Source organism: Colossoma macropomum, unplaced genomic scaffold (genome assembly GCF_904425465.1).
Source record: "Colossoma macropomum unplaced genomic scaffold, Colossoma_macropomum, whole genome shotgun sequence".
NCBI lineage: Eukaryota > Metazoa > Chordata > Actinopteri > Characiformes > Serrasalmidae > Colossoma > Colossoma macropomum.
This window is the reverse complement of record NW_023494791.1, coordinates 36,893,797-36,965,885: the sequence shown is the minus strand read 5'-3', so window position 1 is coordinate 36,965,885 and position 72,089 is coordinate 36,893,797. Positions and strand designations below refer to the sequence as shown.

Here is a 72,089-nt window from a genome sequence, read left to right as displayed (position 1 = left end):
ATTTATATGGCAGTTTATCAGCAGCTAAAATTTCATGATGGTGACGGGCCTACCGCTTGTCTCACGTTTTAGTTTGTGAAGACAATTTGCTTATGAAGAGATTAAAATTGTTAGAGACACTCCAGCCTAAAACTAATATTTAATACGTTTTTCATGTTATGTAATATTCAGTAACACAGTACTGAATTTTTATCCTTTTTGTGTTTTCGTCTATTAATATTCTCTCATTACAATATTAAGCATGCAGTACACAAATACATCATACTACTACCTGGAACATCGCCTACCCCAATGCGAAAAAGAAACCCTGACTGCTAGCAAAGCCACTCATACACACACTTAAAAAAGATGGTTAAGGAAAATGGTTATATAAGAACCATGAACTCTTAAAGAACCCTTTGCATGATTAAATGGCTCTTTGCATCATGAAAGTGTTCTTCAGATTGACGGAGAATGTGTTATATATGGTTCTCTATAGAACCTGTTGGAAAAGCGTTCTATAAAGCACCAAAAAGGGTTCTTCTATTGTAATGATGTCAAGCTTGTAACAATAGAAGAGCCCTTCATCAAGCTGTAGAACCCTTTCATGATGCAAGGAACAATTTAATCATGCAAAGAGTTCTTTTAAGTGTTCATGGTTGTATATTTTTTTCCTAAAGAACCCTTGAAGAACCATCTTTTTTAAGAGTGTAGAGGGTAATAAATACAGATGTGATTGCTATCTGGCTATCTGGAAAAAAATTCAAAAGATCTCACCTTCAACTGTCTGCCCCAAAACCTTTATAGTTTTTCAAAGGTTTCTTCACTTCCAATGTACATCATCAGAAGGGGGTTTTCCTACTCTTTGACTGAAAAATCTCACTCTAAAGACCACTGGCTCACCACTATAGAAGGCGACTATGCATGCGTACAACAGATGTAGCGATGGTAAAATTTTTAATCCTTGTGTGGTGTCATGTTGTTGTTACTCAATGGTCTGGTGGACCCACCGCATTATTGTCTTTTTAAATCAATACAGCCGTAACAATCTATGTAAAAATATCAGATATTTAAAAAAATATAATCACAACTGGTCAGCGCAGGGTTCTCCTTTAGCAGCTGTAGCCAGTCAGCAGCCTGTCCATGTTGTCCACCCTCACACACACACACAAACACACACACACACACACACACACACACACACAAACACAAACCACACACACACACACACACAAGCACATACACACACAGACACACGCACACTAACAGCAGGCCATGTAGGAGGAGAACAGAGTGAAGGGACACAGCACCTCCACAGTTTTACTCCCCGCAGGTTCACCCCAACACCACATGTAATATTAATGTGTAGGGGGTGAACAGTGTGAAGTCATTGAAACAATGTGCTATTTTATGTGTTCTTCATAGAAAATGTGCGAAGGCCAAGAAATCTGGGGTTGAAATACTAATAAACTGCATCATTTTTTCTTTTGGTAAACACTGAAAATGGGTCCCACAGACCTGAACACCACCAGGGTTATACTGGCTGGAGTGCCTCTTTAAGAAAGACATTTAAAATAAAGTCCTTTACTTTCCAGAAGTCCTCCATGGTTGAGAGGGTCTTGAAGGTTGTAGGATCTCCATTTGACACTGGTGTGTCCAGGAAGAGCTGAGACATGACTTTGGTGTAAAAGTACATGTTGGTGCTCACCATCCCATATGTTACTGCAACACATTCAGACAAAACACAGCACGTTTCAAAATGATTAGTCCCTAATCAAAAAAATCACTCCATAAACTAACACAATAGTTTACATCCCTTCATTATTTTTGTTCTTGTTCTTTTCTCATTTTATATGAACGACTAGACCGTTGTAAATGTTGTTCCACTGAACAAACCAGAGCTTTTTCCCAGACGCCTGGAGGAGTCTTTTACATTCTTTCCTCATTACTGTTACTTCTAGGTTTGACTCAGTCTTCTAATTTGGTTCTGCCAAGAAACAGTATAATGATACCAAACTTTGGCAAAAAGGTTTTTACCTCTCAGAAATGCAATTCATGAGCAAAACTGGGCTGTATATTATCCTGCATTAAGAACTGAGACTGCTTAAATTTGCATATCTCTAAACATACTATGAGCTGAAAGGATTCAACTATAAATGAGACTAGATACAGACTTCTCCAGATAAGATGCTGCTTTTATTCTGTCTTTGCTGTAAAAATAGGACATAGAGAGAGTTTTCCATAAAGTAAGGCTGAAGAAGGGCACAGCTGTAACCACACAGAGACACAAACACTACATCTTTCCATTACAACAACTGATCCACTGGCAGGCAAGAAGATTATTGGGAGTTGGGCATGGTGCAATTAAAGGGAAACGTTACCCATTTGTCTGTCTTGAATTGTCCAGCTATGCTGAGAGCTATCCATTTAAAAAGCATGTTTATGTTCTGGTTCTGATTTTTAAAATATGTCCAAATACAGTATCTTACACATTTCCTATCAACTGTCTCACTTACAGAGGAACACCACCAATTTTTACACAATTTCTGCATAATTCAGTCACTGAGATGTAAACACAAGTCATTCAGAGTAGTAGAAACTTACTGACTCGGAATTGTTCACAGTGGTGCTGATAGGTGCATCTGAAGTGCTTAATGTCTTTAAAAGTGACCTCACTGACAGTTACTGCACAAAGTGGTTATGAACTGTTTATAATAATGTAAATATTTGTTAAACACATAAATGGAAGAGGGTTATATGTATGGCATTGTAAGGCAAGGCAGTATGCTAAACAAATGTTTTTTCTTCTGATTTACCACTATTTTACATTTATCATCATTAAAACTCAGAGAACATGTGTAGGTTCACTGGTGGTTTTGGACAGTAAATAAAATGTCTATATTTGTGTTGTAGACATAGCGACCCCTGGTTCCTATCACCACCACTGTTCAGGACATCTGAGACAGTGAGCTTCTCTATAATGAAGAATTTCACAAAAAAAACACTCTGAATGACTTTGTTTACATCTCAATGATTGAATTATTATTATTATTATTATTATTTTAATCTGTTGAATTTCCCTTTAAACTTCTCTGTACCCTTTGAATTGCTAAATGATTTACAAATGTTTTCTGTCAGGGTGAAACAGGAAAAATATAACGTTCAGGTGAAATTTTCCAGCAACACTATCTGCAGTGGTGAATAAAACACCTGTTACCTAGTGCTTTAACTTCATGTGGGTCCTAATATTTTAAAGCAAGACTGCCTAACCTTGATTCTGAAGATCTATACAGTTCCAAAATTGGGTTCTTCTAATGTTCTCATGTTCCTGACCTCTTCCTTTGGGTGAATCAGATGTGTTAGATCTATCTGCCTGTCTTACAATACACTCTGCAGGGTGAGGTGACCTCCAGGAGTATGAGTAAGTGAGTGTTTATAATAGAGTCATTCTATGGCAACGTTTTGTGTCCCTGGCGTTTACAGATATGTTACACTTGAAAAACATGTTAGGGTTAAAATTTATTTATATTTAAAAATAAAACAGTAAGTTATTTTAGCAATTACACGTTCTTGAGCCTCAATTTAGCAATATTGTTTTTTAAATCAATTATATTGAATTCCAAGCACCACAGATGTGCTTGTCCTCACAGTCATGTGTAAAGGCTGAGTGCCATATTTTGAGGTAAAAACCATGTTTTTCATTTTACCAATTTTCTGAAGATCTATGAAGTAAAAGCACATGTCCACTGTGTATTTTCAGTTATCAGACATTTTCTCATTTAGCTCATGATTTCATATGAAGCTTTTAGTTGAAGTCACTGGTGTGACCTACTTTATTTTTAGGTAACTGTGAGAAAAAAGAATACAGATGGATTAACTGACATATTTTAGTGGATGTTCCATGATTGACAACATGTGGTTTGATGCTCTGCAGCAGACATTTTGTAAAATGCATTTTTCATTAAAAATGTCTCTGGTGTTACCTTTCTTATGTGTAACACCAATGACGATCGGTAACACCAGTGACTCCTTTGGATAGATAAAAAGTAGACGTTTCTGTAGAATGACCCAAAAGCACCTTTCAAATTTAAAGTTAACAGAGAAGACAAATGAAGTCCTCGACCAAGAGTGTGACATAAAATTAGAGGGATGTTTAAGTGTAAAAAAACAAGGAGAAAAATCTTTAATGTTTCTTCAACAGAAAAACTGCTGATCTAATCTTTAATTCTGGCTGTTCCTAAGATGAGGCACAGTGACAGCAAAAGTCTCATTACTCTTTCATTGTAGGACAACTAAAAAATCCTAATGTAAACAGAAGCTGATACAAAGAAGCTACAAGAAGAGACTGAGCACACGTGACTTGTAGAATACTCAGAATAGACGCATAACTGTTGACTGGCTTTATTCTGTTTGATCAGTATGATTCAACTCACTGATGCACAGAGTGATGAGGAAGAAGAGGTAGGTGACCATCTCCCTCAGAACATTCTTCAGATACACCTCCCTGCTGCTGTCATGCTCCTCCATCAGACGTGTTCCCCACAAAACTGGAATCATAAAGCAGACCTCAATTAAACCTCATATGTATAACCCACAGGGGCCCAAACCTTTTGTACTGTGTGCAATGTTTAGGTGCACTGAGAGCCAAAAAGACAAAATAATATACAAATAAAAAAGGCACGTATGCTTCAAATGGAGTTTTTTTTTAAGCGTATTTCATAAAATTAGACTATATTTTGTTGCTAAAAAATTTTAAATGAAAAAATAGGAAATTAAAAACTCAATGTGCAAACCTTATTCAGCTTTACTAACTATATTAGTATTCTTACTGTTACTGCTGCTACTAACTACTACTAATATAATAATAATCACCATAAGATGGTATAACACTTGTCCTGTACAGAAATACAACCTAAGGTGCTTCACTAAACATCTTCAAATAGAAAAAGAATCGACTGTATGTACAGTGAAACTGAAAAAAGGCCTAAACTACTTGAAATTTTAAGTGAATCAGTCAGTTATAAGTTGTTTTTTAAAATGTCAGTAGATGATGCCCGTCAGATCTGAGTGGGTGAAAAACGGCCTACACTTTGAGCGTAGAAACCAAAAAATGTGTCATCACTCTTCTTAGGTTTCCATGTGCATGAAGGGACTGCTCACCAAAAAAATCAAATGGACACAATTTTCACCATATCCCAAATGTAATCGACCAGCCAAGACATCTTTATTTGGTGTCTTAAGTTTGTTCCTTTAGTTTTGCAGAAGGACTATAAGGTTAATGTATTAGTCTAAATTCCCCTTGTGCATTAGATGCATTAGCTTCACATCTAGAGGGCAAAACTAAAGGAAAAAACTTCAGACACTAAACATGTTTTGGTCATAATCTTGGTCCTAAATCTGGGGTGAGAAGGAAGACTGTTTAAACCTGATTTTTTGGTGAAGCATTCCTTACAAGGGGAACTCCACCAATTTTTCAAAAAAATCTACATAATTACATAAACAAAGTCATTCAGAGTGGATTAGTGTGAAATGCTCCATTCTAGAGAAACTTATCGAGTCAGAATTGTCCATAGTGGTGGTGATAAGAATGAGACATCTGATCGGTTTCATGTCTACTACATAGAATGATTATGAATACACTGCTTGATGTCTGAGAGATCGTTTTAGGATAGTTATGTGATGTTTTTGCTTAAAATATATTTTCATCCATTTTTTGAATCCATTTATGGCAGAGGGTTACATGCAGGACAGTGTAAGGCAAAATAGTCCCCAAAGAAAACTTATTTTATCAGATTTATTACTATTTTACCATCATCAATGTTACAGAAAAAAATCGACACGTGTAGGTTCACTGGTGGTGCTGGACAATAAATAAAATGGCTATTTGTGCTGTAAACATGGGACCCCTGGTTCCTATCACCACCACTGTAAAGAAATCTGAACCTGTAGCTACGTTTCTCTACAGTGAACCACTTCAAAACCAATGTGAATGACTGTGTTTACATCTCAAGGGCTGAATTATTTGGAAATTTTGAAAAACTGGTGGAATTCCCCTTTAAGAACCTATTGGGAATTCAGTCTGTCAGACAGACGCCAAATATTTAACAACTTTTAAACTTCACTGCAACCACTGCAATCATGCACAGGTTTGATGCTCTGTCCATTCCCCTTTGCTGAAACGTAACTGCGGTCAGTCGTGCATACCTCTGATTTTTGACAGTATCCTCTTGCTCCAGCCGTGCTGGGTGCCCTCTGCTGGTCGCCCGGGCGAAAGCCCTCCGCGGATCCTGCCGCTGAAGCTCCCCAGGCCGCTGCTGCCGCTGGAAGCCGTGGACAGAGACCTCCGTCCGGGACTCTCCGGGGCCCAGCTGGCCCCCATTAGGCCCTCCTCTGGCTCAAAACCAGGGTTGTCCCGGCTCCACGCCTGTCTGGAGCTGGAGGCGGGCGGGCACGGGCTCTCCTCCTCGGCCGCTGAGTGAGGCACTGTGCCCAGCTCAATGGCCTCGCTCGGCGGTAAGGAGGCTGGAGCCGGCTGGGGCTGCTGCTGCTGCTGCTGGGAGCGGAGTCGGTTCGAGCTCATAATTCAGACCTTGGTTTTATAGTAAGAAAAACTGTTCATCTTAAAGACAGATTAATGAATATGGGCCTGTTTCCAAACGCCACCTAAAAGAATAAAAACACTAGCACACAAAACTTCATCGCATAATTGAAGAAACAGTTTCCATTACGTTATTTTAAGCAAGCAGATTCGTCTTCCAGTCTGTTAAATCGCAACGAAACTGCTGTTTTCCTTCTAAACAACTAATCCTGTTTGCTTAAATTAGCTCAGAACAGAAACTCGAAAAAAGGCAAAGTGAAGAGTTTTCAGAAAAAAAAGTGTCTGAATATCCCTGTAAAAAAAACGGAAGACTGGAGGATAACTTAACTAGCTAGCAACAAAGCTGGTTAGGTGAGCAGTTTCAGTAGTTTGTGGATGTTTAAATCCTCCGTTTGTGAAGAAGAGAGACTCTCTCTGTGTCCCGCAGCCATCTTGTTCCCTTCAGTTGAGTTTTTCCCTAAAACCGCAGCTCTCATTGGCGGAGGGATCAGATTACAGGACCAGACCCGGGACATTCTGCACTTTCTGTGCTGAAGTGAATGAAATAAATAATGAATTCAAACATGCTCAAACTTTAAGCCATCATGAAAATTACAGCATGGCCAAACTTCTAGCCATCATAACAATGATGTTGAAGGATGCTCAGTAGGCGGATCGCTAACTTAATGATGATTTTTATTGGGGAATCTTTAAAGAAGTTATATTTAAAGGATGTTCCTTTTTATGTGTAACTAGACTGAAATGACAGACTAAGAGTTAAAAAACTCGAGTGTAACAGAGTTTAAGAATTTGTGGTAAAAAAAATACAAACAGGTGGTTTTTACATAACCGCTTTCTGTTTTGGTTCCGCTGCAGCTGTTGCTAAGCAACGGCTCCCACACCCGTCTCTCTGGTCAGTTTGCGGTAATATTGCTTTTGACCACTAGATGGCAGAACACGTTCACAAATCTGTTTTGTGTTGTTAATTATTGTTGTTGTGTAATGTGTTATAAAAATATTATATATTATTATTACTGTTGTTGTTGTTGTTGTTGTTGTTATATAATGTATTATATAATAATTATCATTATATATTATTATTGTTGTTGTTAGTGGTGGTGGTGTTTGCATAGCATCATACTTGCAGTTCAACAAATGCCAAAAGATAGTCATAATCTTCACCTTCCACAAAAAGCAAAACAACAACAATCATCTATATGTCAGTACTTGCTATGCAAAAGTTTGGGCACCCCCTCCTATACAGAAAAGAAATACATTAGCATGTATTTTAAAAATATGATATACATATCAAATGCATTGTTTTTTTCTAAAATGTTTTCCAAACACTAAAGTACATGAACCAAAAAACATTTTTTTGACCAATGTCATTCTACATTTTTGTATTTGCAAAATACAATTTTACATATGCTTCTTTTCCATATGGGTACAAATTCTACATGCTTCATTGATTTTCTTACACATCTTCTACAGATGACACTTCCGAACATTTTTATGCACAGTGTTTATTTGCTGAATTTCAAAAACAAAGCATTCAAAGTGATGGCACACTTTATGTTTTACATATTTTTAACATGTTAAATTTAGCAAAAAAATAGAAATTTTGCACTACAATTTGCAGAAAAATGCTGAATTTAAGTGTTCTCTGTAGAGGATGTGTTAACTTATTTTCACTTAGAACATCAACTAACCATTTTGACCAGCTGCACTCAGACTGTATGCTATTGCACAATTTGCTAATCACATTTTCAGTCAGTAATTTAAACCTCTTTTTCATTAAGGTTAATGAGTCTGTTGTTTGCAGTATTTTGTAGTCAGGGCAAGTCGTCACAGTCTGAGACACAACGTGGTGGATAGACAAGGCCGACTGTGGTGTAGAGCGGCCTCCACAGCCGGAGTGTTTTAACCAGATAAGAACATTAACCAATTTAAAACATTAAACAACACGTTTTTGCTTGCAATGCAGTATGACAACAAAAAAGGATTATCCAGAAGCATTTATGTGCCACAGCTTATTGAATGAGACATCAAATACTGAATCTTTAATTGCATCAATTACATCTAATGATTTAGATCAACCGATTGCAAGACGTTTCTACATTCCTTCAAAGCCAAGATCATAAGCCTTGAATTCATTAACACTCTGCCTCAGGTGCCACTGTTATTTCATAACACTGTGTTTTCCCAGCTGCTTGGATTAAAATGTGCTTATGATTGGTGTAATCTTCCTTTAGTGTATCAGAAAGGAGAGAGTCTCCAGCTGACCTGAAGTCATGGACATGAACGTTGCTCTTCACCTCCTTCTCACTCTGGCTGCACTGATCACATGCTCAGCAGACGGTAAGCTGTGGTACTAACCTGAAACAGTTTCCTGCTTTAATTCCAGTAACACGGCGTCTATTCAAAACACCAGTCAGCTCTGAGTTTACTGATAGTGAGTAAACGTACTGCAGTGTAGGCTTTAGAATTCATGTAGTAAAGCTGTTGTTGCCAGTTGTACTGATTCCTGACTGAGGCATAAGCTTCTGCCTCAAATTGAGTGAAAGATTCATTTTTGGAAGTACAGAATTACAATAAAATTTGAAAACACATTTTTTCAGAGACACTCTAAATGACTGTAGCAGAAGTACATACAACAGCACAAACAACACATCACTGCGTACATGTAGTGATAATAATGAGAAGAAAAATGTTGCTGTCGTGTCGTGCTTTTTTGTATAACTTGAAAATTCCAGTTAACCCTTGCATTGTGTTAACCCTTGTGTGGTGTTCGGGTCTGTGGGCCCCATTTTCAATGTTTACCAAAAGAAAAAATAATGCGGTTTATTATTATTTCAACTCCAGATTCTTGGTTTTTGATCATTTTCTGTGAAGAACATATAAAATAACACATTTTCAGTGACTTTCAGTGACTTCCCTTCACTCTGTTCTCCTCCTGCATGGCCTGCTGTTAGTGTATTTGTGTCTGTGTATATGTGTTTGTATATATATATGTGTGTGTGTGTGTGTGTGAGGGTGAACAACATGGACAGGCTGCTGACTGGCTACAGCTGCTAAAGGAGAACCCTACGCTGGCCGCTTGTGATATTTTAAGCACCTGATATTTTTACATAAATTTTTATGGCTGTATTGATTTAAAAAAACAATAATGCAGTCCACCAGACCACTGAGTAACTAAAACACGAACACCACACAAGGGTTAAAATTCATGATGAATGGACCAGTAGATAAAATCTAAAATTACTTGAAAAAAGTGTAGCTGTATTAACTTCCATTATATGTTGGGAAGATTTTTCTTTCTTCTGTAAAATTGCCTCTTTGGAGATACAAAGTTTTGTTCCGACAGAGATAAAATATATTACTAAGTTAATGTATATTAACCAACTGACTAATGCACATAACAAATCAGCTGATTAATATTGCAGAAGGCACAGCATGCTTATTAAAGAAACAATTCACTGAAAAATCAAATTTGTACATTTTTCTCTTTAACCCAAACACAGCTGATCAGCCATTTCAAATACATTTGCTTATTAAGTTTTGCAGTGAAGCTATTAGGTTAATATAGCTATGTTAGCTTTATAACTCCAGTGCTAATTTAAACAAGCACACTTTAGACACCAATCATGTCTTGGGCAGACAGCTGTATTTGAGGTCAGAAGAATATTTTGCCAGTCTGATCTTTCAGTGAACCTTTCCTTTAAGCTGCTCATTACACTGATTAAAACTAACACAATATCTCCTTTCAAACAGGGAAAAGCCTGAGTCTGTGTCATAAGCCTTCGCACAGTAAGTCTTCTGTACACATCGTTATTGAGCTTTATGAGCGCTTTATAATCCAAAGTACTCCTTCTTTTATTCACGTTTTATTTAAATGTTTTTTGAAGCACTTTAAGCTGCTTTTCTATGTATGATAGGTTTTATACAAATAATTAAACAAATTGCACAAATAATATTTTTTTTATTTGTTTTGAGCAGGACTTCAGAAGCGCTACGCATTCCTGGACAGCTCTGTGTTGACTCCACAGGATGAACAGAGAGATGTGGGATGTGTCGAGTATGATCTGCGTCCTGCCATGACCCTCCCCTCCCACTGGGTGTACCTCCCTCAAACTGTGGTTGTATATCTGCCCAGAGGCAGCACCCAGGTGAGGCCGCCAATCTGGGTGCCTTCTCTGCCTGGAAGCTTCAACCTGTCACAAATCATCAACTTCACTCAACGACAACGCAATCCTCAGCCTGTGGTGATCTATGGGAGGCCTCTAATGCCTGTAAACAAACTCCCCCCAGAGCTTGAGGCCTTTCTGAGAAGCTACAGAGTAGGTCAGGGAGCTGTAGGGCCAGGAGGGGTCCAGCCTTTAGTGGCCAGGCCTGTAAACATAATTCAGCTTCCCAGAAGAGGAATGTCTGACTTATTAGATGCAGTCCGCAGAATGCTGGATTTTCAGAAAGGAGGGGGCTTCATCATAGTTCCGGATGCAGCTTCTCCAGGCTCTACAACAGACCCTCCACCCAGACCAGAAGTGGTATCTGGTCATGTTTATGATCCCAAATGATCACATCATGGCTATTCTACATCTTCTTCTTAGACCTTGTGCTCAGTATGTAGCACAGATCATGCTGCCACCCTATCCGAGCCAAAAATCAAAGCAAAATACTTTCTTTCTCGCAAATTTCTCTAGCTAATGGAAATATCTACATGCTCAACACTATATCTACATGTGCATTTGGCTTGTAGAGTTGTTTTCTGGAGAGGGTAGTTGCATGCTTACAGAGCTTTTGTAACAACGATAATAAAGAAAGCCAGAGCTGTAGCCAAGGGAGGGCCAGAGGTGGCCAATGCCACCCTCCCATTCCACTCTTCTGGCCACCCCTGTTAAACAAAGTGAAATAGTCAACCATCATCAATGAAACAGTCACCACATCAAAGTTCTGCTACTATGTGTGAAAGGTTTTGCTATGAAATTTTCCATCAGGGCAGTTATCAATGAGTTATGAGCTGACATGGCAATCAGTTTAATCAGTTTAATCAGTTAGTCAGTAAAACCTTAATGTTATTCTTGTTCGTTTGGCTTAGGGAAGCAGCTAACACTGGTTTTCTACATTAGGAAAGCATTTAGAAATATCTCTACATCAGTGTATTAAAGTATTATTTGATACTCATTGTGCTGTTTGCGCATTACTGTAATACTACTACAACTGAAGATTTTAACAATGTTCAGCAGAGAGAAGAAATAGTAGAGGGAGCAAAACGTACAATATTTTTCATATATCATATTGGAAAACAGGACAAAATTACTTTCAGTTTTCTAGAGTTAACAGTATTTTAAAATGTGATTAACTGGTTAACAATGCTATTATTTTGTTCATCTTTAAAGAATTATGACCACACTAGAAATTTCACACTTCAGCAGAGCTGGTCTGTGAGCTACATTATATACAACAGGATATCGCTGTTGTTGGAACAAAACCTTGTGTCTCCAAAATGGTAGCTTAACAGGAGAAGGGAAAAACAAAGTTTACTTTTAATGTAAGTCAATGGAACCAGACTTTTTTCTAAGCCTTTTTGGGACATTTCTTTTGGTCCATTTATCAATTTACAGACAATGTAAAGGGAAATAGGTGTTTTCAAATTATGTCAAAAACTGAAAAATGACAAAAGTGGAGATACAAGGTTTTGTTCCAACAGCAGCAATATATGACATATCAAAAATGGGTGATTACTAATTTTTACTATCATATAGTAATGCCTGTCATGTATCATATAAGCTGAGTACCTGTGTGTTTACCCTGCTGAAAAAATTATAGGAACCATTAAATGTTTCCTCATGGTTTTTTAAATGTGTTTTGGCTTTTTTGATGGGTTGATATCACAATGTTAAAAAACCTAATGATTTAACAGGTGAACAATGGCTGATTCTGAATTCATTTGATGGTTTCCTAATGGGGTCTAAAGGTGTTCTACAGTAAACTAGTAGTCTTGGAAACCATTGAGCCAGTTTCTATTCCATTGAGCCAATCCTAATAGTTTCTAATAGTCTTTTTTAGCAGGGTAGTAATGCAGGCTAGAATCCATCAGAGGTGAATCCAGTGCTGAGTGTACTTAACTGCTACAGTAGATTAGCTTGTTACCTAGCCAAGTATTATTCTCCCATAATGTTCAATAAAACTGCTGGTTCTAGCATGGCTACCCCATTAATAAGGCTTTGTCTGTTTTCATCAAGGCTAAAACCGTGACGAAAACAGACAAAGAAACGCATGGATTCTGATTTAAAACATGAAATTTGCTTACAGTAATAGATGAATTAGAATTATTAGCAAGTTTGTTGTTGCTGTTTTATGGCTTTTGTAGTTAAAACTTGACAATAAACACATATCAAATATGTATTTTATCTGATTAATGGAATTTTTCTGTATTTTCCTGTTGTAGGGGAACATAGGGTTGGTTGTCACATGGCTATTTTATAGTACACCAGGGCGAGAGACAAGTACTTATCATCGTTATCCAAAGAAAAACAAGTTATCTCTAAAATGGCAAATTTACAGTAGAGGGCAAAATGTAAAATATATAAGAGATTTCATTCTGATTTTGGAGCACTTCTAATGTTCTATTCGTCATAAAATTTTCACAGAATGTAAAGGGCTGTTTCTTCATTTATATCAAAAAATACAAAAAATGACAAAAATATAGAGTTTTTTTTTGGACAGCGGTTATGCAAAAGGTGTTATATACATACTTATTGTCTCTGTAATTGCAAGTGATTTTACTAAGGTGAGTAAAGTAAAGGGGGACTTAAAGGGGAAATCCAGGGATTTTTAAAAAATTCCTCATAGTTAAATAGTTGAGATGTAAACAAAGTCTTCAGATGTCTGAAGAGTTTAATTGCTCTAAATGCTCCCTCACAGAAAGTTATTACATGAAATGGTTAGATATATGCTGTCTAATGTCTGCCATGTTGTTTTATGATACATTCGTGATAAAGTTTTGCCTTAAGATGTATTTTAATCAATTTGGTTCCTATCACCACCACTGTAAAGAAATCAGAGTCACTACAATGAACCATTTTACACCAAACCACTCTGAATTACTTTATTTACATCTCAAACACTGAATTATGTAGATTGTTTTAAAGTGGAGTTCACCTTTAATAAGAGGGACATGATCATACCTAGAAATCACCTCAGGGTTAGGGAGTGTAGCCTAGTATCAATAATGTTTTGCTTGTGACATTTCTTTGAGTACGAAGGCCATTTGTCCTTTAGACCAGCAGCCATAGTTAGGTTGGTTGATTTCTATGATTTTTTCTGTGAGTTCTTTAATACAGTCTCTATAAATGTGAGCTGGGTTAAATTATTTAAAAAAAATCTAATGAATTAACAAATCAGATCTCAATTTCTAATCATGTAAAATGTTCTTTAAACGTGGCTGCTTTTGGTGAGAAATAAACGTTAGAACATTCAATCATTAGAGCATAATGTTTAACATGATGATCGTGACAACAACTAACGTCATATCTCGAATAATATTATTAAAAACTAATAAAATAACTCATCGCATTCACTTTGTATAGAAGAGCATCAGCTTTCGTTACATCACGGTTTGGATGATTTTGGTTAACTCAGAGCTACATTGAAAAGTATTCAGCTCTGTAGTGTCCCCCTCTGTCACTAGGTGGCAGCAGCGTGAAGATGAGCTCTCATCATTTCCTGTGACGCAGAAGCTAAAGCTTCTCATTCTGCCCGAACTGGCTTCAACCATCTATTCATAACAGCCGGTTCGACAAAGTGTTTCACTCCGCAGAGCTGCTCGTTTTTTAGAACTACGTACGTCGCTTCATAAAACTAACGGACATGGAGACTTCTGGAAACTCTCACAAGAAGCAGAAGCTGAGCAACGCTCCCGAGAGCTGGGTGAGTGTCCGTTAGCCAGCCGGCTAGCAGAGCAGAGCAGAGCAGAGCAGCCTGTGAGGATGTGGCTGCTCAGAGTGAGGCCGGCTGCTGTCTGATAAACCCCGCTGAGCGGTACAGAGACTTACACGTAGCTGCTCATGGCTGACTTTACGTAGACTTCAGTTCCCCTGCTCATACCCTACTTTACTCAGACTTAGGTAGACAGTTTTCTCACGCTAAGAGCTGACGACACACTGAGATCAGAAACGGGGAGATTCTGTACTAACTTGAATCCCACCGGGTGGTCTGGGTCCACCCACAAACATTTCACATTCACACACTTTATTCTCTCTTTATTCTCATTTTTATGCCTTTTATGTTTTCAGATAAAAAAAACACAACATCAAATGCATTTATTGTTAAACATATATTTACTACTAAAACAAAAAGTATGTGTAGTGATGTGTAACGGTCTTTATTCTTGAACATCGGTCTGCTTCAGGGGGTTTCAGATGGGCGTGTCCGGCTTGTTAAGGGGCGGGGCCGCTTTGCTGCATGTTTGTGGTTGTTTGCAAACAGCAAAATCAAAAGCTTCATAGTACTTTATATTCGCTACCAAAAGGTATAATTTCATTGTCAGTCACTCTTTATCCCTCAGAATTAAACAGCTTTTGCGACTGTTACTTTAAAACTTGTTATATGTAAATGGTCGCTGTTCTGATTCTCTGTTTTGTGCCTCACTGCAAAAGCAGTCCACCCTGAAACGTTCCTTAGATTTACAATGTGAAAAAGTGAAGCTTACACTGCTGTAGGCTGAGTAGGTGGATGTATGTAAATGTGTTGATTTTCATGATATGAACCGATGGAATCAGAACTGGCCATTTTTGCATCATGGTTTCCATATCTGAGTAGGTTTGTACTTTAGTTTGTGCATAAAGTCTTTTACTAAATCTTAGTTAACACTAGTTAGGTTCAAACTGTCATTTTAAGAAACTATACACTGATGCTGTTGGCAGAGATTGTTCTTATTGTCATCACTTACATGGCTGTATTTGATGATCCAAGCTATGGTTTTCCTTTGTGGATCACATTGTCATTATCTGGTTGTGATAACGAAAAAAAAAAAACAACAACATTGAGATTTGGTCTTTTAATTACCAGGTTTTGCAGGTGACATTTTAAATCCTAGGCTTCATCACATAAGTAAGATTTGTAAGTCAGGTTTTTTAAGTTCTGTGATATCGCAAGAGTGCAATGACGCTGTGTGATAGGATTCTTGCTAAAAATAAGCTCACAAGCTCAGCAATACATGTCCCCCTGCCTTAATAACAAAGCCAATTTAATCAGGTGGTGATTACACCACTCTCTTGAGAGAGCTCCTGTCGATTCTAGCCCACTCTTCCATAAACTGGGTGCACAGTTTAGCCATGTCTGCCTTTTCAGCAGGTCACCTGCTGTTCCGGATTGAGAATTGAAATTGAGATCTGGTGATTTTGCTGGTCAGTGACAATGTTCCTGTGATCCATCATGTCTTTTGAATGCTTCACATACAGACACACTACAGTCGACATCCTGGAATGTGGGAGCGTCAATTTTGTGTTCTTCTTGGACATGAAGCGCAGAGTTAGTGGAAGTGTGGGTTCAAATGAACAGGAAGAATAATGCAGTCCTTACCTGACAGGATTGATACTGTTAGTAAGGCAATTGGATGCGTAATAAAGAAAATTAAGAAATGATTCCACTAAAGCTCAAGGATCGATGCATCCAGCAAACCAGGTTTATATTTCTTTTTCAGTTTACAGCGAACTCCATGAAAATTAGGTTGATGGTAAACATGAATGAAAATCAGAAGATTGTGCACTTTCGTGCGTGGACACTTAGCAGGCAAGTCTGAGAAGATGATGACAGTGAGCATGTTTGCCTGTCACTGCTGGAGTTCGGCTCCACTGATCTAATGGACTTGTTTACATCTTAAGTGTTGGTACAGGGAAGAATCGGAAGTTTAATATTATCTAGTAAAATAATTTAAAGGGAATTACTTTTAAAGATTAATTTTCACAGTGTATAGCAAGAGTAATTGTTAATTCCTGTTTTGAAAAGAGTGTATGTGATTTTACGTGTGTGTGTGTATACACACACACACACACACACACACACACACACGTAAAATCACACACACACAGGGAGATTCACTTGAAAGAGGCCCTGAATATTCTGTAATAACTCTTGCTAAGATTAATCAATCTGAACAAAACAACGTGCAATGTGCTCCTTAGTATATGGAGCTTTGAACAAGCCGGGACGCCCTTGCGTCGGAGAGATGAGGTAGGCACCGGACAGCCGTCCTGACGTTCTGGGTGCATACCCCCGTACCCCTTCATGTGTCTGCCAGAAAACGGAGATCAGTTCCAGCATTGCATGTATATATATATATATATATATATATGTGTATCTTGGCGTATGTGTAATTGATTGCATTACATGCGATGCTGGAAGTGATCTAAAATTACTTGGACAAAAAGTCTGGTTCCATTGACTTACATTAAAAGTAAAGTATGTTTTTTCCTTGTCCTGTAAAGTTAATAATTTGGAGATTTATTCCGACAACAGCGATATATTGTTGTATCTAATTTATTTTTTAATTATGCTGAACTTTGCTTGAGTTTAATCACAGAAATATTGTCCGCTGTACAGATGTAGTTTTAAATGTTTTAATGATTGTATCTTTTCTAGGGAATGCAAAGAGCCACTAACGTCACTTATCAAGCCCATCATGTGAGCCGAAACAAACGTGGACAGGCAGTCGGCACAAGAGGGGGTTTCCGCGGTTGCACCGTTTGGCTAACAGGTACAGTTTGACAATCTTTGAACTGAAAAGACACTGGTTTCTGTCTTAGAAGATGCATAAAGGTGTCGTAGAAATGTCCTATAAGCAGTACATGTTTCAGTGGTGATGCAATGAAAAGTAAAGTAAAATAAATATTGAGAGAATGAAGAGAATGAACTGGTTGCTTTTGTTTCATAGTTGTCATATTGAATAACATTCAAATGAAGAAGATCATCTAGAAATTAAAGCTGAAATTCTGTAATTTAGCTTCGTATTAATCTTTTCAGTCATGTACATCATATAACTAGTTGCTATGTTTCCGCAGTTGACTGCTTGCAATATTCTGCCAAGTCCTGCCTCTTTTATTTATAGTTGCACTGTCAGCTCAAGCTTCCTGGCATCTGCAATTCTTGTGCTAACGGACTAAAACTTGGTAGGAAACTTTAGAACCACACAGACGAGAACCTCTGAAAAAATTTTATTATTCAAAAAATGTTTTATAAGGGATGCAGGTTTCTGAAAATCCAATGTATGTTAATCAAACCAAAGAGGCTTTTTTAAGCCCCTGGGCTTTAATGCGGCAGGCTTTCATGTCTAACTAGGAGCATGTCTGATCTAAAAATCCTGACCCTTCAGTGCTAAAAGTAGAGATGAAACGATATTAAAATTTCATATCACGATTATCATGACCAAAATTATCACGATTATCGGTATTATCGCGATATTGTTCAAATGTGTTGAAAAGTAAAATAAATTAAAAAATAAATACTGATACACAAACTGAAACTCGTTTCACCAACTTTTATATTAACACAAATAGAATTGGCAGCAATATGCACTTTTTGTTTGCATAAACATAAAAAAATAAGGTCAATACATTTTTAGTATTACTTTTGTATTACAATACTTGTAATACTCTGTAAACAAAAGAATAGCAAATGTATTATTATTACTGTTATTATTATTACTGTTATTATTCTTATTATTACTGTTGTAATTATTGTTATTATTATTATTATTATTAGTGTTATTATCATTATTATTATTATTATTATTAATATTAATAATAATAATCACTATAACTAGGGATTTCCCTGCATAGAGAATTAAATCTCGACCAACTCTGAGGTGGGTCTTAATGGAAAATTACTACTTCTAAGAAGTGCTGCACTCGGGGGGTTTCTGTCCGAACTGCAACTGCAGCATTATTGTGCCGTTGTGGCGCTGAACCCCTAATCAACACAGTGCACCAGGAAAAACAGCCAAAATCACAGAGGAATTGCGTGACCACGCTGTGAGCTGCAGACAGTGTAGAACTCACACAGCGCGTCTCCACCTGTGGAGCTGCTTCTCTGAAAGCATTTTAAAACCAAAACATAACTTACAATTAATGCGCATCTGAGCTGCGGCAGCAACACTCCTAAAGTTTAATCTCTGAAACTGCTTTTCCTAAAAGCAGCACAGCGTTTACTCGCGCAAGGTCCCGTCTCAAAGCACACTATCTTCCCTATGTAGTGCACTTCGTGGATCATGAAATAGCAAATCCTTCACCCAAAGAGTGCAGGAAATGTTCGACTAAGTCATCTATAATCAACATTAACAACAGGTTACAAATTCCCTATTTAAAACTCAACTGCTTGTTAATGATGATCGTGTTTGAACAGTAGTGCACTACGTAGGGGACATTGAGTGATTTGAGACGGTGTTATTCTCTTCTCAGACAGTAAACACTGCAAGCGAGACGAGAAAGGGGAGCTGTGCAGATTGAACTTCTGCAGCGTCTCGTTAACTCAGAGCTCATTTTGGAGACTCTGCTCCACAGAAATGTGTTAAAAGCTTTAGTATCGATTCACAGTTTTTTTTTTTACTCAGAGCTTCATTTTATATTATTAACGAACCATAAACATAAGTTAAACCACACAAACCATGACATTTCTTCTATTTCGAAGTCCCCACAGACTTCTCCGTTAAAGTTAACCTTGCATTCTTGCACGTAGCGGGTGGTGGTCGCGAAGATGACTCATAGGGTTTGATGTGTTGCCCCCTTTCGCCTCTATTTTCTTTCGGCCTGTTCTGCAGACAGAGTGGTCATCTTCAATTAGCTTTCCTTCTGCACCGTTATAAACCCAAAACATGACCAAACGTCAGACTTGGTCTTCTTAGAAGGCTGAAATATCTCAGAATCTCCGAGTTTTTCACACCGCGGTAATCGACCGCGGTTTTAACGATACTTTAAAGTTCAAACGGTACTACTAACCGTCATTAATTTTACCGTGGTTTACCGTGAAACCGGTAACCGTTTCAACTCTAGCTAAAAGTAACACAGGAGTTAGTCTGAGCAACTAAGGAGATGAAAAAATTGAACATTAGAAATGATGTCAAGTGTACAAATGTATTAATATTTATCTTTACACAGAACGGTTTTAATTGCAAATGCAGGTGCTGTACAGTCCTGTTTAGTCTGACTAATCTTTATCAAGCCAACCTTAACTGTCAGGAGCTAAGCAGCAGAAAAGCTAATTAATTTGAACGTCCTTCTATAACATTATTTGTAGTGAGACACCATATTAAAAAGTGTATTAAATACTGTAAACTGAAGTTTAGCTTACACTATAGACAGTATAATTCTGCTAATAGTTTGATATAGAACTGTGAATGTGGTCCTCCACAGAGTCTAATAAGAGACTAATTTACTACTGTCACTGTTCTGTTGGCAGATTTTTTCTGAGGCATTTTGACAAAGTTTTTTTCCTTTGCTTGACAGAGAAAGTAGTATTTAGAAGATATTTTGCTTGGCTGATTAAAGGAAAATGAAAAATAAATAAATAAAAGAAGTGAACTTCTGAGACTAGTGTAGACTTGTGTGTTTGATTCATTTTTTTATGTATATGATCAAAACGCAGCAACCATGCACTGAGTAAGTTAACGCTGCATTTTAATTACAGCGAGCCGAGTCACTTTCCTCACCAACTGTTGACCGCGTGTCGCTAAAACGCAGCTTGATTTGTGCAGAAGAAAAGTGTATGCAGAGTTGCGGGCTGGTTCTGTGCCACAAAGCAGCCTAATATTGTTTTATGAGCTTAAAAAAATTAATTCAACATTATAATGTCCCGCATTTGAATGTATTGGAATATTGAATACGTCAGATGCTATAGGCATGACTCAGTCAGTTGCTGCACCACATATCGGCAGTTTGATTTGTTGCCACTATGCTCATTTACATGAAGTTTGTTGTCCAGAAGGAGACAGCAGAGAGAGCAGGGAATGCATTAATGGGGTGATATATCAGATATATATGTGTATATCGATATCTTTTGCCTCCTTATAGCAAATTATACAATTTTCAGTTTGATGCAAATTATCCATAAAAACTAATAAAAAATTATATTCAACTCATTAAGGATGTTATGCCTAGCAGATGACTTGAATCAGGTGCTTCAGCCATGCATTTGAGCCTGCAACACTGTAACACTGTTAAAGCAGCACTGCTGCTTTTCATTGCAACAGTAGGTAAAGCACTGTCTCCCTGTGTTCTGCAGGCTTGTCTGGTGCAGGGAAGACAACAGTGAGCATGGCTCTGGAGGAGCACTTGGTGTGCCACGGTATTCCATGCTACACTCTGGACGGGGACAACATCAGACAGGGCCTAAACAAAAACCTGGGCTTCAGTCCTGAAGACCGCGAGGAGAACATCCGCCGCATCGCTGAGGTGGCAAAGCTCTTCGCTGACGCTGGCCTCGTGTGCATCGCAAGCTTCATATCCCCTTACAGCCGGGTGAGAGAGTGCTTGTGTGTGTTTTCACAACAAAAATGCAATGATATTCTTTTTCTTCAGGAAAACTGGAGGAAAATAGAGGAGTACCTAATAAAATGGCCCTGACCTTTGTAAAATGCTTTTTAGAGAAGCTCCATGTTTCATTTTTTAAACCTGAAGAAGCAAAACCATTTTTTTTGTTTACTGAGTTTAAGGTTAGGGTTAGCTTCAGTACTGGGCTTAGAAAATTCTTATTAGTTACACACTTCTGCACAAAAGCATTAGGCAGCCAAAAAATTGTTTAAAGCTATTTATCTTGGCAGTAAGTGTATTTTTATCTATAAAAACACTATATAATATTAGACTAATAGAAACAAAAATCCTTGCAGTAAAAAGTAGCTTTTTTGTTTTTAAGAAGTTATTGATATGTTATTTAGATGAATTTAGTTAAAAGATCATGGGTTTGATTCCTGATTACTTAGTGAACTCCAGTCATCGTATAGATTTGCAGCACCTGATGTAATTTAATGAAGGCTTGTTCAGTTAAGCTACATATTGAATGATAACTGTTAATACTGGACTTCTTAGAGGAGAGATTTGGACATGATTAAGCTCTCACACACACACACTTAAAAAAATCAAATGACTTTTGCACAGTACTGTATGTACTTGCACTTATATAAATGTGTCTGTCACATATAGTATTATTTCTACGTATAGGTAATTGAATGTATATAATAGAATATAGTATAATAATCATATAATCAGTATGTGTCTGTGTGTATTAATTCATGTGGGATATATGAATGACCCCGTGTCCTGGTTTTGTATAAAACCAAACACTGGTGTGTATGTGTGCCTGTGTTGTGTGTTGTGAGTGAGAGGGATAGGTGAAAAAGCAAGAGTAAATGGATGAATGCTAATTTGGTATCTGTCAAGGCAGAGGCACGATAAAAGGCGGCGTTTATGAAGGTGAAGCAGCGGGACTGCTTTGTACTATTCTGAGCTCAGCCTGATTTCCCAAAGGTTTCATAGCACAAACAGCATCATTACACGGTGCAGCAAACATTGCTCTTCCACTGTACCAATTAAGATCTTAATAGTATGAACCTGTTGGGAAACTGAGTCATGATTACGCTTTTTTGCCTGATTGTGTTCATGTTGAGCTCTCATTATATTCTTCCATGCTTATTCTCCTGTGTAGGACCGTCTGAATGCCAGGAAGATCCATGAGGCAGCGGGCCTCCCCTTCTTTGAAGTCTTCGTGGACGCCCCGCTGGATGTGTGTGAGCAGAGAGACGTGAAGGGCCTTTACAAAAGAGCCAGAGCTGGAGAGATCAGAGGTGAGGCACTAGAAGATCTGTTTTGTGTAGTGCTTTGCATAGTGCTTTGTATTACACTGTCCAACTCTACATTAAAAACCTTGGATTCTTATTGGAGTGAGTTTAGTTAGTACTAGGCAATAAATGAACATATACAAAAATATTTTATAAATATAACACTCTTTGAGTGACAGAAATTATATAGATCTTTGTGCTGTTCTCAGTATTATAAATTGCCATTGGAGAATGGGTTTTTACAACACACATGAAAATTTACAAGAGGGGACTTCCAAGAGGTAGCAAAAACATATTTATAAAAATAAAGTATAATAAAAGACTGACAAATAATGCGAAAAATAATTATGTAACATATATTTTTGTAGATCATTTATCATCAAATGATTTTTCTATATGTGAAATTAAATAAATAATAATAATAATTATAATGATTTCAGCATTACTATTTTGTAGTAATATTTCTCCCCCAGTTTCTCTCAAAATGTCACCAGGTTCTCATTTGTTCCCCACCAAAATTGGTTTAATTTCCAAATGTAGTTGTGGGTGAAAATGATAAAGGTCCCATTTCATTGAAAACCACATTGGCCTCATATTTTTAAAACAACAAACTTTGATGTATTTTGCAAACATTGTTAAACCTTAAAACATATAATTTGTTGCCTACAATTCAGCCTAGGCTGCTTTTTAAATGAGGTACAATACAGGACAGCCATTCAGAACAGATATCATCAAGACTGATATACATAAATGCTGTAAAAGGGGGGGGTGAGGATTAAAAGTGAGAAAATGCTATAAGTGCAGTAAGATAAAACGTCTACACAAAGGAAATGAAACCAGGGAGGAAATGCGATTTCTGGTGTTAACTTTCTGCACATTAAGATTGCTGAGCATGCTAAAAGCCTTATTTGTACTTAGTCTGCAACAGTACTTGTCAGTGCCATATGTTCCTTAGACTTGAAAGGTGCTTTAATGCCAGATGGCCTTAAATTGTCTTGGTAATCCTTTTTAAATCTGATCTTGGGAAAACTTGCTTAGACTGCCTCAGTTAAGCCTTGAGATAACCTCTTAAACTTTACCCATTTTATTCATTTATTAATATTGGGGATTATTATCCAGTAACAGTACTATGAATTGTTTGGGAACACTAACATGTAATTTATGTAGTCATGAGAGTGAGGAAGGTAAGTCTGGATCTGCTGATGGAGCTTGACACTTTTAGGCAGTGGTCACCAACCCTGCTCCTCGAGATCTGTCTTCCTGCTGACTCTGGTTCCAACCTCAGTCTGCCAGACCTGCTCCAGTTTATTAACTGCCCCATAAGACCTTGATTGGCTGGATCAAATGCATTAGTGTAAGGTTGTGAGGGGACAAGCATGTTAGATACAGGTTGGAACTCTGCAGGAAAGTAGATCTCCAGGAAGATGGTTTATTGACCACTGCTTCAAAGGGGTCATAAATAAAACTCTGGTGCTAATAGCTTTTGATAACTGTTGTTTTATCAAACCTTTGGTCCACCACCACTTTATTAAATGAAACAGTAAGGTTGTCACCTTGTGTTTAGAAACACTGTCCACAACCCTCCACTGTGGTTTGTAGCTGCTCTAGAATTCCTTCAATTCAAATTACATTCTAACCCTCTCTAGACATGTTTTGCTTATATTTCTCCAACATCCATCTATCAGTCCTTAAAATGTCCATTACTGGGCAGTTTAGTTAATTCGCTAAGTGGTGCCTGAACTAACAAATTTTTGTGTTGTTGCTGGCAGGCTTCACAGGGATTGACTCAGAATATGAGAAACCCGAGGCTCCGGAGCTGGTGCTGAAGACGGACTCCTGCAGTGTGAATGAGTGCATCCAGCAGCTTCTTGACCTTCTGCAAGAGAGGGTGAGCTCACATGGCCTAATGTTTCTCACATTGGTCAATACTCTACTGCAGAGCGGTGCTCAGACTAGCTCTTGGGACCTTAAGACGGCCTTTTGCTTCAACCTAAATTGCAACACTTAGGGATAGAGCAAAAATGTGAAGCCTCTGAGGATACCTGTGGTCTGATTTAAAAAAAAACAAAAAACTCTGCTCTATAGTATTGACTGTTGCGATATTTAATCAACATGTTGCTATTTCAGCTGTATTGGTATTATTGCACAAGTGCGTGTAGAAGAAACTGGCCTGTTAACCAGTCTGAATTTTTATAGGGGTCGTTGTTTTGATGTCATGAGCTACGTTTCCATCCAGAGGATTCTTTGTGAAATGTGTTTTAATGCTTCAGAAAATAGGGCAATGTAAATTGTCGGTAATGTTTTATGATTGTCAAGAAAATGTTTTTCCATCTTCTTTTGGTGTAAAAATTGTTTATCGATACCTGAAATTTTGCAATAACCTTTACCAGAAACTTTTAAAAAAGCAAACAATCAAAAAAAACAAACAAAAAAGCACATTTATTCATAAATTTAGTGTCATACAGTACATTTCATTAAGTGCAGTATAATACATTACAATGAATACTTAACTCAGTGCTCATTTAAGTGCTGTATAAAGAGATGTGTCTTCAGTCTGCGTTTGAAGACAACGAGAGACTGCTGTTCGGACAGCCAGTATGAGTTCGTTCTACCACCTGGGAATAAAAAATAAAATAAATAAATTTCCTTATCTGTAGGTTATGAAGAAGTCAGGGAAGCAACATACATGAAATTAGAGATGTAAACATGTCAAACACAACGTTCTTTTGGTAAACCCAAGCTTGAGCGATATTATTTATTATTTTTTTTTATTTTATTTATTTATTTTTTTGCTGGAAATGAGTCACTGTGATGGAAACAAGCTTCATTTTATCACTTGCAATTCGTGTGGAAAGTCAATGGAAACATAACTGCTGTTGCTTTTATAGAATGATGAAACACACACAAACCAGCAGCTTGTTGTGCCACAAATTACAACAACCTGTTCTTCACCTTTCATAGTAACATAAATTTTATTGAGAAACACATGCAGAGTACAAGGTTTCACTTTGACCACTAGGGAGAGATATTTACCTTTACATCTAAACTAAAATCTACAACACGGTTTTTGCTGTTACCTTAGGTTCTGTATTTTATGATCTGTCTCATTAGTTTGCTCAAGTTATAGGAACACAGGATGCTGAAAGTGTGATCAGTAATGGTCTGTTAACTGATCCCCAGTGTATTTAGTCATAATTGCATATTTGGCTAGTACTTCTTTGAACAAGTTGTGAAAATATACAGTAACTTGCTTCTGCTCTTAAATACCTCACCTCTTTTCTGAATACTTTTTAGGACATTGTGCCTGTAGATGCTTCTTATGAGGTGAAAGAGCTCTATGTGCCTGAGAACAAGCTGGACTTGGCTAAGGCAGACGCAGAGACTCTGCCTGCTATCGAGATTGGAAAGGTAACAAACTTTTTCTCTGCATTATCGGCAGAAGATTTGAGATTTTTTGAGCATTTTTCTGAAGGTGATGATTTAGCTGCATACATTTTGGAATATCAGAATTGATTGACAGTGATATTCTATGAGGTGTGCACTCATTTTTCATCTTAGTTTTAAAGTAGTCTCTATGACTGTTAGCAGTAAGCAGAGTGTTGTACTAGTCACTTTGATAAGTCGCCAATGCTAGGCTCAAAGCTGTTTGTGCTGGACCGCGAACTGACTTTCTGTCTAACAGCGGATGTGATCCTTTTGCGGACTGGAGCTAAAACGGTCCCAGTGTCTGCTCTATTGATTACAGCTTAAATACAAGTAGGATGTGATGTTTGCAGTTGTGACTGGTCATGGGTAACAGACAAATTTAACCAAACATTATGTCTGTCAGTTTGCTGTTGGACATGTAGTGGGTTCTGTTGTTGGCGGAACTTTTTAGGTTATCTGAATCTTGTGTTTAATTTTAGTTTTTGAGCTGTAGGGCATTCTCTATCTAGCATTTATGGAAAAAAACACAGTAAAGCCGCATATGTAAGATGAATACCAGCTCTTTTAATGGAAATTATAAAAAAAAAAAATCAGCATAATAAAAAAAAAAATACTAGGCTTCATATCCAATAAACAGTGTTGTGAGTGTGTTATTTTACCCTCTACTTTTACTTTTCTCCTTTCAGGTGGACATGCAGTGGGTTCAGGTGCTGGCTGAGGGATGGGCAACTCCACTCAATGGCTTCATGAGGGAGAGAGAGTACCTGCAGTGTCTGCATTTTGACTGCTTGCTTGACGGTAACCTTTTAATTTAACTTTTCGTTTTCAGGGCCTAAAATACAGTAGCCCTTTTTTAGCCCAAACTTCCTTAAATAGTACAGACCGTCATGGCATGGCATTTTTATTTTCCGATACCGATACTGATCTGATAATTCCTATTTAAAAACCTCTATGCTTTAAGATAGATTTTTAATTGAAGCACTTGCTAGAGCATCTAAAAGGCTGCCATGCTCAAAATATTCAATCATTCTACTACCTCATAAGAAGAAACACACATCTAACAATATAAGTGTGTTCTATTTCAGACTAGATTTGTTACAGGATTGGATCAGATATGGCAACTTTGTTTTTTCCCCAACAACGGACACAGGAACTAACCTCTAATCCCCCGTATGCCAGTCATATATGGCCATATACCTCCAAAACTGTCAGAGGGAGGCATTTTGTGCATATGAGTTAACAGCTGTGCATACATTGCTGAATGAACAAGATGATGATTTTGACCAAAATGACAACACTCCAGCACTAGAGGGCGCCATTGATAAGCCATGTACAGTCAGTGAGCCACCGTCATTCAGAGGTTGTCTTGTAGTTGTGGTCAAAGCTCAGGGAATAATGTTACTCTGAGCAAATTGAATTAAATGGAATATAAAAGTGAATTAATACTAAAAACACCAGTCTCAGGTTCTGCTCCTTCAAGCCTGAATCAGGCTGATCTTGCACACCCGGGGCTTTCTCAGTATTACAGAGAGTTAGTCGGCTGAAATAAAAGAGAAGAGCGTGTGCCTTTTTGATTAAGGGAACAGGCAAATACGCTGAGGGGCTTTTTAGGAGGTAATCTGCTCCTCTCGTTTATGGAACTGTGTAATTACAACAATTTCCCACATCGAGTTTGAGTTTCCAAAAAAGAGTCAATTTAGTTTTATTGCTCCATAACGTTGACCCTTCCGCTGTGTGTTGTGTTGCCAAGCGTTCCAGCATGCACACACATACGAACAGTGCTCAGAAATGGTCTTGGGACATTCTGAATACAATTAATATGTTGTTTATTTATGATTTTCCAAAATAAATTAATTAATTTTTTCATTCTTATCCATCAGAAAATTATATGCAGCAGTAACACCCAGGTTTACTAAATGAAACTCTTTATTAATGTAAAACTTAAATAAGGCCGGTAAAAGTATTTAAACATTAGTGGGGTAAACATCTCTTTTGTCTCTTTCCTTTGTGTAGGTTAGTGTTTAGTATTTTATTCAGTATTTTGTTGCCTATCCCTTCTTTTGGATGACAGCTTGAAGTCCTCTAGTCATGGAGTGTATTAGTTTGCACAGCTGATGCTCAGCCAGGCTTGTTGGATTTTCTCTTTTGGATGGCTGAAGTGTGGCAGGTATTGAACACTTCATCTCTTTCCATGACTTACATTTTTTGCACTAGATAATTTTCAAGAATCTGCAATCTTTCTCACAGACTTTTTATTACTAAGAAACAAGACAGTCTCTTTTGAACATAATGTGCGTCTGCGGTTTGGATTAGTGACCCAGTATTTTTTTGAAAGTAAAATTCTGGTTTTGGTGAAGTTTTCTATTTTGCTGTCATTCAGTTGGACTAGAGGTATTCATTAATAATTTATAATACAGTTGAAATAATGTACTTTTGAATATGGTAAAGCACACAAAGAATATGAGCTGAGTGACAATAGTATTGTATATCTATTTTCAGTCAGTCAAGTAGGATTTAAATGTCTGAAAACATGCTTTCCGTAGCTTTTAAGATTTACAAAAGTATTGATATTTGTCCCGCCATCTGTTATTTCTTTTAACAAGTTTTCTTTTGCTGTGCAATGTCAGTTCAGGTCCTGATGAGCTTTCCTCACAAATCATTAACAGCGGTTAAAAGACTTTTGTGCTCTAATTACATCAGTTTTAAGAAAATAAAGATGCATATATTGCTCATTGCCACGGTAACAGTAGCCTTTAGGCCACTTCACATAATTAAGCTTTAGCCATTTTATTATTTTGATACAGAAAAGAAGCGATTTATGGGCTGTTAACACATGATTTATTAAACTTGCAGCAAGATCGAACCATGCCAGCTTACCAGAAAGCATTTTTTTCCCTCTGGGTTATGTTACCACATAACCTACCATGCTGAAATGGGTTGCTGGATAAAGGTGCCGCAGATATCAATTAAGAGAACCCTCAGTCCACCAGGGTAATGAGCTGCCTGGGGTCCATGTTTATGGCTTTTTTTCTGTGTGCGCTGAAAGATACTCTGAAAATGCTCAGATGGTGTGCTGATGGTGGGGGAAAGTGGCTCTTTCCCCATGATAATATCATCAAGTACTGACTATGGCTTTGGGGCCCAGTCAGACATCTAGCTTCATCGTATTGAGAGGTCTTTGCTTGATATTTATGATGTTAGCCTGCTCCTGACCGAGCTGTTGGAAAAGATTGCGCACAGCCAGTGCTTGGATGCTCAGAGGCCTTTGTCTTATGGGAACCAGCTGCTTCAGCTACTTTGTGAAGCACTGAGAGGATTCAAAAAAGGCTGTTTAAAAGTTCGCAGCTCATGTTGGTTCAGTCAAGGTGTAGGAGCCAATGACTCTGCCAGACAGCAATATTAGCGTTTCAGCACTTCATGAAGTCTCATGCAGCCTTCACATTCAGCCCTCAAATAAAGCTATAAGGTTCTCTCCCTCCTCCCCACCTTGTCTCCCCATATATCCGTAACTATACCTGCCTTTGCCTCTTGGGTTTTTTCTTTTTCACAGCATTGGAGCCCACTGTGAGCTGCTGATGTATGTGGCGTGTGTTTGACCTTTGCCCTCTCCCCATAGGAGGGGTTATTAACATGTCGGTGCCGGTGGTCCTGCCCGTCTCGGGCGCAGACAAGGAACGTCTAGACGGCTGCACAGCGGTGGCGCTGGTCTACGGCGGCCGGCGGGTGGCCATCCTGCGCAACCCAGAGTTCTATGAGCACCGAAAAGAGGAGCGCTGCGCACGGCAGTGGGGCACCACCTGCAAGGACCACCCCTACATCAAGGTCAGAGACGTGGAGTCCCAGATTTACGCTAGCATCACTAGATCACCTCACGTGTACCAGTCATGGCTTTGTGCAGGGGGGTATTTCACAAAGCTTGGATTGTCAGTTAGCCAGATAAATGAAGCCTGTCCAGCAGAAAAAGAGAGGTAAGGGATATTCATATTGAACTATCTTCAGTTTTAGTCACCTTAGAGGGAATTCCTGCTTTGTAACATAACCTGTCTAGATAGCCAGTGACGTCAGTTCATAATGGTACACATTTGTTTCTGATTGTGTACTGGTCAGAATATGACGGTTTATGCCATCTTTCACTGCCATTCTCTTTAGCCTTGGGTCGATCATTTTTATTGTTCTATTTTCCGATAGTTATTAAGGGCTGATATTGCCCTAAAATTATTATTCTTTCCTTCTCTGTCGTGCCTTGTGTCTTTTATTCTTAATTTTCCCATTATATAGTAATTCTAATACATGATTAGGTAAAACGTTATAGTAGAAAAGACTGCACTTAATAGTCTTAACAAGACAGAACATTACTGACTAATTAATAACACACATGTATGATTCGAACGCCACTAGGAAAGATCATAACAGAGATTTATGTTCTTTCCAACCAGACAAACACTGCAAGCCACTGGATGTTGACTGTGCCGCATGCTGCCTGTTCTGTGCAAAACGTAACCATTATATATTATTAAGTAACGTTAGAAGCCCAGTTGGTAATTATATAGTAATTATACTACTATTAGGGAAAATCCGAGTTCCAGGGTAAGGCTCTTTGACGCTCACATGAGGTACTTTGTAAATTGATTTGCATCATGATGGTGTTGTTTATTGCAGTAATTCTGTGGATGATGTCAGCTCTGAATAGTGGCCTGCATGAATACTTTTTGAAAAGCTGGTGTCCAGTGAGGGACAAAAATGAAGCATTCACATCCAGACGTCACCAGTTCATGAATATTTCTGCAGTCAGGGCTGCGTCAGCACAGGGCTTATCTGATCAGCTGCCTGCTTGTGCACTACTTTGGTCTCATTCATGAAAAGGTTGCTCTATGCAGTGCGTGTTAGCTGCAGAAGAGCTTGATGATTAGTCTGAATAGCATATCAGATTTACACAATGAGGAGAATGTTTTAATTTATAAATTTTTTTTTTAAACAACCATTGTTCATTACCACAGTGTGGTTACAAACCCAAACCCAGAGCTATCTGTACCCTTGTCTGGTATCTGTGTCCATTTCTCATCACGCAACAGAACAGGAAAGTAGTCAGTGTTCTCTTGTTGTGTAGTACATGATTCCTCATGCAGATCTGTAGGAATGTGGTAGCGCTATGAAAATGGACAAAGGGACAGGCAATAATTAGGCTTTAAGATGCAGCATCAAACTTGTCCAGGCTGATCTGCCATATTTTCATTATTTTCCGTAGTCAGTGACAATGAGAGCTGCTGTAAAGAGATTCACGCTATGTATATATATCTTTTCCTTCTGATAAAAGACATATCCATCATGCCCTCGCTCTTAGCTCTCTCTTCCATGCTCTCTCTGTCTCTCTCACTTTCTCTTGTAATCCTTTTATCCCCCACCTCCTGCATTTCACACACGTTTTGCTTGGATTTCTTGCTCAGCATTCTATTTACACAGTGTTAGGTTAGACCCCTCCCCCCATCCCCCTCTCACCTTCCTCTTCCAAATATATCAGAGTAAATACTGAACAATTGTTTCCATCTGTGAGAACGGACGAGAGGCTCAGGTACACTTTAATGGTTCACAAACCGGCCGGGCCGCTCCAGTCCCCTTTTTAAGTGGGCGCCAGTGGAGGAAAGCTTGCGGACTCTGGAAGGGTCCAGCCCGTCTGCCTCCAACCGCAATGAGGCCATTCGCCCTGACCAATGACAATTGTAAAAATTGCACTTATTGAAAATACGGTAATAGTTAAACCCTATTTATTGCTTTGGCACCATGTGCCTTTGCTGGAGTGGGATGTTCTTTGCATAAAGCACACACATTCAGGTTGGAGGTGATTTAGGCAAAAAGAATTTGGCAGTGCTTTCTCACTGTGTTTCCTGGCTCTTAACCTGTCAGAGAATCTTTAGACGTCTGGCGTAACTCCCTCTGTTCCTGCTTTAATGATAATGATTGCGTGTTAATATCATTTAGATCAGTGGCTCCAAATCCTGTTGCTGGAGTCCCCCTGCACTGGATATTCTGGTGGTTTCCAACTCTAACTCACCTGATTGAGCTAATCGGCTCATTAAGAATCCCCTCCTGAGCTGAGTGGGTGTATCATAACAGGAAAACCCTGAAATGTTAACCAGGGTTAAGAACCACTGATTTAGATAAGTCAGTACGAGGTCGAGTTATAACATTTGACAGTGTTTACTAATCTTTCAGTTGATCCATGTCTCATGCCACTGCTTGAACTTCTGATCCGAATGCAACCCAAGAACATGATGCCCAAACATGACCCTACATCGCACATTTTTGACTGCATCCCAGCAAAATTCCGTTTGAACCTGACTCTAGCCTGGCTATCACCAACAAGACACTGAATTAAACCCCACATTGCTAATTAAAGGACCTCTTATGTTACTATGCGGTGGCAGCAGTCATCAGATCATCACTAGATAAAATCTAAAATATTAATTTAATTAATTATCAGCTATTAAAAATTAGGTTTATGCCAAATTAATTCATCAAGCAATGCTTTTGACCAAAATTTTAATTTGACCAAAAAGTTTTTAGTCTGGATAAACTTTTCTATAAGCCAGAGGTCGGCAACCCAAATGTTAAGAAGAGCCATTTTGTCCATGCAACAAAAATCAAACCACCTTGGGAGCCACAGCATTTTATGTCCATTTTACCATCTTGGATGTAAATATGAGTCAGTATGTGCAGTATTTTTTATGAGGTTGAAGTCAGCTTCTCATTCGCCAGCTTCCTGTTCGAATTTTCCCGTTCCACCTTAAATTGTGCCTGAGGCACCAGAATGTAACTGCTGCACCATATAAGGTGGAACGAGAGAATTTGAACGAGGCTAAAGTATACATCATGTCCAGTACAAACGTAACAGTTTGTTTTGTACATTTCAGCCTAGACTGCTGTTTTGAGTGTGGCACAATGCATGGCAGCCAGTCAGAACAAAGATCATTTACATATACATCAAAAGGAAACAAACAAAGTTTGGGTCGAGACTTTGGAAAATGGTAATGTAACAATGAATTAGGAGTGTTATAGGCCATATAGGCCAGTCCGGATCATGTGTCTCTGACCCAAGGCAAATGTTTAAGAAATTATGTCCAATCCTACCAGATCCCTCAGGAACTGTTGGTCCTGTCATGTTCGGACAAATATTTCGAGCTCTACCGCTGTGTTTTTGTGTGGCAGACAAGGAATGTGCCGTGATATTGGCCTTAGCATTGACGTATTTGACATTGCTCAACCAAATATGTGCATGACTGTGTCTGTACAGCTTGATACGGTTATCACTGATGAAACGGGCACTGTGAGTAGTGCATGTATGTGTGTGTGTGGAATTCCTGGGCTGAAGTGTGTCAGTCAGCAGGGCGAGGGCTGGATAACCTGGGTTCAATTGTATGCAGTAAATCCACTTTTTCCTGTTTATTCCCACTGTCCGTGTGTGTTATTTCTCCGCAGCGGAAATGGGGCCGTGCCGAATATTTACCCGAGCAGAGCGCTTATATGTAAGAGGCGGGAAGGCACATGGGTGATTATGGACTTTCCACGCACGGTTTCTCGTAAAATACTGCCTTTGGTGATGGAGGGAGAGAGAGGGGGGCTCAGCTGCTTTAGCAAACACAGTAATATCTCAATCACTCTGGCATTTTTTCTTTCTTTTGTTTTTCCATATTATTCAGTTTTGCATGATGGATGTAGTTTTTCCTCTACAGGTGCACTGCAGCAAGCAGGCAGTGCAGAATCTGAGCAGCTTTCTTTTCCGTTTTGAGCTCCTCTCTGATCATTAATTACCCAAATGCTGCTGCTGTTCTGGTATTCAGGCCAAAGAAAGACAGATTCCCTCACTACGCTGTTCATACCAACATTTCTGCAGCTTACCTAGAATCACCTCTTACTTTTCAATATTACTCATTCGCTCATATTCTCTCTCATTCTCTCTCGTTCTCACTCTATCCCTCACTCTTTCTCTCTGTCTCACTTTGTCTCTCCTCTCTCTGTCTGTGTCTCTCTCTCTCTCTCCCCCTCACAGCTTTCAGTGTCTGCTAAAAGTCTTTAGCGCTCTCTCTTTCGCTCACCTCCTGTGTCTTTCTTGTCTCTTTGTCTTCTACCCATTTACTCTATTTCTCTCTGTCTCCTCTCTTTTTCTCAGTCTCACTCATTCTTTCTCTCTTTTGGGACGTTAGGCAAATTATTCAAGGACGGTTTTCTCTATCTCTTAATTTGTTTCTCACTCTTTTTTTTTTTCTCTTTCTCTATTTCTCTCTCTTTCACTCTCTCTTTTTTTCCCCCCTCTCACTCTTCCTCACTCGTGTCCCCTCTCTCACTCTTTCTTCTGTTTTTCTCCCACCCATTCATGCTCACTCCTTAAACCCCTCTGCCTGTGATGTTTAGGAGTTTCCATGGTCGTAAAGTGAGCGGTGGGTGTGAAACAGCTCTCTCGGTCCCAGTGGTCTTAAATCTAACAGAGCACTTTAAGACTGGTGTCCTTACAGTCCCTCCTGTTAACACTGACCAGACTAACACTTCAAAGAATGTCAGCTAAGTCCTTTTTCTAGAATAAATATTGAAAAAATGTGCATTTCAAGTTCATATTCAGACAGGTTATCAGCTACTTTTTGGGTGTTAGGTAAATCATACAGTTTAACAGTAGTGTTCCAGGTTTGTGCTGGTCAAACAGGCAGTGGTGTCATGTTTAAAATCCACTCTGTGCGAGTGGAAAAGGAGCAGCAGGCACAGCGATTTGCTAAAATACATACAATTCTGAACTTCATGCCTAATTATGATTTAGGGGTTGCAGTTGGTTCTTTACTGTCCTACTTAGGCCTGCAACTAACAATTTTTTTGGATATTTGATGAATCTATTGCCTAACATTCAATTAATCAACTACTTGAACCGTTATTCCTTCTGCTATTTCTTCCTACTTACCCTCCTGTCTGTGTGACAAGTGATTTATGGTGTAATGAAACAAGCCACACTCTTTTCCCCGTTTTTAATTAAACAATGTGTTGGCCCTGTTTATACCTGGTATTACCATCTATCTTGAGTGATCTGATCACATATGTACTGCTGTAACATATAGGTGTTTACACCTGGAATTTCTATTGTCTTTAATGCATCTCCAGTGATGGCTTATAATCTGATTTCATGACTAGTTTCGTTGGCACTCCAGCCACATGGATCACTCTTGTACATCAGCTAGCTAGATAGCTACCCTATCTTAACTGGAGGTGACACTAATGTTTTTTCCCAGCTAGCCTCACAGTGATAAGGCAGTTGACACAGGCAGTCCTCCCATCTTGTCAGAGACACTGAGATACTTCAGCGTTCACACTGTAAATATGTGGTCCTATGCACCCCTGACCACTTCTAAAGGTGGTTTTTGTGACCTCCAAGACACATTGTACCCTGTTCAGACCTCTACTTAGATCTGTCTACGTAGGATCGGATCAGGACAGATTTTAACGTCAGATTTAAACAGAGCCATTGACTTTTTCCCATAATCAACATCTACTACTCATTGCAGCCCTAATTATAAGCAATATGGACAGTGAAATAGAACTTGTATACCAGGAAACTTTACGCTAATCAAACAAGAATTAGCAGGCTGAGTTTCCTCTGCTGTGTGTGCCCATTTCAGTGCAAGTGTGTGTAGGTGTCATCCTAGAGCTGAGTACTGCCTTCATCTCAGGGTATCTTTCATTCCATCAGGCCTCTACTCTATGAGTGGCTTCAGGACACTCCTCACAGCTGTGTGTGCTGTTTCAGATGGTGATGGAGAGTGGCGACTGGCTGGTAGGAGGAGACCTGGAGGTGCTGGACCGAATCTACTGGAACGACGGCCTGGACGCCTACCGCCTCACCCCCACAGAGCTCAAACAGAAGTTCAAAGAGATGAACGCAGGTAACACACATAGGCAAGGGTACACCCAGGCCCTGTTTCTAAGTGGTTCTGTGCATGGTTAAATGTTTTTCCTTATTCTGTAGATGGTTCCTTAAGGAACCTTTAGAAATGGTTCTGTATAGCAACAAAAAGGGTTCAGCTGTTGTTACATCATCATCAACTCTTTATTGGATATATATATAGAACCCTATTTGCTCGGAGGCTGCACGGTGACGCAGTGGGTAGCCTGGGTTTGATTCCCCGGCCAGGCGACCAGAGTCCTTTCTGTGTGGAGTTTGCATGTTCTCCCTGTGTCTGCGTGGGTTTCCTCCGGGTACTCCGGTTTCCTCCCAGTCCAAAGGCATGCAGTCAAGCTAATTGGACATGCTAAATTGCCCCTGGGTTTGAATTTGTGTGTGAATGTGTATGTCTGTCTGTCTGCCCTTCGATGGACTGGTGACCTGTCCAGGGTGTATCCTGCCTTCCACCCAGTGACTGCTGGGATAGGCTCCATGTTTTGTCCATGTCTGTATTGTTTATTTTAGCTGATTTTTTGGTTTGTGGAACCCTGTATATATTTGTGCTTATTACATATGACCATAAATCTTTTATGATTTATGTTTTAATGTTTTAATTTGAATTTTTACTACTTTACTTTATTACTGAAAAATCACAATAGTGAGAGATTAATTAATCAGAAAGCAGGTTTATTGAGGTGATCATCTAGAGATCCAGAATAACTACCTTCCCCTTTCTCTCCCTCCTTCATATCTGTCTCTGTTTATTTCTCTCTTTCTTTCTCTCTCTTCTCCATCTCTTTCTTTATTTCTGTCCTTCTACTCCCGTCTTCCTCCTTCTATATTTCTCTATCTGATTTTCCCCATCTCAGACGCAGTGTTTGCGTTCCAGTTAAGAAATCCAGTCCACAACGGTCATGCTCTGCTCATGCAGGACACTCAAAGGCGCCTGATTGAGCGCGGTTATCGACGGCCTGTTCTGCTGCTGCACCCACTGGGTGGCTGGACCAAAGACGACGACGTGCCCCTGCCCTGGCGCATGAGGCAGCACGCTGCTGTGCTGGAGGAGGGTGTGCTGGACCCCAACTCCACCATTGTAGCCATCTTTCCCTCACCCATGATGTATGCCGGCCCCACTGAGGTAAGCAGAGCTGGGGCTAATGAAGTTAATGATTGAATGAGTCTGTGGTCACTCTCCAGTCATTGATTTTTGTTGCTGATTACAAGTGTAGACACATTTAATATGTGCTAACTGTTTTAATAGAAAAGGCCCAGCGTGATTAAGTACTATTCTTTCCAGTGGGGATTGGTGTAGTTAAAGAAAGGCTCCACCCAGAAATGCTAATGTGATTAGCCATGACGGAAAGCTTGTCTGGACCAGTTGACAGGCTTACTTACTAGCTTATTACTAGAAATATGGCATCTTTGTGTGAGATGTTCAAAGGGGCCAAGTCATGGTTGGAAAGCGAATGTATAATTACAGTGTTCCAAATAATCCACACATTCTAATAGGATGGATTTAGTATACTTTATCCTATGTCCCTGAGGATTTCAGTGGAACAATACAGGGCAGCCATTCAGAACAGAGATAAAATTTTTGCTGACAAGTAAATGTCATTAATAATTGCAGTTAATGATTTAATTGCCTTTTCTTAGTCATTGTTTAATAACGATTAAAATGACTCTTAAAATACAAGCCTAATGTGGCCAGATTGGCTGAATAGCCACCTCACCTGCTAGCTGTGTTTACATAGTAGCTAAAATTGGTTGTACTTGTAATGACTGTAGATTGGATCATCATGTAATCAAGGCATGGCACGTTTAGACTTGTGCTTTTCAAACGTAGCTTTATGATGATTGGATTCTGTTTCTCTGCAGCGTATTTGGGTTACTGAATCAGGCTGGCTTTGGCTGAGCAGAGTAGGCAGCGGGGTCTATACAGATTGTGGTTTGTTTAATGCTTCATAAAACAACTCACAGTTGCGGAGAAAATGTTTCAGGCATTTCAAGTAGTAAATAAAGAAAACATAGGTAATAATGTATTTATGTATTAGCACCCACAATAGAAGCACAGTTGGGAAAAAGCAGGTTAAAATTACATCTAGGAGTGGTGGGTGATCTGTCTACTATCCTCAGGCAGCAGATTTCTTTTCCAGTTTTACATTTATAAGCCTACATTTGAATACATATGAAAACGCCAAAAAATAAATGGTTTTGATGGACGAGACGGGAATGATATTGCAAGTGGGTGGAGTGCACATGACGTTAGACTGTGAAAGTAGCCAAGCTGGCAACATTGCGTTCATACACACACACAGATCTGATCACAATGAATGCTTGACTACCTCAGGATCAAGACAGCTAGATTTGAACACGTTTTTTAAATGTGTAAACGGGCAACATCCAGATACAGGACCCAAGTGTAAACAGGGCCTTACGTACGTCAGTCTTAAAGGCACAATGACAAAACTGTCTGGGTTGTATGACAGTGTTTTAAGGCCACTGTTAATAATGCGCTGGGGTCTCGGTTGCTGTACTGGCGTGATGGAGTTCCACACACTCCTGTCTCTTTGTGGATTGATCATTTTGATTATCATTCTCATTGTCAGTGAAACTTCATGCACTCTTTGAATGACACAGAGATGTAGCCACCGATAGCCATGTAGACGGACACTGCCTGCAATTCTCCTTCAACAAAACAGACAGTTTCCTCCGAGCCCGTCTGGTTCCTTCATCTAAATAAACAGTTTCCTGCTCAGCCATTTCAGCCGTTTCTTATACTAATAACAGGCTGGTGCTGATGTGTCAGGAGAGACAGGGAGACGGAGTGTTTCCTTATGGGTAAAATCGATATGAGTATAACTCCACCAACTCCTCACCACCCTTCATTTTAACACGAGGAGGTGCTGCCTTTGGCCACAATATTGCAACCTTTCCTGGTATTAATGCCACTTTAATGTCGTAATTATACGACTTTTTTCTTGAAATATATTACAACTTTTTTTCTCTAAGTCTACTTTTTTTATTTGTATTAACAGTGGCACTAAAACGCCGTCGTAGGGTTGAGAGGTTGGTAAATGGTAATGTTAAAAAAAAATTAGGACACTTTTTGGTGCACACAATTCTACTAAATATTATAAGTAGACTTCAGGGAAACAATGAGAAACAAGTAAAATGTAGAATATGGGCCTTTTAGGGGCTGCATTTTGAAGTGGAATTTTCTACAGGCACATGTTTTTTCTCATTTTTCTCATAGCTTGTATGCTAGGCTGCTGTTCAGTGTCACTCTCTCAGTGCCTGAAATGGTCCTGAAGTGCAGAACCTCTGAAATGGGCCACATGAGTGAAGCTGCAGACAGCTGAGACAGGCTCATCACGTACACACACGCCTCTTTACTGACCGATCTCAGTTGATTTATGCCTCTTTGCGCTGCCTCTAAACACAACCAGCTTTCTCAGAGCAGATCTTTCAGTGGCCCCTGTGTACAATCTTTTTGGAGAAAGAAAGAACCCTAGGAGCGTTCCTCTGACACAAATTGTCGCTGATGGAATATACTCTATCTGTTTTGAAGTCCGCTGTCCTTTAATCATTTGGCTGGGGACATTAGTGGTTTATTAAGAGCAGACAGGGTTCTGGAGCTCTGAAGCAAGCCCGCAGGAAGCGGCTATTAGATTCAATGACTTACGAGGAGGAAATAAAGGACCTGTTCACTTTCACAAACACACATCTCCTCTGATATAGGCCAGTCCAGATCGTGCGTCTCTGTCGAAATGCCTGTGCGGCATAGCCGTACATGTTTCTGCTCCTTTCAGAACAAACGTGTTTTGGAGGTTTTTTTCCCTTTAACTGTTCATTTTCAAAACTACTTGTTCACTTATTCTGTTCACTGCTTCTTTCTCATGTTATAACTAATTCAGCATGTTACTGAGAAAGGGAGCACTGCTTTCAAAAATATGTCAGTAGGCCTGTGCTTGGAGTCTGTTAACTGAGTGGCTGTGGTTATAGGCTCCTGTGGCTGTAAAAACTGATCAACTGCTGGTGATAAAGAAAAGAAAGTAATTAATTTACCCCTTTATTTTGTATAATTTACAGTAAGACAGTAGTATAGTAAGCTCACTCCTTCACAACACAACTTTTCAACCTCACCAACAGGAGGAAAGTGGTACAGGACTGATTTTGACTTTTACAGAATACAGCAGTTACAATAAAGTCAGTGCGAGCTGGAGAGCATTAACACAAAAAGGTTTGATACCTTCTAGCTGAGAGTGCAGTTTGGCTAATTTTGATATTGGAGGTTTGGTGAAGAGTCAATGGACAGGTATTTGATTAACCATGGCAACAAAAAAAAAACATGATCGCACAAGTGTTACGAGGCTAAAGAGCACAAAAATTTAGCAGCAAGCAGAGGAATACATTTCAAAACATATTATATGTAAAAAAACCCACTAGACATTTTGTTGAATTGGTTACAGAGGATGCCTCCACGGATGTGAGCTAAAACTACGGCTATATTAGCTAGTACGACGTGGCGAGGAATCGCCTTCTTGGACGATGTGGCAACAAGTGTCAGAGACTTAATCAGCCAAAGTAGTCAGCAGTGAAGATGCACTACATGTGACCTCTCAGTCACATTCTTTTCAATGCACTGACGCTTAGGCCTTCATTGTTTTGGACTGGCAAAATATAACATACATCCTTACTCACAAATATGAGCAAGTCTTTAGACATTTTACAGTCTTATTATTTTACAGTGCCATTTAATTGAATTATTAGTCTATGTATTTTCTCCATCTTCCTGTGTTGAAATGGAACAAATATCCAAAAAATGATTTCGGTAGTCAAATACTGGCACCTGAAGCGGTTAAACGACTCAAGGACCCGTTAACATAAACTAGTCTTTCTGAGAATATATTTCTCATGGCAGTCTCCAGCCTCTACCCGGTTGTCGCTGTCAGAACAAAACCTTTTGTCTCCATTTTTCTTTTTGTTAAATGTTTGACACTTTTGGAAATCGCCAGCTGCCCTTTTCATTGCATCAGTGTTTCATGATGAATGGGCCAATAGCATTTGTCTGACATTCTTTTAAAAGTTATGTATAAAATATACACTTCTGCAACATGTTTCTCTCACAAAAACTGGACACTAAAAATAAATGTTCCTCTTTGTGACGATGCTGCGTCACTTTTATGCAGTAGTAGCAATGCATGCATGAAGGAGCAGTGGTCTGCCCCTAGAATCATGAAAAATGCACTCTCATGATGTTTTCCACTCATAAACTAAAAGTCTGACTGTGACAGAAGCTGATACTTTACTCAACTTTCCCTGAAATGTATCAGCTTCTGTTCACATGAGCCATCCTGGTAATTTTGTGGGAATTGTACTCTGTTCTATGCAGGTAAATTGCCAAATCATCGGGCTTACTGGCTTGCCACTTCAGTTCAGCTCCTGCTTGCGCTCACACTTAACCCCTTCCAGCTTAATTACTCTCAGCTTCACATGTTAAAGGGGATGTATGGAAAGGGCTGGGTGAGGTTTTCAATAATACTGCGAAATAGGTTTCCATATTTTACAGACAGGTATTTTAAAATGGTGTAATTGTTTAGTTATTTTATACACAGTTAGCTCTGTATTCAAATTGTGTTACAGGCACAGCCCTACCTTCAGGTGTTGAAGCGAGGCTGATGTTCTTACCTGCTGATAAAGTTCTCCTGATTCTGTTCTCCCCCAGGTGCAGTGGCACTGCAGAGCTCGGATGGTTGCCGGTGCGAATTTCTACATCGTGGGCCGAGACCCAGCTGGCATGCCCCACCCGGATACAGGTAAAGACCTGTATGAGCCTACTCACGGCGCCAAGGTCCTCACCATGGCCCCTGGACTTATTTCACTGGAGATCGTGCCTTTCAAAGTGGCAGCGTATAACAAGATCAAGAAGGCCATGGACTTTTATGACCCCAAAAAGTAAGTTTGCCTTTGTCGTTTCTTTTGTGTTGATATACATTCTGCCTAAACTAGAAAATGGGTACTGCAGTTGTGTTCTGGTATCTGTCATCTATTAGATGCTTCCTCTTTTTGATCTGAATGTAATGTAACACTGTGAAGGGTAGACCAGCCACAATATTAAGAAAAAAGAAGAAAGTGTGTGACATCCTAAGCAGGAGTCTTTTCATTAAAGCATGTGGATGTAATTGCCCACTTTGTGCATTTACTTAGTAAGTGATATCATAAGAGGTTTGTAAAACTGTAGTCTTCAATCAACAGAAGAGGGGGGATCGACACAGTCTACTGATGGCAGGAATTTGCCCAGTCTGTGAACATTTTATGTGTTTTCTCCAATGCGTTCGAAAATCGATCATTCGGCTTCTCGAATGTAACTTCCATGTGTGTCCGGCTTCCTCTGTTATCTACGGAGAAACATAAGGCCAAGAATAACAGGAACTGTTTTGGTTTTTTGAGGATTTTACAAAGTTCTGTGGCTTTTCTCAGTTCTTTGAAGTCGTCCAGAAATCACGGAGAGCTGCTGCTAATTACGCGGCAGCATCTGAGTATTGCGGGCGATGACTAACAGAAATCTTGCTGTGTTCCTGTAATTAATAGCGCTCTCCACTATCAAATTAACTGCCTTCTCACCCCATGTTCCAGAAAGCATTCTGATGTGAAAGCTCATCAAAATGACAAAGATCGTCTTCCTGTAGGCCTGTATGAACCTAGCAAGCGAGCATTCTTTGCCAGCAGTTTTCAGAAAAGGCGGAAGAACCAAGTTTGCTGAAAGCTGTTTGCCCTTAATTAACTTGATTTTGTGGAGGCTCAACTGTAAGAAATTAAGCACTGGTCGAACTGTCCCATCTGAATCCTTGTTGGAAGCACAACAGTCGCTTCCCTCAGTCAGCTGAACCTTTTTGTCTTCTCTGTCTCCTGTATGGAGTCTTTGATGCTTGTCATACACTGCTCTGGTATGCAGGGTCATCCTTCTCAGATGTAGATCTTCCAGCAAACCACCAGAAGTTGTTGTCCATCCAGGGCTAGAATAAATACATGTTTTAAACATTTCACTTCCTCAAAATACATTTTTATTTGAAGTTCTTGGAAGGAAAATTGACTGCACTCTACAAGTATGTGATTGTTTGGTGTGTTTGGGAAGACGTAACTGGAAAACAATCTTTGTGAGGTCTGTACAAGAGCAGAATGTTTGATGTGTATGTCACAAATACACTCAGTACCTGAAGTTCCAAGTCTTTCTTTTTCCACCCTTTTTTTTCATGACTTGCTTGAGGCCTCAGTAATGATGAGTGGGATCTATATAGTACTGTGCAAAAGTCAGAGACCACAGTTCCAATCAAAACATTATTCATTTTTCAGCATCAAAGGAAAAAAAAAAACATATATGTAAGAGCAAATTACTCAGATGTCTCAACAACTAAATATAATATCAAGATATTCAGTATTTAGTGTGTCCACTCTTCATTACAGTTTTCATTTTTTTCAAGAGACTGCAGAAATATTTCAAAGTTCAGTCCTAGAAGTTGGTTGTGTTTTCTGCTCTTCTTAATCCAAGTAAACCCAAACAGAATATTGAGGTCTTAACTCCGAGGTGGTCAGTCCATTGTTCTGAGAACACCAGCAGTTTATTTGTTTGATTTTCAAATGTTGTTCTGTTTTGTCTTTTTTCTTTTCTCAGTAATGACTTTTGCACATCTACACATCCTTTCAGACCCATAGCGTTGAGTTGTTTTCTTGAAGTATGGTTTATCTGAGTGTGATGGTTTTGGTGGTCTACCAGGGGTTGTATGGTTGTTAGGAATGCCAATTACTTTGTATCATAATAATTTTTGAACTCTAGTTCTAATCTAATCTCCTCAGAAATATCTCTGGAAAAATGAATTACTTGTACCTAATGACCATTTTGACTAGAAATTAAATAAATGAAGGATGGTCTCTGACTTTGCACTGCAATTAAAGTAAATGATCTTCATAAGAAAAGCTGCATTACACATGCTGGACTGTTCTCTCATGTGAAATAATGTGTGATGGTTCTGATCCAAATCCAGTGCTACTACATATTCTACCACATAGCTGAAAATAAAGTGTGAGGGAGATAGATTTGGTGTTGATACAATCTGTCAGGCCCTAGACACTCCTTGGCAGTCTCCTTCCCTCCGTCCCCCTTTACTTCTTTCCTGCCTCTTCCATCCTGGAGCGAGTGATTAGGGAGGGGAGCGAGAACCTAGCTCCCCATCTGAATTTCAAAGGGCCCGGCTTGGCGCCTTTGCAAATTTATGGCATTCTGTCTGCTCCTGGAGCAGCCATGGGCTGGGCCAGAGTCGAAGCGAGTGTGGATGCTAAGCCTAATTGCCTGCGATCTCCCTTAAAGTCTCCCTGCAAAGTGTAATAGCTCAAATCAGTCCAAGCTGTTTCTCATTTGGCTGCATGGGGTGTTTCAGTCTCATTCAGGGATGTCCACTGATGGTGTTTCAGCTCCTGATGAAGCAGCTTTGCATCCTTTATGACTTCATTCTGAGTTTTGATGAGCAGACGTTTATAAAACGGACAGTTCAGGTTCTAAACTTTGATTGGCCGAGAGAAGTTTGAAGCCACTGTAAAGCACTCAATATATATACACACATTAATTGAATTCTGTATTTATGTGTTAAGTTTAAAAAATATATAAGAATTATGTAGACATGTTTGTTATTTTGCATGGAATACATAGTCTACTATTTGGGAGAAGAATTGTTTGTTACTTTAATGTTATTAAATTAAACTATTTATTTAACATTGGTGAATTTTATCATATTGTGCTTTGTTTTGTTGTTTTGCATAGGGATGTGCATTCTGACTAATTGTGATATATTTGTAGGACTTCATGATTGGCTATCCAGGACTTCATTGAAATTCAGGGGAATCGGTAGGGTTTAGTGTCGGATGAGTGATATAAAGGAAACTGACCCAAATAGTGAGTGCGTTTACATGCACTTGACTAATCAGTCACTCTGGGTCTACATGGGTCAGGCAGTAATCAGATTTCTGCTTTACAACCAGACAGTGAACTCACAGAAGAAGATGTGACGTAAACGTAATGTAAAACTCAAACTTGATGCTGTGGCTTTTTTTTAAAAAAAAAAAACAAAAAAAAACTTCACACCATGTTACCTAAGAAAATAAACATGCATCATCTAGAAGATGAAGAATATTTAAATTGCTCATTTCGTCAAGCATGTAGTTGGTTTCAGCATCGCTCCAAAAGTGTTTGCTTATATCTGGTGCTGCCGTCTGTTTTCACACGTACAGACTGAGAAATCCGAAGGAAATCAGAGTTAGAGTTTACATGCACTGATTACTGAGCTATAATCCAGCTCTTTTTATTGGATTTCTTAATTGGATTTCTAGACCTGACTCTGATCTAAAAAATCAGAGTATGCTGTTTACATGACCATTTGAATAATCAGACAGCTGTAGAAATCTGATTATGATTGGATTATTAAGTGCATGTAAACGCACTCACTGATTTCAGTGTTCAAACATTGGCACCTCAGATGGTTAACGAGTGCTTCAGTTCTCATTCAGTTCCCTAGTTTTGCCTCATGTCTAACACCTGTTAACCGTAGTGAAATCATTCCAATGCACAACCTCTCTTGGCTTATTGCTTTATTTTTGGCCTTATTTTGTCCCAGCTCCAAATTCTCATCCTTTAACCAGGTAATCAAGGATTATAGAAGACTGATTATCTGCTTAGGTATACTGAGAGCTGAACTACACCAAAAATGTGGACCTGTTGGGTGTTCTTGAGGACTACAGTGGAAAGTGCTGCTGTATTGCAAAAAAACAGAAATAAGATGGTTTATTAAGTTCTGTTCTCTTAAAGACAGAAACAGACTTGTCGTGATTTTTCCTCGCCTTGGTGGCTGGAAATGTTTGAGATTTTTAAGCGTGCCCAGCTACAAACCCATACGAAACGCTTCGCTTGTGTGTACAAACCACATCACTGAAGAGCTGCAGCAAAAAGAAACCACATTTTACAAATGTGATTATTTCAAGCAGAGTGCATTGCAGCGCTAGTGGCGAAGAAATACACAGAACAGAGTGGATTTATTTTCTTAACGTCTTTGTCTAAATTGAAGAATGTCTAATCTCTTACAAATATCTTGTTAACTTCAACAGTGCAGTGGAGGTGCCATTAGAGGTTGTATTTAGACTGGCTGATTATCGTCAATTAGCTGTGTTTGTCAGATATTTGACCCCATGTTTATTTTTTGATGACATTTGTTCAATGAGGAAGGTGCAGCAGAGTTCCAGTTTAATTGTGTAAGTCTGAGGTTTACATTTTCTGTCTTCTTTTTGTTATTGTCGTGAAGCAGTCTCAAGATATGAGTGTCTCTCTATGGCTTTTCTTGTTCTGTTCAGTTTTAGTTCACTCATGTCTTTCATTTTCTGACTAATAGGAGATTTATGTATCATTTCATTAATTACTTCTCATTTCATTTATTACTTCTTATTGCACTTTTTGAATTAATTTGTGATTGAGTTAATTTATTTTTTTGATATATTGTGCAAAGGTCAGATACCTCATTTTCTCAATCTCAATTAAAAGGTTCTTTAGGTCACTAAAAGGTTTGATGGCAGAGGTTCAGTCAGTTGTCGGGAGCCTGTGCTCTACACCAATGGTCACCAACCCTGGTCTTGGAGATCTACCTTTTTGTAGAGTCTAGTTCTAATCACAATCTGCCAAACCTGCTTGAGAAAATTACCCAGAGGCCTCAACATCTAAATATACTCTTTTTTTCAGCACTTCAGTGTGTCCTGCCTTTCATTCTTTCATTATTTTTATGAGACTTTCAGTTTTTCAAAGAAAACTGCAGGGATATTTTTCCACTCCTCCAAAGTTCAGTCTTAGAAGTTTGTTCCATTTTCTGCTTCTCATGATCCAATAATCCCGAATACATTCAGTGATGTTGAGGTCTGGACTCTGGGGTGGTCAGTCCGTTGTTCTGAGAACATCAGCAGCTTTTGTTTGATTTGCAAATGTACTTTTTTGTCTGTTTCCTTTTCTCATTAACAGCTTTATGATAGTTAAACATCCTTTCAGGCTCATAGTGCTGAGTTATCTTCTCACAGTGGAAGGATGGATAGAAACACCTATGGATTTTTTCAGATCAGAACCTCTCCTCTCTCTCAAAGATGAAAGCTTTAAGTGCTGTTTAACTGATGGGGGCAGTTTTGGTGTCTGCCAGGTCTTACACAGTTGTTAGGAGTCCCAGTTTCTTCACGTTTTTAATACATTTTTGCTTTTCACTTATTTTACTTTCAACTTTATGTAGATGATCCTATTACTAACCTCCTCAGAAAGATCTCCTGAAAAAGTGAATAATTTAGAGTTAATCACCATTTTACCTGGAAATGGCATAAATGAAGGGTGGTCTCTGACTTTTGTACAGTATTATATAAAGGGGATATACAGCCTAATATCAACAAGATTAACACAGTCACAACTGATTATTTGCCGCCACTGCAACAAACTTTTCATACTGTACATTTGTTTGTTATGTATAAAACAGGGGGGTAATGATACCCACTGTCACATTTGAAAAGATGTTTGATTCTGTGGTCAAGATTTGATTTGCCGTTTGATGTCGTATGTTTTAAAAATGTTTACAGAGCTCTAACTGTATCCTGCAAAGATTTAGCTCAAAACTATTAGAACTGCTTGCTACACCTTCCTCTAACAAATTAACAAAAAAAAAAAAATCACTCTTCGTGTTTATTAGCCACTTCAGGAAAAAAAAGCCTGTCATTTGAGCATCATAAGCCCCACCCTTCCCTGCCCACTTTACCCTGATAGGGTTCACCCAGATGTTTTAATCATTGACAGTGGTTTCCACTGTCGGTAAATGAGAGACGAGAAATAAGAAATGCTCAGAGGAGACAGAAGGGCGTATCTGTGATACAGTTTAAATATCAGTACACTGTAATGTTCTTTTTTTTATGTTTGTCTTAAAATTGTTACACCCTGAGTAAAATAACAACATAACAGTATGTATAACAACTAGAACTACATTATTTACACCATGGCCCCAACTTATTAGGCAAGGAAGGGTCAGGAACTGGCCTTAATTGACTATTACTGTTCCACTGTTTGATTCTCCATCCCAGTCATACCAGCTACATCACCAGTGTTCTCCACTGTGTTCTCAGTGTCTCTCTGCTTTTGTGTCCTGCAGCCATGAGGACTATGACTTCATCTCAGGCACACGCATGAGGAGGATGGCTCGAGAGGGCCAGAACCCACCGGAGGGCTTTATGGCCCCCAAAGCCTGGACAGTGCTGAAGGAGTACTACAAGTCTCTGGAGAAGGCGTAAGTCATTTCCCCTGGTGGAGGCCTGCGAGTGTTTCAGTTCGGTTTAGATAAAAAATACAAGAAACAAGGGGGAAAAAAATCAGTGGTCAAGCAAAGGGACCACCTGAAAAAAGAAAAAAAAAAACAAGTTGTTAAACTGTTTTTCTGTAAATTGTGTACGGAATTGTATCGTTACTTGCAATGCGCACACCTCTGGCTCCTCAAGGTACTGTGTATTTGTACTGTTTTGAGTCTTACAAGGTTGTTTTTATGTATTTTATTTAACTTATTAACTCCAAGAGGCAAATTTTATCAAGTTTTAAAAGTGACATTAAACGGTTTAGTGGTTCTTCTGCACATTTTAGCGTTATCCCTGCTGTAACTTTCCTGATTCAACTCATCAGCAAATTAGCAAGCCCTTTTGTAGTTGAAGTGGGTGTGTTGGAGCAGGAAAGCACCAAAATTTGCAAGACGGTGGTACACAAGAATCATGTTTGAGGACCGCTGGTTTACTGTAAGGAAACTTTCCAAAGAATAATTCTAAGCTGTTATACAGTCAAGAAATGCATTATATCATTAAAGTGTAAATCTGATGTCATGAGAGTTTCCCTAATGTTCACAGATGCTGTGATTAAAAAAGTTTCCTACTGAAGAAGAGGTTACTGTTACAGGACACTTGTTGGCTAATCATTAAAGTGACAGATACGGTACGTCCTATAGTAAATTCATTTTAAAATTGGGCCAGGTTGCCTTAATGAGTACAGCGTTTGCCTGAAATAGCTGGACAGACGAGGTCCAAGTGAATATCTGAGCTTGAAAACATCTGGTTCCTTGGTTACTTCCTTTGGGTCATTTGTCATATGACCTCATCAGAAAAAATGGCCCGTGGTTTGTTTCTCTGTTCTCTAACGGTATGTTCTTCGGTGATATATGTCCACTGTACATGTTGGAAGCACCTAGCTTTTTTCTGTATTACTCTCAAGTGGTCACGCAAGCTTTGGAGTGAAACGTCTTTTATGAAGTGAATTCAAACCTTGTGAGGTCAGTCAGCTGTTTGATTGAAATGCCTTTACTGATGTGCGTCTAGTCCATTCATTTCATCTTTTTTATTTAACTTTTTTTTACGTAGCATTTTGAGAAACACAGGTGTTTTTCCACAGATGTAGGAAGTACCTGGTTACATTTACGCAGTTATTGGTACTCAAGTACAAAATAGTGCTTTCCTAAGCATTTCAAATGATACTTTTACTTCTGCTTAAGTGTATTTGGGAGGAATCAACTTTTTCTGTTACGTTTTAGTCATTAACGTTTTTGTTAGTAGCTCCTTTTTCTGTTTAATTGCATTATGTCACTTTGCCTACGACATCTGTGCTGCTTTGTTATGGATCTTTCACACTGCAGATTTGTCATTTTATTTTAAACCTAAATTATCCAGTAAGGGGAGAATGGTGCACCTAATAGACTTCAGTTCCTGTATTTACAGGTGCTGGATGTACTAAGAAGTTCAGTTTCCAGTTCTATAAGTTGCTCAGTACTTAAGTAGTTTTTTTGAGCCAATACTTTTGTACTTCTACTCAAGTTTTTCATTTTTTCCTCTGATTGAGTCATCATTTTTCAGAACTACCATACTTAAGTATGTGAGCCTCTGGTTTTCCTGACTCTTTGGGATAGGTGGATATGAACCTATTATTTTTATCATGTTAGTCTTGATTTGAATGTTTGTGTTTTGTTTCTTGCTTGGTTAGTCTCTTCACTGTCTGTACATTAGCCATTGATTTCTAATCTACTGATTTCAACCTTCTTTTTGCAATATTGTCTTTGTTACTTCACCGTCTCCAATAAACCATTCCAAGCAAACTTATGACATTTTGTCTCATTCTAGGAAATATCGGTAGTAAAAATAATGATAATAATAATGTTATTGTTATCATTAGCTAGGTTTCTATGCGCATTTAAGTTTGAGGTGGATATTTTTTTGTATTTTTTTTTGGTTTAATTACAACAGAAATGCATTTGCCAAATAAATAATATAAACGTGAAACAGAATAAAGTCAAATGACTGCTCACGTTTCTGTTTTTGTTCAGCAGTAACTACACAATGTGACAGAAGGCAGCAGGTACAAGTAAACTGGTAAAGCATTTCAAATGTACCTTCATCTTATCAAAGAAAAGCATGGTAAACACATATAAGATGCCTGCAGCTGATTAAGGGACACTTCCAGACATATTTGCCAGTGTGTTCAGTCTCTGTGGTCGAAAGATTGAAAATATAGCCATAAAATTAAACAAAACAGCTCAGCATTAAAGTTTTGTCTGTAAACTCATTCCGTATTTCTCAAAACTGTTTTTACGAATGTCACGTAGAATGTTTTGCTCTCGGATTCGGATACTTTCATTGCAACGTTTCGAGTATTCATTTGAATTTCATTCCGCAACTGAATGGAAACCTGGCTGGTGTTACATTGTTTATTCTGACTGAAGTATAAATATGTATCATTGTAAATATGCTCCTTTTCAGTGAGAGTGCATAAGTGTGGCATTCTGTTTCCCTGTGATACTGTGTTCATTTCTTTCTGATCCCCAGACTCTCACTATCCAACAGGGCTGCATTCAGCTGCTGTGGATGTTCAGAATCTCCACTGTAGCTATATTAGCCAGAGCGATATTAGCCTAACCTCCTCCACACGCACACACTGACTGTAACACAGCTGGTTCCCAGATGCAGTCGGGGCCTTGTGAAAGTGGAAGACTCTGGGATCGCTCTGTGGCCTTTCACCACTCACCCTGCCTCTCCCTTCAATCTCATTCTGGGATGTAACATCCAAACCTGCCAACCGCCATGTTGCTTTTTTTTTTCCAGTCCCTAATGGTAATCAAGCACGGACTCTGGTAGCACTTCAAAAGGAGGGCAGCTTCAATTTGAAAAATGAAGGAAAGCTTGGGTGGAAGGTTGCATTACCTATAGTACCAAAGCCACTGGCTTTTTTCCTTCCCATATGCTGTATAGGCCGTATAAGTCCCCATCTTGAGATTATAGTGCAGAGTGAAGTGTTCAGTGGTGCTGTTCAAATTCAAATAGCTTAAATAGTGATTAAGCTTTTAAATAAGCTACTTTTACTTCACTTAATATGGATAAAAGCACTGCTCAAAAACACCCCTGGCCAGTAGGACAAAACACACAGCCAACAACATTTTTTTTTGGACCAGCTACATTTTTTTTGCAAAACACCTCATCACTGTGCAAATGTGTGCAGTATTAGACGTTTAAAACAAAGGAATTGTAGTTCTAGTCTAATATTTACAGTAGCTACTCATTGTTCTTATATTAGCCTGATTAACATTACTGTGCTACAAGCATTCCAGTCATATTTCAGACTAAATTAGTTACAGAATCAGGTTGGATTCATTCTTTTTCCCACCAGTATCCGATGCAGGGTATTTTGCTGGTATCGCCCAAAACTGATACTGATACTGATGCCATCTCTAATTATTACCAGCCACTATGAGTTACACTGACCGTATTTAGAAGGCATTTTCTGCAGTGTTCCAGGCAAGTGAGAGGCTTATACTGAAGCATTTCCCTGAAGGGATGGGCTGCCATGTTTATAGTGTTTGATCATTTCTGACTCACCCTTGTGGGATTGCTCTGAACCTTCTTCTGAAATCTGAACACCTTCAGTGTATTTTTCCTTACAGGAGCTGAGCTGGTGTTGACAGCCTCGTGTTTCTCTTCTCGGCTGCTCTGATGTCTCTCTACAACTTTACCTCCCCTCCCGCTTCAGAAAATGCAAACTATTATAAACATAAAACCATTAAGTCAAGCGGAAATGGTAAAGGTGTTTCCTGATCTGATAGGGATTTATTGATGTTGTTTTGAAAGGTGATAGGGAATGATTCATTGTTGTCAATATTAGCTCTTTGTAAGCTGCTGTATACACACAGTGCTGTGTGGGCCTTTTTATGGGCAGTTTGTATGTGTGTGTATATACATGCACTTTGTAGTTCTACAATTACAGACTGTAGTCCATCTGTTTCTCTGCATACTTTGTTAGCCCCCTTTTAACCTGTTCTTCAGTGGTCAGGACCCCCATGGACCCTCACAGAGCAGGTACTATTTGGGTGGTGGATCATTCTCAGCACTGCAGTAACACTGATATGGTGGTGGTGTGTTAGTGTGTGTTGCACTGGTACGAGTGGTGCTACAGGAGTTTGTAAACACCTCAGTGTCGCTGCTGGACTAAGAATAGTCCACCAACTAAAAATATCCAGCCAACAGTGTCCTGTGGGCAGCGTCATGTGACCACTGATCAAGGACTAGAGGATGACCAACACAAACTGTGCAGGAGCAGATGAGCTGTTGTCTCTGACTTTGCATCTACAAAGTGGACTGACAAGGTAATAGAGTGGACAGTAAGTGGACACAGTGTTTAAAAACTCCAGCAGCACTGCTGTGTCTGATCCAATCGTACCAGCACAACACACACTAACACACCACCACCACGTCAGTGTTCCTGCAGTGCTGAGAATGATCCACCACCCAAATAGTACCTGCTCTGTGAGGGTCCATGGGCGTCCTGACCACTGAAGAACAAGGTAAAAGTATGCAGAGAAACAGATGGACTACAGTCTGTAATTGTAGAACTACAAAGTGCTCCTATATAGTAAGTGGAGCTGATAAAATGGACAATGAGCGTAGAAACAAGGAGGTGCTCATAATGTTATGGCTGATCGATGTACATATACACACACAGTTTCAACACTGAAAGGTCTTAAACGCTGGAGTTAATGTAACCTATGCTAATTCATAAACCTCCAACCCTGTTGGTACGCAGACTGCTGGTCACAACAGCAACATGGACAACAGTCTCGTCTAGCTAGCAGCTAATGAAATGGCAAAGAAAAAAATTGAAGATGAACATCGATAATTTGGAGACGAATGGACTCATTTGCATTCATAATCCCTCCAGCTGGTTTCCTGATACGTTTAATCTGCAACAAGAAACTGACAAACATTAAAAGGTCACGAAGCTGAAGTCAGTTTCTGGTTCGCCAGCTTCTTGTTTGAATTGTCCCATTCAATCTTAAATGGTGCAGCAGTTGCATTCTGGCACCTCAGGTACCATTTAAGGTGTAACGGGAAAATTCGAACAAGAAGCTGACTTCAGCCTCATAAAAAGTCGCACATTGAGACATTTTACAAGAAATTATTCTGCTTTTCCTGGTGGAGATGTGAGAAAAGTGGCTATATCTGAGCTAAAGCTTAAAGCAGAGCAAAGTAAGTGTGTTTTTGTTTATATTTTTTAGCCTATTAGTACATTAGCACATACTGGGGCATATTTACAGCCAAGATGGTAAAATGGACGTAAAATATTGTGGCTCCCAAGGTGGTTTGATTTTTGTTGAAAGGACGAAAAGGCTCTTCTTAACGTTTGGGTTGCCGACACCTGTGTAACAACCATTGTGTTTCATTGTGTTTTTGATAAATGTGATATCAAATGAATAGCACATTCAAGGTCTAGAAGGGAATTTTATTGTGTGTGTGTGTGTTTTTTTTGAGATATCAGACATAATTTTCAAGGCTCAGCTGATCAGGCTGAACTGATCCTTCTTCCTGTTCCTAAAGTAATAGTTCTGACACAAATAAACAAATAGATGACAGTATGGATAAATTTCAGGCTTCCGTATGGCTGCTATGAGACTTTATAGCTATATGATATACTTTTCTGTCCGTGTCTACAGTTAACAGTGCCAGAGACCACATAAGCAAATCTTTTTGGAGATTACTTAACAACACAGTTTGAGCGAAGTGTGTGATGATTTAGGCATGCAGTTTGCAGGATGCTAATTGGTGGGGTATAGGCTAAACCACAGATCTTTGGATTCCTAACATGTCATGTCTTGGCTGACTACGTTGCAGTAAGAAAAAAATTTGTGTGAAATTTGAATTTTAGCTGAAACAGTGCTTAAACATAATTGTTAGCAATATTGAGTAGTACCACCATTGGCCATCATCAAAAATAGGAGTTGTTCTGTCAGGACCACAGTAATAATTCCAGAAACACACATACAGCCTCACACACACACACACACTCATCTGTACTGTTGTCACCACGTCTACAACGCACGGCCGGTATGTGTTCCATAACCCACGTGTGGCATATTGAATGACCTCATCTGCCTCTGCGATAGGTCGAGCTCTGAAAGTGCATGACCTCCATCTGCTTTTAGCTCCTTTTCCACCATATGGTTTTACTTGTATTCAAAGCCATCCATTAAAAAGCAGCTCTCATCTGTAAAAAAGACAATACAGCGGCATCCATCAGTTTACATGCTGGGCAAACTCAAAGCTGAGCCCCAGTGCTGCGTCTTGAGAAAAGACAGAGTGACCTGTCATCCTCTGTCAACGTTAAATGAAGCCCATGCTGCCTCGGCTAGGCTCGATAGATGAGTGATAAGGACGATATGAAAAGGCAGGGATATTAAGATACAGTGCTTCAGTGCTTGAGCTTGTTTTGCTCTTGCTTGCCAGATACAGGTATTAGGAGAGATTATGCAATCAGAAATGTGTATGTGGTGAGATCTTCATGCCAGCTTCTCACCTTCTTGTAAGGATTTGTCCCGTCACAAAGTGACACCTGAGACTTTACCTCACATACTGTCACAGTCCCCAGCACGTTCCCTTTAATCTGCCACTTTCTGAGGTGTTGCGTATCAGAGAGAAACGAGACTTGAGAGAGAGGGAGAGAGGCATCGCCCCCATGCAGAGGGGCCTGATATAAAGAGATCACACGGATGGAAGGGTATCATACATCAAATGCTGCTGCTCACATCAAAGAGACGCATCTGTTTCACGATGGGCCTGCGACCCAAAGACATGGAATTCCACTCTTTTTAGTGAACGGAGGGGTGGGGGAGCTGACAGTCACACCTTTCCAGCCCCCCTCAGCCCTCCTTGGCTGTGTGCTTCCCCACCCGAGTAGCGTCACAGTGGGCAATGTTCCGGCCCGCTGCCACCTACCTGGATGAGACAAGGCCTCTTTGTGGGTGGGTGCCAGGCCAGAGCCTGGAGGTCTCTGCAGGGTGGGATGTTTGGGCCCGTTTGTTCATCTGAACGCCCAGTTCTTCTCTTGAGCATCTGCCACCCTGTTGAGTTCAGTTCTAACCTTTACCGAAGGCTTCATTCACATTACAAGCTTTACTGTTTATTTCCAGTATTTCTGCTCGAATTAAAAGCATCATGTGTTTATGTTTTGTTATTGGTGCCGTCTGAAAGGTGAAGCGAAACAGTGCTGTACGGGACCTTTTATGGGATCTTTTTATTAGATTCCTTCGCATAAGCTTCTGGAGTGGATTTCAAGTTCTGAGTCTTAGGGAAAGAAATTTTATCGTTTGTTTAGATGACATACTTCCCAAGATTCATCTGGTCAGTGCTATCAACTTCTTTAAAACTTCTTTAGTGTAGGGGGAATTCATTCCGATCTGATCATTCTCATTATGGTCTGATCTTGGAGCACATATGAAAGTGGCTCAAATCTAATTAGAAAAGATCCTTTTTGTGTTCACATAGTTCTAAAAAAGAAGATATGGATCACATATTCCTTGCTTTTCTATCTCACTCTTTAGTGAACATAGCCTTACATACCTGGCCCTGATATTTAGACCCTCCTGAGTGTCTTGATTAGCTTATGACTAGGCAACCCTGTGCTGGATTATATGAGGCTTACATCAGCATTGCTTGCCTGATGGTTCTTATCTTTGTATTTTCATATCTGGTTGTAAAAACACTGTGTATAACCCTGAATGCATCATTGATTGCCAACATAGCTGAACATTCAAATCTGCTCTGTTTAGTCACTCAGATATTACACAAAAGTAGTGACTTTAGAGGCACGTGCTTGGCCCCCTAATGTAGTTACAGTAACTACTGTAACTCAAAATGCCAATGCTGAATTAAGTCCCGTGATGACGTTCTCTCCCTCTGACTACCTCAGACTACCTGCTTTTCTAAGATGCTGCCCACAGAGTTCCCCTATTTCCAGCAGGTAAGCTTATGAAGACATCTCACTGAGTGAAAGCTGTCAGCACTCTGCTCTCTGAGCCAAAAGTAGGCCACGGCGTGAAGTGATGACGAATGCCCGGCTGATGCTATCGCCCGATTTATGCTTTGTCAGTGACAAGGAAGATAAACAGGCTGTCGTAGTACACTGCCAGATATTCAAATACGGTGGCCCATGTGGCTCTGGCGTGTACGTCACACCTTTTATCTGCTGGTCCCGGAACCGAAAACAACGATACTATCTGCAGGCCTGCGGAACAACAAGCACTAATCTGATAGTTTATTTGCTCGTCACCAGCGATCGCAGACCACCCTCAAGGAGAATCTCTCAGAATAAACACACAGACACCCACAGGTTCAGAAACACTGCTGACCATACCGCACAGCCCAGTGTGCGTAAACAGCACTGGTGGCAGTGCACGTGCAGGCTGTTAGTAAACCTGCTTTTGGCAAGCCTGGCTGTTTATATAGTGGAGAAGCCAAAGGATATATTCACAAACTAAGGTGTTCTTTGGATATTATTACCTATTAAGTGGGTATAATGAGTCTATCGGCACTGAAACCCAAAGCTCTGCTTTAAACTGTTTTATTGGGCTTCAGTTTTGCCAGTGAACGAAGACTCCTAATCTGGCTGGAGGGTTTACAAGCCTTTAGCTGCTGTAGTGAATGTGAGAAATGGAGATTCCGGGGCTTTCCTGCATGTGTAGGGGTTTAAACTGTATCTCATGCCAACTGAGGCTTCAGAGAAGAGGCTGCTAGTGCAAAACGAAACCCTTTTCCCTCTTTGATGAGTGTTATACATTTACAGTCGGCTGGGCTATCTGGCTTGGTAAAGGCAAAGTAAGCAAAGGGCCTGTCGTTTAAGGGTGGTTTGCATGATTTGATTGAAAGTGAGATGCAGGAAAGGTTCTCATAAAAAGTTGGTTTAAAATAGATTCTTAAATCACTGTGTGCCTACAAATATCAAAAATAAACAAGAAGAGGAGAAACGCAGCACACAGCCTGCTAGCTTTGTGAACGCTGTGAAGCGTAATATATCTGGGTTATTGGATTTTTTTAAGAAGTACACCTATAAAAGATATTACCTTGCCATTCTCATGTGCTGAAATTTGAGCTTCATATGAGGCAGGATTTGTTGATTTGGAAATCGCGATAAGGCAAATGGCCGAGCTTAAATAAGACCAATTCAAACAAGTTGGTTAAGTACTCATGAGGTGACATTTAGCTTCAAAATGAAAACGTCATTCTCATATGCAAATTCTGTGGGGACTTCATGAGGTCATAAATATGTCCACCGTTGGAATAGCCTAAGGGCTGAAATGTGGAAACCCTGCCCTGCTGAAAAAACAGCTGGACAAGCTAGTCTAAGCTGATCTGTGCTGGTCTAGTGCTGGTATGGGTCTGGCTTAGCTGGTCACCCCAGCATGGTCAGGCTGGTTGACCAGCATACCAGCATTAAAACACAGCATATGCTGGTTTTGGTGGTGATCAGCATATCAACTTCCATTGCTGCTGACAAGCATGCCAACATCCAAAACACAACACATGCTGGTTTTGATGGTGACGAGCCATGCTGGCCTATGCTGGTTTTTCGAACAGGGTGGAGTTTAATGTTAAGTTAACCCGCTTACCTAGTCACACATATATACGTCATATAGCTGTAGTATCCCAGTTGGCCCATAGCAAGTCATTGTTAGCGATGTGTTTTTTAACCGTATTTCTTGGCACAGCCCCTGGCTGGCACCTGGTTGGCAATCTCGAATTCCCATACATCATCAGAGGCAGTGCTATTCGATGCCTTGATTGTATTTGTCTTGGACATTGTTCCGGCTTTGATGGTGAATTGAGGTAATTATTCGGGCCCGTACTCTCCACAGGAGACGACAGTGCAACAGGAGAAGCTTGTGTGTGTGAAACACAGCCCTAAACAAGAGAGGGCACAGCATAGGAGCTAAGGAGAGGATAAATAGCCCAATTAAATACCTCCTTTATGGTTTTCATCAACAATACACTTTGCAGGCATTGTACTTCCCTCTTTCAGCTCAGTGAATGAGGCCGGATGTGTAAATGAATCGGGTGAAATAGAAGCAGGGCGCGTCTCCGCTTCTTTTTTTCTCCTTCCTCCCTTCTCCATCCTTTCATCCTGAAATCACCAAACAAAAATAAACAGATGAATAAAACCTGAGAGGTGAATGAAGAGCAATTGTTCATTTATGAATTCTGGGAAAAACAGAATCAATTAGGGATTCAAAACAAGTGTGATTCATTTAACTCCATAAAAACCATTTAACTCTTCCCTGTCTGCCTTTAGTGCATGCTTTAGGTTTCATAGTGGATACTTGTTATTATATTTTTGTGTTTTAGATTTTTTCTTCTTTTACAAGCATTTAATGATGATTGCTTTATTTCAGATGGACAAAGAATTAATGAACACAATCGTTAGACATTCTGGATAAGCAAACTGGCAAACTGAAGTGTACAATTTCAGTACAATTTTAATGGATTTGTACTTTTTAGATTGCAATACTTTTATACTCATGGTGTATGTGATTTTTACAAGGTTCTTTAGTAAAAGAAATGGGTCCATTTAGAACCATGAGTCCTATTTCATGCTTAAATGGTTCTTTGCATGGTGAAGTGGTTCATGCTGGAACATGTATATGGTTCTATATAGAACCTTTTTGAAAATGGTTTATATAGCACCAATAAGGGTTCTGCTACTGTTATGATGTCAGGTTTATAAAAATAGAAGAATATACTCTTTTATGGTGCTATAAAGAACCATATAAAACACCATAATTCTCCATCAATCCGAAGATCCCTTTAATCATGCAAATGGTTCTTTTAGTGTTCATGGTTCTATGTAGAACCATTGCCTTTACTAAAGAACCCTTGAGGAATCATCTTTTTAAAGAGCATACATTCTTCACCATGTGAACTCCAAAAGCAATAGAATTTAAATCTAGATTTAAAACACATATAAAGTCATGTGCAAATTTGAGCACCCCTTGTTATTATTTTTTTTTATTTTCTATGTGGAAATAAGTTTAATAACACATTTTAATGAACAATTATTGTTTACTTGCAGAATTTAACATACTTGAAAAGAAAAATAAATAAAAAGCATGTGGCTGCTGCAAAAGTTTTATATTTTGTTTTATTTTTTTCCCAATATGTTTGAAATTGTGCACTAAAATTTGCCCAAACTGGATAATCCTCATTAAGAGATTTGAACAGTAGATTGTAACACTGCTATTTTCTGCCACCAGTCTGCTCATGGAGATTTTATTGAAATAAGAATTACAGCAGGGTCGTCTTATTACTGTGCTTGAGAAGCTGCAGCCCACCCTGGAGCTCAGGTAATCCAGGAGATTCCCCTGAGAGCGCTGTGGCTGGTGGCCTGGCTAAGAAAGAAGCCGCAGCTTTATTCCCACTTTCGCCTTTATTTACGACACGGCAGACTTCTTACCAGCAAATCACAAAAGCTGCAGAGCCCAAAGCCAATATGGACCTTTTTATGAGCTCCAAAGTGTTCCGCCTGTTTTCATTCCCAATGTCCAGAAATCCCCACAAACACACATCAGAGTGGATTAGTCAGTGTTGCGGCTGGAAGCCGACATTTGGGAAGCTGACATTTTTTGAAACTCAATCACCATTCCCTTCACTCGGTTTCAGCCTAAGCCAGTTTTCGAGGTTAAGTGCAAAGCAAATTCTGTCCATATCTCTGGGAATTAATTACTGTTGACTGTGGGCTGTGGGGGGGTGGTGGTGGGGGGGAGGGGGGTGGCATGTGGCGTGTGGGTGTGAGACAGCATTAAGCAATAATCACACTCCTGGAGCTCAATCTGAACCTATTTCTCCACACTGCACTGATTTCTGACACTTGCTGCCTTTTGGTCTCTCTCCCCTGCTGGCCAGCCAAGACAGGAGACAAGCCAGACACACTCACAGTCATGAAATCTCAGAATGTTGACGTGTTATTGTTGACATCCAAAGACGTGGCAGGATATTTTACATTTTTTGGAAAATATGTGTCACCTTTTCTTGCTAAGTTCTATTTACTGTTTTCTTCCTTTAAAGGCCATTGCTCTTTATGCAGGGCCAAAAATACTGCAGTGAGTCTGGCTTTGTGTTTGTGATACATAAGCGCAGATTTACAGTCACGGGACTGGGATATTGCGTGAGTTCTTCACATAAAAGTCAAAAAACAGCAGCACCGTATAATCAGTAATTAAAAGGACTGTAACAATGAAGCAACCATCATTATCATTGAAGACCTATCAAACTCCGTTATTTCAAAGCCAGTCCTTGATGTACTTTTATACTGAAGGTCAACAGCTGGCCGCTTGAAAGAACACCCTCTTCTAATGCACATTATGCTTCCAAATCCAGGGTCAACAGTTTGATTACAACTATATTTCACTTGAGCTCTCTCGCTAATGGAAATATGCTGCTGTGCTTCAGTGAATTTTAGGCAGGCTGCAGCTTTATTAACATGTAAAATACAATTTATAGGGTTGTGATCCAGTTTCTTTTCTAAATGAGTCAAGGTACTTGGAGGAATTTGTTTTTTAGTATTTTAGGCTTTTATTATTATTATTATTATTATTATTATTATTATTATTATTGCATTTACTTTGAGTATATACACTGATCAGGCATTATGACCACCTCCTCGTTTCTACGCTCATTGTCCATTTTATCAGCTCCACTTACTATATAGGTGCACTTTGTAGTTCTACAATTACAGACTGTAGTCCATCTGTTTCTCTGCATACTTTGTTAGCCCCCTTTTACCCTGTTCTTCAGCACTGCTGTGTCTGATCCACTCAGACCAGCGCAACACACACCACACACCACCACCACATCAGTGTTACTGCAGTGCTGAGAATGATTCATCACCCAAATAGTACCTGCTCTGTGAGGGTCCATGGGGGTCCTGACCACTGAAGAACAGGGTAAAAGTTGGCTAACATAGTATGCAGAGAAACAGATGGACTACAGTCTGTAATTGTAGAACTACAAAGTGCACCTATATAGTAAGTGGAGCTGATAAATGTTGATAAATAATGTAGAAGCAAAAAGGTGGTCATTATGTTATACCTGATTGGTATATATATATATGGTATATATATACGCAAGCCAAAATTGGATAACTTGAGAGAACCACTGGTTTTAGCTCTTTTACATATATATATATATATATATATATATATACATACACACACACATATATATATATACATATATTGCGTTAAATCCTAGGATCTGACTTGGTCATTAGCTATTTCAAGATTCGGACCAATGCAAAAGCCAAAATCCTATAGTCTCCTGGGTTAAAACTGGGCCTGTATTTATAAAGAATCTCCAAGTGGCAGGGCTGATGAAAAATGAGCTTTAGCTGATTTTAGTCACAAAATCTGATCCTACATTAGCTGTCCAGCTTTATGAAAACTAATCCTAAATGAAAGTATTTCTATTCAAGAGTCAACAAGCTAGCTTTTAGCATTGATTAGCATTGATTGATTAGCATTGTTCTCCTAGTCTGCATTGATTTTATATTAACAAGGAAAGCTCCTTTAATAGCTCAGTAAGCCTCCACATCCCTCTGCATGGAGCATTCTTTCGCTGGAGTTGGTCATTGTGTGAAAAATGACTGTTCTGAGCGAGAGAGAAGAACAGCAGCAAACAGCCCCTGTCTCTGCTAAAACAAGAATGCTAAGTACCAAGACACTGGGCCTAATACAGCGTCTGGCTGGATTCAGCTGTTGTATGTATTATTACTGTACTACTATGACTGCTCTTAGAAACACTGCAGCAGACAGAAAGACCGACAACTGCTCCTCAAAGGTCAAACCCACAAATATGTATAGAGCTTTAAAGAATGGCCTTAATTGTTCTTGTTTGTGTGTTATGTTATTTGGGATGTAATGTACATGCATAGATTTTTCATCCTCGTAAACTTTTTCTGACCACAAATCTTTGGCTTCTTATAATGAAGTGTTTCATTTCTAGGAAACTCGTTTGGCATGACAGAAGAGCACACGAGCTGCCCAGCTTGTTGGCATTTGGGGTTTTTTGTGGTGTAAAACTATTTTGTACTGTCAGCTTTTGTACTGTTGCTCATATTGAATAAATATCAGAACCTGACAGCTTAACTGACAGTCTAAAAACAGTGATGCATTGAATTTACTTGACTCAAATGTCATACATCATTTCCACTTGTATATAATACAACTATGTAAAAGTAAGTCAATTGAAAGGGCAGAATTATGGTTATGTAATATATTTAAATTATGTGAATATGTTGCACACATTCTACAATAAAAAGTATTTGAATGTGAATTCCTTTACTTTCTTCAGTGCACTATGGTGTGCTTCATATGAGGTATTGACCTCTGGGACTTCAGAAAGAACACACCATGCCAATTCTGAGAATGCGTCCTAAACAGTGCATCCATGTGTAGGGAGGACATTGTGTCCCTTCACTACTGCCCAGGGGAATCTCTGTCTATCTCCCTCCATCTCTTTGTTTCTCTCCCCCTCTTTCTTTGTCCCACTCGAATTCTTTCTCCCTCTCTTTTCTGTCTTTTTTCTATTTTTGGTTCTCTTTCCCTTTCTCGCTCTCTCTGAAGCTGGGAATGTCAGTCTACCCTGCTCAACCACAGACACTTTGTTCACTTTCTGCAGGCGAAATTCCTGCCAAGTGGTCGAGGCCCCTCGGTAGGGTGAGAGCGCAGAAGAAACATCTTCCCTGTGCTTCATCTGTCCCCTCCAACAACTCCTCTGGGACGTGTGGTCGCCATGACATTTGAGACATTTTCAAGGCCCTCACCATGTGACTGCAGCGCAAACCGCCGTGACATATGTGGTTGTTGCATCAGAACCAGGTTTCTGAAAGAATGAGGCACAAACTGAGAGGCTTGTAATGAACTGCATTTGCTTTTTAACATCTCCTACTCCTGTGTGGTATTTGTTATCTAAACCTCCGCTCCAAATACTCAGCACTGTTGTTTGGGCAAACCCAAAACCTTCTTTGTTTGTAGGCGGGGTCGATGCTACAATTAAACGCTCTTCTCCTGAAGATGCTTTCAGACCTCCATGAAGTGGAACATCTGCTATGCAAATCCAGCTATGCGCCTTCTACTCAAGGCCTGTTGGTGTTCACTTCACAAAGCCTTGCCTAAGCTTTTCATCCCACCAAGAGCTCCAGGCTCTGTTATTAATGAGCACCCAGGCCTGATGGATGCTGTTCCAGCATTTTTTAGATGATATCCCCTTGTGTGCATTTGTGGCAGCCTTGAGATCTACCTGCATCTGTTTATACCTAATCAGTCTTCAGTGTGAAAAATCAGAAGAGGTGTGGGTCCAGATGGACTGTATTAAACTATATACACACCCTGTGAGGTTTACTAACTCTTGTCAAAATGAGAGTGGGCATTTCTACCTGCACATGGATTCAATTTGGTAGTCAGGACTCCATGTCTTTCACATCATTTTACACTATATTTCTTTTTGTCTTCTTGCTTGCACTCTCAGAAATAAAGGTAGTAAACCATCACTGGGGCAGTACCCCTTTTGTCACTGGGGTGGAACCCTCAAGGGTACATCTCAGTACCTGTAGTCAGGGAACATAATTGTACCATAATCCATTGAAATCATATTTTCTAAGTTGTATTGACTCCACACACCCCGTCTCGTCTCCAGGCTTTTAATTTTATTGCTCTGTTTTAAAATATCAGGTTATGAAAAGGTACAAATATGTATTTTTCACCTGGATAAAAACTTATTTAATGTAAAAGTTGGACCTTAAAACCACTGTTGTACCTTTGAGGGAACACTTACATTGTCTGTATCTTGATGAATGAAAAATGTACCTGCACAGAACCTTTATTTCTAACAGTGTAGAAGAGTTCATTTGTAGCTGTCTAACAATCAGCAAATACTGTGGCGTACAACTGACGCCTATACACTTAGATATAGTTTACATTTTGATTAGGTAAATAGAAATTGTTCCCATCTTTTTCGCTTCTTCACAGGTAGGGGTCATCTCATCTCTTTTCAAAAAAAGCCACTAAGTAACTGGCGACAGACGTTCGGGTGGCCATAAACAGAGACAACAGCAAGCAAGCAAATGAAAGACTAAAGGGCAAAATCAAGCGTAAAACCACAATGACAAACAAGTAAAAAGAGATGCTTGTGAACTTACCCACTGGTCACCACATAAATGAGCACTTAATTCATTTAGCTATCTCTTTGAAATCTTTTTGAAAGCCTTTTCGAAAGCATTTGTATTTCACCTGCAGCATGGAGCAGTTCTTCTGACAGCCATATGTATTTTTTTTTTGCCCATGCAAAATAATACATTGCTTAACTGCCATGTCTGATCACATTTGACTGTGTGACCGATAGAAAGGGCCCTGCATGAAATCTGTGCTCTCCAAAAAATCAAGGTCAGACACCACTCTCAGATCAGTATGAAATCTGTGGTTCCTTCAGAGAACTGAGGTTGCGCGCCAAACCAGGCGATTTGTATCCTTCAGATAACATACAGTAACTCAGCCACAATAACATGAGTAAATGGATGTAATTTATACTGTACATAAACAGTCCTGACAATATCAATTTACACCGTATCGGACAGACCATAGAACAGGCTTTGGAGTCATGACACTGAGCTGTTTTCTTTTAGGCCTAAAAAAGATGGCTGCCTTATTCAGTTATGATTTACTGTACTCTGGTTCAACTTACAGCATAGCAGAATGTTCTGAGCCCTTTTGAACCGTAGAAGAAGAAATGTTTCCCCTGAAAACATCCATAATATTCCTTCTGATCTGCATTGTCACTGTTCAGATGGACAAATTGCTTAGGTTTCAACTCATCTGTGGCAAAATTGAAAACACAACCAGGCCTGTGTACTCTTCGTTTCTCTGCTTCCTTTTAAGTCTGCTCTCTGAGTGAAGGGAGACAAATCGGACTTTCCAGGTTTAACGGAACACCTCAAGCCTTCTGGGTCCATAATAGCAAAGCGATGGAAATGTCAAGACACGGCTGTTTTTACGATAACCCCTAGCGTAGCACTTTCTTAGCTTTCATGGGGAACAGACTGTTATTTCAGACTGTGCATGTGAAGCTGCACTTCTAGTGTGTTGTTTCTCACTCACGCACTAAAGAAACGCCATTCTTGCAACATATGCAGATGTTTTTAAGGTATTGATACTTTCAGTATGTCTGTGAGGAGCAGCTAAAGCCCAATTGAGTCATTATAGGATTTCAAAAGAGCAAAAATATGACTCCTTGGTTGGAAGCTGTTCATTTGGCCTGTGCAATAGTTCATTACAGGTGGTCCAAACATGTGGTTTGCCACCACATCTGAACTACATAGGGCTGCTTTTCTGGCCAAAGATTAAACCTAGTCTTTCAAAAGGACTTTCAAAAGAAAATCACAATTGACCATGTAATCTAGTTTAAGACTGGCCGGTGCCTAGAGGACTGACCTTAATGTCTTTGTGCATGCTTTCAAAATGGTGTCATTTTTACTCCACTTCCTCTATGACTGTGTGAGTTACTTGGATGAGTCAGCTAGATTCTTATCTTGTGTCTTTCTGCAATTATCTGCTATGTCCATCACATGCACAAACCCACCGTCAAGGCCAGCCAGAGATTCCATTTGGTGTGCCTGTTGCCAAGTTCAGTGAGTAGCTCCATAATTATTCCTTACTCTGTGTTAAAAGGTGGTTGGTGTTTTTGTGATTGTGTGCTTACTCATCGCTCCACTTGCCTGGAATACGAGATGTTGTCCTGGGCTATGACTGATGGGTTTGTGATAGAAGATTGTAGAGCATTTTGAGTTTGTCCAAACCCCAAGTATTCCAATCCTTCCAAACATCTTTCAGGGACTCATTACTGACCTGAGATCAGAACAGGAAGACATGCTATGGGCACCCGCTCACTGTGAATGCCTGTGGTGCGACAAAATGTGGAACTAGACATTTTAAATGTATCCATAATTCTTCTCTTGACACCTAGAAAGCTTTCTGGAATCAATTGTCGCCTCAAAAGCATGTCAGTGCCGTGAAGAAAGTGTCCAACGCTTGCCCTTCTTTCTCCATTCCTGAACAAAATGTAGCCTCAGGCATTAGCTAATGACTGTTATCATGATGAACAGAAGAACATAGTCTGAATTTCTGTGAAACGGGTCATTTCGCTCTGTACCGGCTTTTTAAAACTGCTTTTTGCGCACATCCTGCATTATGTAGAGGTTCTGTGAAGTGCTTGCATTGTCCTAAGGTTTCAAGTGGGCACAGTGATGTTGATTGAAACTGACACTGGAAATCAGTATACGGGACTCTCACCCTGTGCCTTTCCTGCTGTGTCTACATCACAGGTTTAGGGACAATAGAGCATTGTGTGGCGGCCATTCTATCCAGTGTGGAGCGCAAACTCTGACAGTGAGTGATCACATAAAAATGATGTCACTGCAATTGCTTGGCAGGAAAGAACAAAGGAGTACCTGATTTGTGGTCAGATTGGGTAAGATCACCAAAGACTTCAGGGAGAGGCAAATAAAAGAGAACAAAAAACATATATAGTAGAAATATATAAAGATGTCATGGATGTGGATTTACTGAGTTACAGACAGTTATATTTGGATACACAGGATATTTGTTAAAAATATTGTCCCTATAAGGCCACAATCAGGAATCTGTATGCACTCATTCCAGATATCTTCCAGATATAATCTATGTATGAGATAGTTCCTGTGACATCATTGTTTACAAACAATACAAAAGCAAACAAACCATTTAGAGGTTTTAGAAGTTGCTCTCTATGACATCGACCAATGATGTCTGTGCTTAGGAGTCTAAACTCTTTGTTTCTGAAATCCTTAATTGTGGACGGAGACGTTTCTGCATACGTCAGTGTTTACTATATACCTAAAGCAATGCACCATGTCTATGTCATTGAGCATGGCAGAGAGTAGCAGCATAAGGGATTCCAAACAAATCCACTGAGGCTCTTCCCAATTCCTGAGGACATAAAACAGAATCAGTGACCAGAGCTTGAGGCCAAGTGTTTAATAAATGTGAAACATAGTTCAAGTGCAAACATCTGGAGAGGCATAGTGCTTTACAAGTGGAAGTGAACAGTGAAGTGTGAACAGTAATTTACTAAAAGACTCCATCTATTCTATACGCCTGTCTCCTATTAAAACCTTATGACTGTCAAACCTAATCAGCCTCTCACGCTGACACCACCACAGCAATAATTGCACTTCTTCACATGGTGTCACACTTTAAACACGCTATTTACATACCACAGGGAATGCATTATTGTACTTTAGGGCTGGGAATATTTATTTAGTGAAAAGTTTGGAAAGTCACAGTTTATCAGTTAACAATGTTGGAGGCCAAGCTGGTCAGACACATCGTAAATTGAAGAAACAGCCAAACCTGGAACGCTTCACAATGCCGTTTATACTGAAATACCTATTGATGTTTTTCACATGTGCAATAGGATTTTAATATAAAACCATAAAGACATACATTCCATGCGGACATTCCACTCTGAGATAGCCCTCTGTCCCTGTGAAATTGCCCTTATTGAAATTGTCTTGGCCGCGGCTGCGCTTGGAAGGAATTCCAGGCCTTCTAAGAAGGAATTCCATGCCTGGAGAGACAGAAGTATGGCCCATTGTTCTGTTCAAGAATGCTTAATGTAGCTAAAGGTAAAGGCCTCTTCAGTGCTTCCTGGTGATACATAGGCCATAATTACGTTAGTATTGTTTAATGACGATGCCATAATGTGTGTTGGAGAAAACCGCACCTGGACTATGAGTGACTTGAGTCATGATGAATACTGTGAACGTCCCACACTAGTGTCTTAAATCCGAGTGAATGGAGGTGCAGTCACAGAGCCTGGATCTGTCTGGCAGCGTGCATCTGGGTCGAGACAACGCCTTCAGGGCTCTTTGATTACCAGAAGCCTCCTTTCATGTGGTCAGCGCTTGGCTCAAGAGAGGTCATTCTTATCGCTTTAATGATCTGAGTCATTGAGAACAACGTCACTAGGGGCATTCATGCCTCGACCGCTGTTTGACTTGTAGGAAATGGCCTTATCCATCTTCCATGGAAATGAGAGGACAGGACCAATTATTGGCCACACCACGTTAGTCCTTTCTTGGATCGTCCTCCTCCATTCCCTGAGCTACAGTGGAAGGGATGGGAATGGTGGGACCTCGTTAGCCAGCTGGTTGGATTAATGGATGAACAATTGAATACCACAATGGCAACGCCCAAGATCAGATAGAGAAATATGTAGTTTCTGTCATGCAGAGAGAACAATAGTGCTTTTCATTCACACTTTTTATGTAGAGCCACAGGCTTTCCATTGTAATGGAGAGTGATTTGGATTAATGGCCAAGTTTGTGCTTGGACCAGTGTTCGGCTTTGAAGCGTGTTCTAGCTTATACAGTTTATGATTGGGTTTGTTTTGTGCTACACATTAACTTCGGAATATTATCAGAATTCAGTGGAATAGACTGGAACTGGAATTATATTTTGACACTTACAAAACATGAGAACGGTTCCTTAATGTTCCTTCTACCTGGAAATGTTAATAATATAAAAACTTGTCTTTGACCCCACATGCCTTTGTTTATGATTTGCAAACAACACACTGAATTTTGCCCATTATCTTACCCTTGGCAAGAGTTAAAACAATGCTTTTCTGCCTCCACCCATATCTAAACGGTGTTGATTCTTATCAGAACTTTTATGGAAAAGTGATTTACTGGAATCAAACAAATATTTCAGCCACAAGCCTGTTTCTCCTCATTTGTGGAAAATAAATTAGGCGACAGGTCATCAAATGTTGGAATTCCCCCAGTTTGCCTAATCGGAAACATAGCTCAACTTTATGCAAAAATCTGCTGTGCCTGTCAGTACCTCCTAATGCCACGTCCTTTTGTTCTCCTGGTTCATAGGCCTGCTGTCATACAAGTGTCAAGGCACCTGATTCATATGGCTCGAAATGGCTCACATATGTAGGGCCACAGAGATGAGGGAAAAAAAGAAAGCTGCATTCTGAAGAGTGTGTGTCATCTTCCAGTCACATCAGAATGAGCATGGGTGTGTTCATGTCACAGTGGACCACCAACCATACACTATTTATAAATAACTGGAACTCACCAAATGACTATAAATGACTTGGAGGTGCTGTAACTGTGAAAGAAGACAGTGACAGAGAATAGAAAATGTGGAAAAGCAGGCAGTCTTCGAATGACTACTCAATTAACACTAACTCAGAGCCATTCTATGAGCTTTCCTGCCTAATATTTTTCAGTTGTAATCGCAATTCAACATATTAAATGTACCTAGTAAGAGAGGGAAACTGTATATGTTTGAAAAGGACATGAATAATCAACTACACTGCATTGGTAATTTCAAAGTAGGTCTGTTTTTATTATTTGCACAAGAAGGTACAGTAAATACAAATAGAAACAACAAAGAGGAAAGACATGAATAATCAACTGAGTACTCATTATATAACCTATGCATCTGCTACAATACTACTTGACATTCACATATTGCCAATGTCTGACACTAAAGAAATCCTACTACATTTCCCAACTTGAATCTCATTTTAATTTAATCTACAGTGTGGAAGTTTCCCATCACCAGATATTCTGGTGGGTTTCATCGCTCAATGTGCTCAAGAACTACTTACTTTGACAGGAAAGGGTAATTTGACAGACAGGCAAAATGAACAATCACATATTAAAGATCACCAATTAAATAACCATTATAATTATTAAGCTGATATCAGCAGAATAAAGTGCCGGATAGAAAAAAAGAATGAATCCAATCCTATCCTGTACCAAATCTAGCCTGAAACATTGCACACTCACACTGTGTGACAGTTTTAGATGCTCATCCTAAATTAAGTGCTTCAATTAAAAATAGCTTGTTTTAAAGGAATAATTTAGAACGTACACAATTTTCCATCTGTCCCACATGTAGTCGATCAGCCAAGACATGTTTGGTGTCCAAATTCTAAAGCTGCTAACAAGCACTAGAAATCAGTAGTCACCCAAACTTTTTCATAAACACTTCCCTGCAACTTTTCTCAACCCTCTACGCTCAAACCACTTCCAGGTCTTCATTAAGGTCATGCAGACTTGCCGATGTGGTTTAGGACACAGTATGGCTTACTGTGAACTATGAAAATGAAGAAAACGTCAGTCAGCCATTTGAGATAACAAATGTTGTGCGGAATTCCAAAATTGTGGATGTGCTCTATCATCTATACGCCTGCCTGATCTGGGTGCATGTGATTGGCAGTCGAACTTTGGCACAACACCTTATTGTCTAAAGCGACTGCCTACAGTGTTTGGCTACACGGTAAAGTTTTGTTCACTTTTATAGTTTAATACTGTAGTTTTTGGTTTACAGTTTTCTAGTGTGTTATAACAGTGTTAGTCTTAAAAGTGAAACTAACAGACTGAAATTTAGACACCAAACATTTCTTGTCATGTCTTGGGTAAATTACATTTTTTTGCTGAACCATTCCTTTAAAGTTTAGTAATTTTTGAATAAGAGAAATCGGATTGCCTCACAGCAAGAAGGGCCTGGGTTTGATTCCCCATCCGGGCGACCAGGGTTCTTTCTCTGTGGAGTTTGCATGTTCTCCCTGTATCTGCGTGGGGATCCTCCCTCAGCCCAAAGACATGCAGTCAGGCCAAATGGAGATGCTAAATTGCCCCTAGGTATGAGTGTGTGGGTGTGTGTGAATGTATATGTCTGTGTGTCTTCCCTGTGATGGACAGGCGACCTGTCCAGGGTGTTTCCTGTCATAATCTGCCTTTCATTTACTCGCTAACTGCCTCAAACAAACTTTTAAAAACCAAAAAATTTGCAAACCAATTTTTCCAATCCAGCAGCTAGATTTTGCTCAGAAAGGCTCATTCTTATCTCGTCGTGCAGACCCAGCATTTGCTTACAACTGGCCGCTAACTAGCATTTAGCTTGATACACAAAGTTACAATTAGTGTGGGCTGTTTAGACAATTTATATTCATATTTTTATATATAAAAATTTCTGATTACTCGTTTATGTCAGTGTGTTTGACCACAGAGTTACTCGAAATGCCAATCACTTGTACTATTAGAAAGAAATGAGAAGGATGGGGGTAGATGTTGAGAGACTATGTGCAGGATTTGGTGTGTGTGCATGCACAACACATATGTGCGTATTCCCAAGTGTGCATGTGTTATGGGTTCTAGTTCCAGATTCCCCCTCCCTACCATCAGTCGAACAGAATAAAAGTCAGGTTGGGCAGGACCAGCGCATGCAGGATGCAGTCGTCCCCCTGACGCGCCGAGATTGATGGCGACTGTATGCGTCCGACCTGTTTGGAGAACGCAGCCGTCAAACTGTGTGATCCATTAATAAGAACCAGTTCGGTACGCTGGGGTGAGAAGGTTTCCAACAACATGGTTTACATCAAAGGCTGCGACCACAATTACTTAACCGAGTTCCTAGCCTTTGAATCGGCAGTGGAGGCTTTTAAAAAGGCTTGAAAGCATGGTGTAATCCAGCCTCACAGACGTCCGCACGAGTTGTAGTCTCGCTTTCCATATGATGTCTGTAGATCGGACACATGGTGTTTGTTTGTTTAGTGTTGGAGACTGCTTGTCCCTGTTCGAGAGAGAAACTGCGGAGAACTGCGCAGAGTCAGTGTGTCACTGCCTCAACGGAGGCTTTGTTCTCCTTCAAAGCTGCTAGGTAAAATGCAAATGTTGACCTACAGTATATTTGTATTAAGCAAAATGTAGAATAACAAGAGCTGACTCAGATCATTGTTTTGACGTAAAAGACAAGAGAGAATTTGACGTATGACTGTAATTAAAGTAATTAAGGCATCACTTGCAAACCCAGTGGAGCGCTGTCACCTGGGTAATGTTTCTCTGTGAGTCTCTGGCA

General features: G+C 39.5%; 3 protein-coding genes across 3 annotated transcripts in view; 2 read left to right on the top strand and 1 right to left on the bottom strand.

Moving 5' to 3' along the window:
- Nucleotides 1–7,005, bottom strand: part of pkd2 (polycystic kidney disease 2) — a 17,539-nt gene extending 10,534 nt beyond the window's left edge. Inside the window, 3 exon segments of the mRNA XM_036574972.1 lie at nucleotides 1,568–1,701; nucleotides 4,413–4,526; nucleotides 6,184–7,005. Of these exon segments, the coding sequence (XP_036430865.1) occupies nucleotides 1,568–1,701; nucleotides 4,413–4,526; nucleotides 6,184–6,559 (624 nt within the window). The 5' untranslated portion in view covers nucleotides 6,560–7,005.
- Nucleotides 7,006–8,822: 1,817 nt separating this feature from the next.
- LOC118809988 lies at nucleotides 8,823–11,658 on the top strand. The gene is made up of 3 exons (XM_036573504.1): nucleotides 8,823–8,914; nucleotides 10,328–10,363; nucleotides 10,553–11,658. Exons 1-3 carry the CDS (start codon nucleotides 8,848–8,850, stop codon nucleotides 11,128–11,130), a joined length of 681 nt encoding a protein of 226 aa, XP_036429397.1. The 5' UTR covers nucleotides 8,823–8,847; the 3' UTR covers nucleotides 11,131–11,658.
- A 2,631-nt stretch (nucleotides 11,659–14,289) lies between these two features.
- Nucleotides 14,290–49,907, top strand: papss1 (3'-phosphoadenosine 5'-phosphosulfate synthase 1). The gene is made up of 12 exons (XM_036574970.1): nucleotides 14,290–14,485; nucleotides 17,198–17,312; nucleotides 20,831–21,066; nucleotides 22,250–22,388; nucleotides 24,152–24,270; nucleotides 25,677–25,790; nucleotides 26,495–26,606; nucleotides 29,425–29,630; nucleotides 35,590–35,725; nucleotides 36,594–36,862; nucleotides 41,450–41,679; nucleotides 47,934–49,907. Exons 1-12 carry the CDS (start codon nucleotides 14,426–14,428, stop codon nucleotides 48,070–48,072), a joined length of 1,875 nt encoding a protein of 624 aa, XP_036430863.1. The 5' UTR covers nucleotides 14,290–14,425; the 3' UTR covers nucleotides 48,073–49,907.
- The last annotated feature ends 22,182 nt before the right edge of the window (nucleotides 49,908–72,089 follow it).

Bases quoted from the DNA above. Each gene is read 5' to 3' on its own strand.
- LOC118809988 (XM_036573504.1), top strand. From the start codon at position 8,848: ATGGACATGAACGTTGCTCTTCACCTCCTTCTCACTCTGGCTGCACTG. The intron at 8,915-10,327 runs GTAAGCTGTGGT...CCTTTCAAACAG, and splicing joins GATCACATGCTCAGCAGACG to GGAAAAGCCTGAGTCTGTGT. The intron at 10,364-10,552 runs GTAAGTCTTCTG...TGTTTTGAGCAG, and splicing joins GTGTCATAAGCCTTCGCACA to GACTTCAGAAGCGCTACGCA.
- papss1 (XM_036574970.1), top strand. From the start codon at position 14,426: ATGGAGACTTCTGGAAACTCTCACAAGAAGCAGAAGCTGAGCAACGCT. The intron at 21,067-22,249 runs GTGAGAGAGTGC...TCTCCTGTGTAG, and splicing joins TCATATCCCCTTACAGCCGG to GACCGTCTGAATGCCAGGAA. The intron at 29,631-35,589 runs GTCAGAGACGTG...GTGCTGTTTCAG, and splicing joins AGGACCACCCCTACATCAAG to ATGGTGATGGAGAGTGGCGA.